The following is a 72089-nucleotide window of genomic DNA, read 5'->3' on the forward strand; positions in this document are numbered from 1 at the left end:
TCACCATCTTCACTGGACTGCTTTCTAGAATTTCCTCTACATATGTGTTATGACTCATAGTCTAGTGTTTTTGTGGGACTTTTGACAATAAAAGAGGTGTCCTGACTCCTTTGCCTGACCTTGGGACTCTTGGTCTTATACTGGATTGCCTTCTACAGCCTAGATATGAAGGCTTTTTCTTTGTCTTATTATATCTTGCTTTGTCTTGTTTGACTGTTGGATATTGAAGGCCTGCTATTTTTTTGAAGATTAAACAGAATGTAAGTGGATCTAGGAAATGGGGAGATGGGGGTGACCTGTGTGGACAAAGAGTGTGATCAGGGAGTATTCTATGAGAGAAGAATATATTTTCAATAACAATAAAAATGTACAAAATTTACCATTTCATGATACTTCAATATGAAAACTATTTTATTTTTATATTTTGTTGTAATTTTTTAGCTCTGGAGATAAAATCCAGAACCCTGTGAATGTCAGTCAAGTATCCTAAAAATCTATATATACACAAACATGCACATATATGTGTATGTATAGGTTTACTGACATTTATACTCCAGAGCTTTTTCATTTTATTTATATTAAGCTTAATTGAATGGGTAGTAGTAACATGATAAAAACATATCCATTAGATATAATAAATGTTGATTATAGGGACACCTAAATGAATCATCATTACTCTGAAAATACAACTGAAAACAGGATGTGGGGTCAAATCATATAAGCCAAATGTATGAAGGAAAAGTTTCTTATCAGGTAGATGCTTAGCAGATTTTCTCAGTCTTCAAATAAAATTTGCTTCTGAATAAGGTGTCCACATTTTTGCTTCTTTTCCCCAACAGAAGTTGAGAAAATCACTGACAGAAATTATTTTAAGAAGAGATTTACTTATTTTTTCATAAACAATGAAAGAGAGAGAGAGAGAGAGAGAGAGAGAGAGAGAGAGAGAGAGAGAGAATAAGGGAGGTAGAGAGGGAGAGTGAGAAAGAGAGAGAAAGAGAGAAAGAGAGAAAGGAAGAGAGACAAGGGGGAGGGAGGGGGAGAGAAAAAGAGGGAATGAGGGAGAGGGAGAGAAAGGAGGAAAGGAGAGAGAAAAGAAGGAGGAGGAGAAGGACAAGGATGAGGAGGAGGAAGAGGAGGAGGAGGAAGATTAGGAGTTGATACCCTCCACCTAGTCTCATCTCCCAAAAGTTTATGTATCCTTTCTTGAGCTAGACACATTCAGTACCTATAGTGTTCTTCAGAAGATATCCTGAATTGCTAATATCTCCAATCATGAGGTTTCCAGAGAACGTTTTTTGTTTCCAATTACAAGTATGCAGAGAGATTTCTCATATCATTTATTCAGGGAATCCAATATGCTATACATTATCTGAACTAAGCAGATTTTTTCTATAGCTGTGTTTTAACCCTTGCAAAGTCAGCTCCTGGGCATGGTGTCAAGTTTTGCTGACAGGAAACTTTTGACAGATAATAAAAGAATGACTTAAATGCCAATCCATGGTGCCATCCTTTTAAATGCAATGTTTAGTGTCAACATTTCTGTCACAGGTCTTCTATTCCACATTCACCAGAGCATATCTCTTTATGTTCTGGTTGGTGTGTGTCAGGGATTTTAAAGAATAAATGGAAAATCTTCCACATTCCCTGTATAAAGTAATTGCAACATAAGTAAACCATTTGGTGAGGTTTGTCAATATAATGATACAAACTCTTTTTTTTTTTTTTAGAGGAGGGCTACATTTTTTATTAGATATTTTATTTACACTTCAGATGCCATCCCCTTTCCTCATTCCCCTCCCCTTAGGAAGCCCCTATCCCATGTCCCCTTTCCCTTTTTGCATTTATACATTTTTTTAAAATGATGTTAATCATAAGTGTTATAAGTTTGGAATTGTTCAATCAGAGGTGTAACCCACTAACCAACCTTCATATAACAACTATCTTTGACTGGTGGAGATACATGAATATCTGCCTCCCTGTCTCCCCCCTTTTTCTCTCTTTCATCACCTAGCTTCTCCTCTCCTTCTTCTTCTCCTCTTCTTACTTCTTTTCTTCCTCTCAGTACTCCTCCTACCTTAGCTCCTCCTACACATCACCCTTCCTGTTAAAATGAAACTTTTCTCTCAAAATACAATTAGAGCATAATTATGCCAATTTGTACCAGTGTGGTACAAGATAGTCCTAATACCCCATCCATCCTTTTGTTGACTAACCAGCACCTCTGTCATCTATCCTAACTAAAACATTTAGTTCTGAACCTGGCTTAAGGATGAATGTCAGCTGACGACCATCCACTCAAATCTTTTCTCTTAAGGTCAATAGCTATAAGTTTTCAACCCCGTCATAAATCCAGAATGACTGAGTTAACTATAATTGTGGGAAGCACAAAGCTTAGCTTCTAAAACTTAGCCAATTTATAGAGACCTCTGAACACCTGAAAAGCCCCTATACTACCAAACGTTGGAGCATCAAATCTTCAGGCTTCTGGCCCAGAATCATCTGACAGACCTTGGTGATGCAGGATTATTAAGGAGTGATTACTCTGTCTAGGCAGATATAATCATGCATGTGTGTCCTTTTCTGGACAGTAATTTGTCTGTAGATGGAGAGAGGCAATTCTTGCCTAGTGGCTGATACAAACTCTTATTAATAATTCCCTGTGATGTTTCATATAAACCCAGTTGGTCTACATTTTAAAGGACATATTTGAAAGCCCTGGTTACAAGACTCTATATTCTGGAATTATCAAACATCAGTTCTATAACTGAATGTCTCAGTTTTTTTCCTCTGACTTCCCCTCATCAGTGCTTATTAAAAACTTCTGTGGGATTCACAAACGATTCGTTTTTCCCATTTTCACCTTTGCTAAATATTCAAAAAATTTAGTCTCTCTAAAAGTGCTATTTCATGAGTTTTCCCATTTTTGACAATTACTTTGCAATTATTTAAATTTCTCATGTCATTCCTCCCATCTACTTCTACTTTTAATAATGTATGAATTCACATTTTTGTTGTCTGACTATTCATGGGTATGTAGTCATTGCTTGGATCATTTTTGACTAACTAGAGGACATACATTTAATACAAACTGATCTAATTTTTTCTCACTCAATCATCAATGACTAATATTTCCTAACTCAGTTCTGGCAGTGCATGAGGAACTCTTTTCTCTCTACTGAAATATTGAATGCAGGTGGCCACTAGTGCTTTGAGTTAATGTGGTCCTCTCCCAGCCAGTAAACATTATTGTTCCACTCTTCTCCCAATATCTAGCTACAGTAAGTTTTCCACCTCTTCCAAGATGTTCTTTAACCCTGGAAATAAGAGGTGTCATATAGATGTCCCAATTATGGCTGACAGCCAGAGCTACACAGAGAAACCCTGTCTCAAAAAATCAAAAACAAAATAAAAAACAATTATGGCTGAACAAACCACAGACACTCTTACCACTTTGAGTAGTTGGGAGCTTTGCATTGACTACTTTCCTGTGTATACACACACACACACACACACACACACACACACACACACACACACACACCAAAAACCTTGTAGAATAAAAATAGTTGGCAATTCTATAATTGCCAGGCATTTGATGTTATTTCTTAGAATTAAATCTTCGATAGAGTTTTAAATTTAAAAATTTCTCAAAGGTGGAGCATGATATGAGATATCAATATCACTTTCACAAATTGGGAACATAAAATATAGCCCAATCACAAAAGAACACACATGGTATGCACTCACTGATAAGTGGATATTAGCCAAGTGCTCGGAATACCCAAGATATAATTCACAGATCACATGAAACTCAAGAAGAAGAAAAACCAAAATGTGGGTGCTTTGGTCCTTCTTAGAAAGGGGAACAAAATACTCATAGGAACAAATTTAGAGATAAATGTGGGGCAGAGACTGAACAAAAGACCATCCAGAGACTGCCCCACCTAGGGATCCATCCCATATACAGTCACCAAACCCAGACACTACATCCTGTAGTATAGGAATGGTATAGCTGGGTCCTCAGGTAGTACTACATTCAACTTTCTGATTCTAGACTGATTCCAGAGAGATTGTACAAGCTTTCAATCCCTCCAGCAATGTAGGACTGAAAAAAGCCCTTAGGGCCCCTCTAAATAATTCTTCAAGGAACTCAGTTTAAACCCAAGAGCTCCAAGTTTCTTGTTTGGTTTATGTAGTGTTGACAATATTACTAAGTAATACTAAAAACACTACTAAAAAGGAAATCATAATAAAAAAAATAAATGTTTCTTAGCTGCATGCATAAGGAAATCTCATTTGGATGTTTGTAGTTTCTTTAATGATGGCTAAGAATAAGTATAGTGCATGTTTGTTTACAGGTAAAGTTTTTTTTGTATGCTATTCGATGCTATTAAAGAAAACAAATGTTGTTAAAATGTAAGTATGAGACCCCATCTCCTGGGCTCCAAATTCCAACACCCAACTCTTTCTGATTTTCCAGAGGCCATACCAGCATCAGAATCTACATGTAAGACATGTATCTATGCCTTATGCCCACCAAACTCTCTTAAACCACAGCCATTATCTCTCAAATGAACCCCATCCCTTGATCTCCATATTCTGGCCCATTACCCTGCCTGAATTCCCAGATGCCAGAAAGACACCAGAGAGCCCAGATAAGACATTGGTCTATGCCTATTGGCTCACACTGATGCCTGACAAGTCCATGCTCCTCTACAAATACAGCTAGAGACATGGGTCCCTCCATGTGTGTTCCCAGGCTAGCTGTTTAGATAGACTCAGGGAGCTCTGGTTGGTTGGTATTGTCAGTCTCTCCATGGGGCCACATTCCCCTTCAATTCCTTCAGTCTTCTCTCTAACTCCTCCACTGGGAGCCCTGTGGTCAGTTAGCTGTGAGCATTCACCTATGTATATGTCAAGCTCTGGCAATGCCTCTCAGGAGACAGGTATATCAGGCTCCTGTCAGCATGCACTTCCAGACATCAACAACAGTGTTTGCATATGGTGATTGCATCTGGGAGGGATCTGCAGGTGGGGCAGTCTCTGGATGGTCTCTCCTCCAGTTTCTGTCCCACACATTGTCTTACACTTGCTCCTGTGAGTATTTTGTTACTCTTTTTAAGAAGGACAAAACACCCACACTTTGGTCTTTCTTTCTTTTGGGCTTCATGTGGTCTGTGAGTTCTCTTGGGTATTGTGTGATTTTGGGCTAATATCCATTTATCAATGAGTGTATACCATATGTGTTCTTTTCAATTGGGTTACCTCACTCAGGATGATATTTTCTAGTTCCATCCATTTGTCAGCTCTCTATAAAGTAAATCCAACTGTAAACTGTACCCCATTTCCTAGCTTCAACATTCTAGCCCTCATCTTGGCCTGCTTTCCTGAAGGCCATGCTGCTGAAAGGGTTAAAATATTCAAAAACTCCTAGCAGGCTGAGCACAACCAAGAGTACATGTCAGCTTGGTCGTGAGCTCTGTGTTTCAGGAACTTGGCTGACCACAAGATAGATGGTTGATTACGAATAGGCTCTTTGAGAATAGCCTATACAAAATGTTCCTCATGATTGTTCCTTGGACCCTGTCACTAACTGAATAATGGGCTGGTACTTTCCACAGGTTTTTTTCAATAAACCCCCTTCACTCCCCCTGGGTTGTGTTTTCCCCCTTTGGGTTGTGGTTTTTGCCTTTAAACTTGCTCTGTCTCCAAAGCCCCGGGGTCATACCCCACTGCCTCTGTGTGGGTCATGGGTCTTGACCTCAACATTTGACCTAAATATACCTCTTGCTGATTAAATCAAGTTCGGTGTCTTGTGAGTTATTGGGTGTCCATGTATTCCTGAGGCTTGGGTGAGGTCCTCCCTTCATGGGGGTCTTACACTGTCACCAGGTGTCTCAGGCTGTCCCAGTTCTAGGAACCTCAGAGGCAATGTTTCCACCCAAAACCTGATATGTTATCGGGTCCACAAAAACCACAGAGGAGACACCCTACTGGACCTGAAGACTTGATGATTATCAGAAACTCTGGCTACTCAGGCCAGAAGTCAAGAGAGAAAATACAAAATCTGGGGAAAATCATGCAGACTTTTTTTAAATAAAGTTACTCAGAAATCTGAACTGAAAAATACAGTAATCCCCAAACCCAGATAACTATGATCAAAGATGCTTTGAAACTGGCATAAAAATGGTCAAGTTGATCAATGGAATAGAATCAAAGACCAAGAAGTAAATCCACCACAAATTTGAGTCCTGATTTTTGACAAAAAAGTCAAAACTATATAATGGGAGCATGGGGAAGCATCCTCAAATAAATGGTGTTGGTCTAACAGGATGTCTGCAAGTAGAAGAATGCAAATAGACCCATATCTATTGCACTGCACAATACTTATGTCCAAGTGGTCCAAGACTTCATCTCATCTTAAAACCAGACACATAAAACCTGGTATAAGAAAGTATGGAAGAAATATCCTTGGTATAAGAGACAATATTCTGAATAGTACATTAATTTCTCATGTACTGAGATCAATAATTAATAAATAAATAAGACTTCTTGAAATTGAAAAGCTTTTGTAAGGCAAACAGCACCATCAAAAAGACAAAACAGCAGCATGCAGAAAGGGAAAAAAAATCTTCAATAATCCCATATCTGATAGAGGGCTGATATTGAGAAATGGCATGAGGAGACTGTTCCCAGCTTGCTGGATGCTAGGTAATGTAGGATTTCTATTAATTTTAGCATACTATGATGAAGCATATGACAATGAGGCATACTTCCTCAAGCAGAGAATCTTGGTATTCTGCCAAGCAAGATGCAAATCTGAGGAAGTGGCTTTTTGGATCCTTTTCTCAAGAGAAAGTAACTTTGTTATTTTGTATAATTTTGTATAATTAAGCAATGTTTCTAATAGTTGGACTGCAGACAGATTTCTAAGTCTGTAAGGAGGTTTGGGTCACCTTGAACCAAGATAAGCTATTGGTAGGGAAACAGCACTTGGTAGAAACTGGAAACTGTGGCAAATCTTTATTCTGCTTTGCCTTTAAAAGAAGCTGAATTTTGTGCATTTTCTGAATTGACTATGTACCCCCTGTGTCCCAGTTAGTGGACCCTTATTTGGGATTCCATTAATGCACAGGCTGATATCTAAAATGTATAAAGAATGCAAGAAACTAGATATTATAAAACCCCAAATAACCCAATTTATAAATGTGCTGAAGATCTAAATAAAGAATTCTCAACAGAGGAATATCTAATGGCTGAGAAAAACTTCAAGAAATGTTCAATATCTTTAGTAATCAGAGTAATGCAAATCAAAATGACTCTGATATTGCATCTTTCTTTTCATCCTGAATTAATTTCTTGATGCACTGTACACTTTACATCCTGTTTCCTTTACCACCTTCTCCCATTCCTACCCTTGCAAGTCCCTCCCCTATTACCCTTCTCCTTCTACTCAAATAATGAGAAGGCCCCTTTGGATACCAGCCTACCCTCGGACATCAAGTTGCAGCAGAACTAAGTACTTTCTTTCTTTCCTTTTTCTTCCTTCCTTTCTTCCTTTCTTCCTTTCTTTCTTTCTTTCTTTCTTTCTTTCTTTCTTTCTTTCTTTCTTTCTTCTTTTCCTTCCATCCTTTCTTTCTTTCTTTCTTTCTTTCTTTCTTTCTTTCTTTCTTTCTTTCTTTCTTTCTTTCTCTATTTATTTGTAATTCACATCATTCTAGAAAGTATTTGAAAGTTTTAACTCCAAACAGAAGCAAGCATCCTCTCTTTCTGAGGTCCAACTGGGCTGTCCAGATAGGGGAATGGGATCCTATGTCTGACAAAAGAGACAGAAACAGCCTTCACAACAATTGTTAGGAAATCCATAGGGAAACCAAGATGCATATTTATGACAAATATTTAAGAGTCCTAGATACAGCTACTATATGATATTTGGTTGGTTTTTCAGTCTCTGTAGGCCCACATTGGTCCAAATTATTTGACTAGGTGTTCTTGTGTTTTCTTTGGCCTCTGTCTTTGACTTGCTGTCTCTTGCTAGCTCAATCCTTTTCCCTACTCTTCCTCAAGATTCCACAAGATCCACCTAATGTTTGGTTGTAGGTCTCTACATCCGTTTCCATTGTTGCTGGATAAAGTCTCTTAGGAGACAATAATGTTAGGCTCTTGTCTGCAAGCATAGCAGAGTATCACTATTAGTATCAGGGATTGGTTCATTCCCATAGGATGGGTGTCAACTAGGGACAGTCATTTGTTGTCCATTCCCTCAGTCTCTACTCCATCTTTATCCCTACATCTTGTATGCTGTGCAAGTTTTGTATCAAAGGTTTTGTGTGTAGGTTGATGCTTCTTCCTTCCACTGGAAGTCCTGCCTGGCTACAGGAGAGGACATTTCAGTATTCATATCCCAAAATTCTAGGAGTCTCAGCTATGGAAATCTCCATAGTCTACCAGGAGCCTCCCAACCCTTGTCCATTTTCCAGCTAGTCTCAGAAATATACTGTCAGAATGGCTAAGATCAAAAACTTAAGGGACAGTTTATGCTGGTGAGAATGTGGTGCAAAGTGAACGTTCCTCCATTGCTGATGGGAGTGCAAACTTATACAACCATTTTAGAAATGTATTTAGTTGTTTTTAAAAAAATTCACATTAGATCCACCTCAAGATCCAGCTATACTACTCTGAGGCATATATCCAAAGATAGTCACATATACAAGTCAGTTTCATATCTATGTTCATAGCAGCTTTTTTGTAACAGCCAGAAAGTGTCCCTCCACCAAAAAACAAAAAACAAAAACAAAAACAAAAAACAAAACAAAACAAAAAAACAAAAAAACCAAATGGATAAAAACATGTGCTACTTTTACACGATGGAGTGTTACTCATCTATTAAAGTGAATGACATCATGAAAAATCCAGGCAAATGGATGGAAGGAGAAATAAAAATCCTGAATATGGTAACCCAGATCCAGAAAGAAAGTGATGATATTTACTCCCTTAAAAGTTGATAGTAACCATATTAGCCATAAAGTAAAGGATAAGTATGCTATAATCCCCAGACCAAAAGAAGCTAAGTAACAAGGAGAGCTCAAAAGGATTTCATAAATATCACTTTGATAGAGAAACAGAAAAAAACCATTATAGGTGGTGAAGTATAAATGTAAATGTCACATTTATTTTCTTCTCATAATAAGTGATGAGTTGAGATTCCTATCCAAGCTGTATAAATATATAGCTTGAGCTGAGCCAGGGCATTTCTTCTTTGTTATAACTATCCTTAGTCCTAGGTGAGGAAGTTTCTATTTATCCTTTATACAATCTAATATTCTACCAGCCTGGATCTTGAAGATTTCCACTTTAAGCCTGCATCTACTCACCTAGGCCTAGAATGTTTTAGCCTCTGCAACATTCTGTTGAATAAACTCACTATTTCTAGCTTTTATTGAATTCTTGTCTGGTTTAACTCATCTGTTCAGGCTCAAATGCCTCTCAAAGCTAACTGATACAAACTGGCTTTTCTTGGAAAGACTGAATTGCTCTGCTTAAAAAAAAAAAAAAACTGCCTTTAAACTCAGGAACAAACCTGCTCTGAACTCATCTTCTATGCTCCACACTGAATGGAGCTCAACTGCACTCAATTGCACTCAACTGAACTGAATTGAACTGAACTGCTGCCAATTCCTGTCTGTGGAATTGAATTGAACTCCCTCTCACTGCTCTTTATGTGTCTTCACTGTCTGGTCTGTTTACAAGTAAGTTGGAAATATCCTATATCGTTCACATTCTGTCAAATAATTCACTGATTTTTTTCTGCCACTCCATTAGATGTCATTGTTTGTGATTAAAGTTGTATACTAAAGGCTTGTCTGCCAGAGAGATCAAGAATGTGTATCTGCATTCCAGCCACATAGATTAAAGGCATTTTTCCAGCTAGAGAGATTAAAGGTATGTGGATGTTATCACTTCATAGAACAACTTTGTTACCTGACTTAAATTCTTCTACAAGTAGTGTAGGTAGGGATGGGTAGGGCAGTGTGTGGATAGGAAGAAGAGGGATCAAGTGTGTGGATAAAGAAGGGAGAGTATACTGGGAGAGGCAATGAGAATGGGTACGGATGGCATCTCTGGGACAACTTAGAAAGAAAAGAGCAATGGAAACTCCCAGAAAACTATAAGAGTGACTTTAGCTAACACTACTAGTAATGGGGCATATGAGATATGATCCAGCCATCTCCTGTAAACAGGCAAGACTTCTAATGAAGGGATTGGGATACCAACCAAGCCAGAAATTCTTTGAGCTACAATTTGTCCTGCCTACAAGATGTTCAAGGGTAAAAATAGAAAAAAAATGTGGGAGTAGCCAACCAATGTCTTGTCCAGCTTGAAACTCTTTCCATGAGTGGGAGCCCATCCCAGACACTGTTTATAATATTCTGATTTATTTGCAGACAGGAGTCTAACATAACCACCATCAGAAAAACTCTAATCATCAACTGATGACAACAGATGCAGAGATCCACAGGCAAACATTAGCTACAGCTTGGCAAATCCTGCAGAAAAGGGAAAGAAAGGATTATAGGAGCCAGACAGGGGTCACGGACCCAACAAGAAAACATACAGGGTCAAGTAAGTTCATCCCATATAGGCTCACAGAGACTGAACTGCCAAACAGTAAGCATGCATAGGACTATCGTATTGCTTCTATATATGTGTAACAGTTGTATAGCTTGGTCTTCATGTGAGAATCCTAACAGCAGTAACTGACTCTGACCATGTTGCCTGACATAGGAGCTTTTACCCCTACTGGACTCCCTCATGTAGCCTCAATAGGAAAAGACTTGTCTAACCTTTTGTTTTGAATATTTATTTATTTATGTATTCATTCAATGTATGTGAGTACACTGTTACTGTCTTCAGACACACCAGAAGAGGGCATCAAATCCCATTACAGATGGTTGTGAGCCACTATGTGGTTGGTGGGAATTGAACTCAGGACCTCTGTAAGAACAGTCAGTGCTCTTAACCACTGAGCCACCTCTTTAGTCCAATTTGTCTAGTCTTATTGCAACTTGGTATGTGTATTATTCAGGGTTCTGTAGAGTCACAGAACTTATAGATAGTCTCTATATAGTAAGGCAATTTGTTATGATGACTTACAGTCTGTAGTCTAACTCCCCAACAATGTTCAGCTGTAAATGGGAAGTCAAATGACTTACTAGTTGCTCAGTCTTTCAAGGCTAGTAGATTCCAACAAATGTGCTGGCAGGTAAATGAATGCAGGCAAAGAAGAGTAAATCTTTCCTCTTCCAAAGTCCTTATATAGGTCTCCAGCAGAAGATGTGACTGGCCTAGATTAAAGATGTGTACCACCATACCTGGATCTGGGACTTGTTTTGTCCCAGGCTGACCTTGAACTCAGTGATCTACTTGTCTTAGTCTTCTTTGATTTATAGCCCACTATGCCTCAAGATTGGATCTGGATCATAGGTGAACCTTTCAATTCTGGACTATAGTTCATTGCAGATATAGTCAAGTTGACAACTAGGAATAGCCATTATAGAATACCAAGGCTGGGTGATATCCATGGAATGTCACTCCTTTTCTAGGAAGAGTAGATAAGAATGATGGGGGAGGGACTAGGAGAAAAGAAGGAGGAAGACACTGTGAACAGGATGTAAATTAATTGATTGATGATTAATTAATTAAAATTTTAAAAAAGATACGTATGTGGAAACAACTATGAAAGTAAGTACTAAAGAAATTGGCAAGTAGTTTTATAATGTATATTGACAACTTTCCTGTTTAGATATAAAATACATTAAATTATTCATTGACACAGAATTTTAAATAAAGCCACGTGTTTTTTAATAAAAGTAACCAACATCACATGCACATTTACATGCATTAACAATAGAAGTTTGAAAGAGGGTAAGATCATCAATGTATATTATGTCTATGTTAGCATCCGTTATCATCTTAATCTTGGTTTATTTTGCAAATAGAGTGGACCAGATATTTGGCTAAACAGGGAAAAGTGTCAAACAATCATATATGAACATATACCCACCCACCCCCACACAAACCCATATCCCCCCCCACACACACAGAGGCATATTGTTGCAAATTTCTGAGACTTCTTTCAATGTACAGCTTTCTTTATTATAACAAATTGGAAATAAAAATCAGAGTGGGCTAATGGAGTAGTTTACTTCAGTTTCCTTTTATTTTTTTTCATTTAATTTATATATTCTTTTGCTCAATTTCTTGAGTGGAGGGACAAAAATTTTCCTGAATTAGAGTGTAGCATTGGAAAGGAATGTATCCCCAGGGAAGAGCTCACTGCCTATTTAAATAGCGCTTTAGTTTGACAATACATTAAATGCTTTTAAGTGTTAAAGATAAAAGAATTATTTAAGCCTTAAAAACCCAAAGTTACTTAACACTGTCTTCTACAAATTAATAGAGGTAAGATTAAGATTTAACTTAACATAAGCTCAAACTAATTTTTACTTATATATACCTAGAACTTGTCTTTTCTTTTTAAATATCCATTGAAAGGGAATTGAACAATTGAAAAGAATCTTGTATCTAGTGTTTTTCACTTCAAATATTGTTTTATTTTTTCAATGTTACTTTTTATAATATAGATCAAAAAAGAACAAGATGAAAACTATATTTTGTATAAAAAGCAAATATATTAAAGAAAATATCCATATGGACACTATCTTATATGTTAACTTGTATCAACAAGTTTAGATATTTTATTCATTTAAAGGTATTGTTTTTCTTTTATTAACCCTTTATTTCAGCTCTTCACATATTTATCTGCTTTATTGGAATAAGTTGGAGATCATAGCCATTAAAATATACATTTTAAGATGGTCAAGAATGCACATCATTAAAACACATCTGCAATCTACTGTAGTCAAAGGTATAACTAGTGGTTAAGAATTAAATCTGGTAAAAAAAAACCCAAAAAACAAACAAACAAACAAAAAACCAAACAAACAAAAAAAAGAATTAAATCTGGTAAATTAATATGGAAATATTATACAATTATTAGCAAGTTTATATGTGTTTGAGTTATTTTGCCAAAATAAAAACTTTTCTGAATTCATGTGATCATATAAGACTTTCAGCCTTTGTCTCTTCTTTTTATAAATTGGATCAGAGAAGTATAAGCCCCGTGTACACTTCACTGTTAAATGCATTATGTAAAATCACAGTAACTGTAGGAAAGGCAATTATTCATTTAAAAAAGATGACAGATGAATAAACATAAAGTACTAGAATCAAAATAAATGCTTGTATTTTTAAAAATTCTAGTGGTTTTCTTAGTTTGAGACTTAATTGTGTTTTCTAAAGATTTTCAACAAATAGAAACAACAGCGTTAGAGGCGAACATCTTAGAGTTACATAAGGAGAAACATGCAATCTGAAAAACAGATTAATTATTAAAATATTGATAAGCAGACAGGCAGACAGTACTTATGTGGCTTAAAAGAAGAAAACTAATTTACCAAGGTCTCCTCACAAACCCCACAAAATACACAACATTTAGTATATTAGAAAATATATAGGACAATTTTTTATGCTTTTTAGGAACAAATCTTTACTTTTAAAAACAATTTGGTGCATATACAAGGCATATTGTTTTTCCTCAAGGACAATGGAAATGCTGAAAAAGTGTTATCATTAATTTATACATAATAAAATAAATTCAAGGAAAAGAAAATTCTTGTCACTTTTCTTTGAATCGTCCCTACAGATGAAATTCACAGAAGTCAGGGCAGAGGACAATGCTTCCACTGTGACAGAGTTTCTCCTCCTGGGATTTTCAGACCTTCCCAACTTACAAGGGATTCTGTTTGGTATGTTCTCCATAATTTACTTAATCATCTTGATTGGAAATAGTTTTATAATTATGATAACTAGAATTGACCCTGCATTACAAAAGCCCATGTATTTTTTCCTGGCAAATTTTTCTTCTTTGGAAATCTGTTACGTATCAGTCACTCTACCTAGGATTCTGTTCAACATTGCTGCTCAAGAAAAAAATATTTCTGTCCTCAGCTGTGCCACACAAATGTGTTTCTTCCTTATGCTGGGAGCCACTGAGTGTTTCCTGCTGGCTGTGATGTCCTATGACCGCTATGTGGCTATCTGTAACCCTCTGCACTATCCTCTGGTCATGAACCCAACTAAGTGTACTGGGCTGGCAGTGGGTTCTTGGCTTGGTGGCATCCCAGTCCAGATAGGACAAACCTGTCAGATATTCTCTCTACAGTTTTGCAATTCTAACCAAATCAACCACTTCTTCTGTGACATACCACCCATTCTCAAGCTGGCCTGTGGAGACACTTCTATTAATGAGCTGTCTGTCTATTTAGTGGCTATCTTGTTTGCTGCAGTCCCTTTTATGTTGATACTTGCCTCTTACAGCAAAATCATTGCCACCATTCTGAGGTTGCCAACAGCCACAGGACGAGCAAAAGCGTTCTCAACATGTTCTTCCCATTTGCTCGTGGTGTTTTTGTTTTTTGGATCAGCTACTATTACCTACTTGAGGCCAAAGTCCACCCATTCTCCAGGAACTGACAGACTGTTCTCTTTGTTTTACACCATTGTGAGTCCCATGTTTAACCCACTAATATACAGCCTTAGAAACAAGGAGGTGATTGCTGCACTGAGAAAACTGTTACTTATAAAGTAGTGCTTGGAGCTGCAGAACAAATGAGGAATGGCTTTTTACATAGTTACTGAAGAAATGCATCAGTTTTATTCATTTCACTTGAGTATAATCAGTTTATGCTTCTGAAATGTCTCTGGTATTTTGAATAATAGTCTGAAATATATTCTCTTTTGAAACAATCTATACATACTAATCTGTCAGCAGTCAATGAAATATAATGAGAAAAACAGTTTTTTTTTCTTTTGGTTTTTCAAGACAGGGGTTCTCTTTGTAGCCCTGGCTGTCCTGGTACTCACTCTATAGATGAGGCTGGCCTTGAACTCAGAAATCTGCCTGCCTCTGCTTCCCAAATGCTGGGATTAAAGACATGTGCCACCACTGCCCGGCAAAACAGTATATTTTGATATGAATAAAATACAATTTGATCACAGTTTTTATAAGAAAATATATCTAATTTTTGAAACCTGTGATATAAAAACACAGATATTTTAACAATTTAACTAATAAATATTCCAATATTTGCTTTTATTCTTTCATTCAGCATTATTCAAATTTAACAGCAGTACTTTAATATGAATGTGTATTGAGTGAATTGCTAAATGAGTTAATGACATAGTTAATACTAATATATTGTGTCTCAGAATTATGGAAACTCCTGTATATGTCACAACATAAATATGAAAGAAATATTTCTACCTATTGTTAATCTGTATATCATTCAGCCATAATAACTATGATAAATCTGCGTTGATGTTCCCAACTACCTTTTTGCAGTGCACAAGTTTCTTGATCATACAGTTATTGCATTTAACTTCTATCAGTTGCATCCAACCTTCTGACATTTCAAGAGACATGTTTTTCAACAAAGGTTACACTACAGAATCTTATAAACAAGTATATAAAATAATAAAACAAAAGTTGTAATGGGTAATTGATAAGATGGTTCAATGGGTAAGAAAGTTTTTGATCCAATCATGTAACTTCAGTTTTAAAACCCATTATCTATGTTAAAATATAGGCATGACCATACAAGTTACTATAGCCCCAGTACTGTAAGAATCAACATAGGAGCATTGATGGATCTTCTCTGTGGCCGGTTTAGTTTCAGTTAAGTGAATAATATTATCACACACACACAGTGTGAAGATGCACACAGAAGGAAAACTGATATGCTTCTTCGGCCTCTGTTAAAGTACCTGTATGCACTTCCATATGTACACATTGTACACTTCTCATATGCACACTCACACATATGTGTACACACACACACAAACATTCAGATATACACACACACACACACACATACACACACTCCCCCAAAATAATGTTTTAAGTTATGATTATTAGGAGACTACATTTCTACATTATTCTGAGGCACCTCTGGCTTTAGTTTGGAGCTTCTTGAATCCACATATTAATATAAACACAATAGAATTTGAGTACTGAATCTTTAATTTTTATCTGAAATATACTGTCATATGAAACATCAGTAAACAGTTTAAAGTAGAGCAAGTGAAACAGATTTAATTTATTCAGCCTGTTTCTATGGAACATTTTATAAACCCAGTCAAGATCCCTAGAGGTCATCAAGTCCTTTTTATGGAATATGTGAGTAAAACAGTTACTTATCAAATGGGTTAGTTTTAATTGTGCATAAATGATAGTCCAAGAATCATAATTAATTTTCTTACTAATTAAGCTAGGAAGTGAATGCAACTAACAATAGGCAATTACGAATAAGAAAGGAAATTGAGGCATCAGGATTTAAGTTACAGTTTTTGATTGGGCAAACTGAGTAAGCAATATGGTAAGAGGGTGAAAGGTCATGGTACTGAACTGACTTTTTCTTTTCTTTTCTTTCTTCTGCTCTTTTCTTTCTTTTTATTATTATTATATTTTTTTGGGGGGGGGGTTGAGACAGGGTTTCTCTGTGTAGATCAGGCTGGCCTCGAACTCAGAAATCTGCCTGCCTCTGCCTCCTAAGTGCTGGGATTAAAGGCCTGGACCACCACTGCCCAGCTCACTCTTTGCTCTTAAAAAATGAAGAATTCTTATACTATCACTGAATATATAAATTGATCGTGCATGATAGCTTCCAGAGGGCAGTGTTGTTCTGCTCTCTTCTGTAGTTTGATTCAAGGATACTTGTATTGTCAATATGATTCTCACTTAGACTAGAGAAACCTTGTGTAATGTTGTCCAACAACTTTACTGCAAACCATGTGGTGGCTCACAACCATGAGATCTGGAGCCCTCTCTGGCCTGCAGGATACATGCAGGCAGAATGCTGTATACATAATAAGTAAATCTTTTTTAAAAAAGCAAAAACAAAACTAAAAAACTAAGAAAGTCCACCCTAAAAGAATGAAATACTCAATGGCTCAATATTAAGAAAACAATAATCTTTTAGGATTGAAACTCATGAATATAAATATATATATATATATATATATATATATATATATATATATATATGAGAATAATATGGCTTATATATAGATGCATGAAAATGTTCAACAGTTTAGTCATTAAAGAAAAACATATGACAATACATTGCAGTGTCAAGTTTTTCCTCTTTTAATGACTACCATCAAAAAGATGAAAGGCAGAGCAAGGGAAGGTTTTGTTGTGGAGGGACAGTCTATCAGTTAAAAACAGATACTGCTCTTCTAGACACCTAAATCCAAATCCCACCACCCATGCAAGGTTGACCACCATTGCCTATGATTAGATGCAGGCTGATGTTACAGCTTCTAGCCTCTTTTTGCAGTAACACTCAAGTGTACATAACCGTACGCAAACATCCAGGCATACACATATAATAATTTAAGAAGGGACCAGAGTTATTGGCAAGAAGACTCAGCAGATAAACATATTTGTTGTGCAAACTTTGTGACCTGAGTTCCTAGAACATATGGAAATGTGGAAGGAGAGATTCAAGTCCGTAAAATTATTCTGACTGCCATATGAATGACACAAATATCATTGAAACAATAATAATGTAAATCTAAAAATAAGCGAAGATGAAAGGTGATGAATGGGATTAGGGGATAAAGGATTTTTTGAAAATTTGTGCAATACAAATTAGAGTAGCTATTATATAAAAATGTGTGACTTCCTCAAATTATGAAAATAAGAGTATCATGTTTTATCAGTTGTACCATTAATTATGTGACCTAAAGTTATCACACCAGTATTCTTATAAGATGCTTGAACAGTGGTGTTTGTGTTGGCATAATTCATAACAGACAGAGTATTTCATGAATCTAAGTGTCCTTTAAGTGGAATGAGAAAAATTTAGTCCAGGTATAGTAATTGTCATATGCGGCAAAGTGGAAAATGTATTAGGAGACACGGTCTAGTTACAGATTATGAAGACAACATTATCACACTGAGTAGCATGATCCCCAAATAAGAAAATGATAGTGGAATGATTGGTATAGAGTTTGAAAGGGGCAATCCAGTTAAAAGCCTGCAACAAACACCGAAGCAGAAGGGTTTTAATGCCCAACAGGGCATTTTCCCAACACAAAATATGATATAGATTTTCTTAAGTGTAGAATTCAAATTTGATGTTTTCATATAAATAAAAATCTCATACGCATTTAGAAGATTTGTTTTTCATTTTGATGTAAATAGTAACATTTACCTCTGGCCAAGCTTTAAGCCATAAGCCCAGATAAGGAAAATACATAATCTCACAACCTCATATGAGATGACGTACAGGAGAAACCAATCAAGACTATCTGTGTGTATCTCTGACTTTTACTGCCTTTTGATATTGCCTTCGTGCTTTGCTCTCAAGAGTCTTTTGAACCTGTATTATTTCAAGCTGATTTCTGGTTTATTAAGTATTATATATAAAATAAAACTTCAGAAAATATATTTGCTTGATGGTACACAATTTTATAGTGCAATCAGCAAATGTCATGCTATAAAATCAATTTAAAACGAAGTATATTTACTTCTCATTATAATAATTCTCTGCAAAAATAAAAATAAAACAACTTCGCAACAAGCAACAATTCATTTATAACCCTTGACAAATGCCAGTGAAACAAATGTGAATAGTTTTTTTGTTGTTTTCAGATACCATCTGAGCAGTAGAAGTTAGGGTTTCCAAAAACGGTCAAAGAAGAAAGCACCCGACCCTGTGGCTGGAAAGGAACAACACTTGAAAATGTCTTCCACGTCAAATTTGTCACTTTCCCATGCTTCATTTTTCTTGGGTGTTCTGTATCTATCATCAGTTAGCAGTCAATGCCTAGACATCTTTTGTATTATTTGTATGTGTACATGTTTACTTGTGTTCCTTTGATAGTGCTTCCTAGTGGACTCATGTGGCCATCCACTTTGTTTTGGAGGTGGCACATCTTACTGACAAAGAACTCACCAAGTATGTTCATGTGGCAGGTTACCCAGACCCAGATAACCACCTGTCTCTGTCTCACTAACCACTGGGTTTATATCTGTATGTCACAGCACCTGGTTTTCTTACATAGATTTTACTCATGTATCATGATGTACTTATCTTTCTGTACCAAACCCTTAATATACTGAGCTATCTCTCAAGTCAAATTCTGTATGAATTGTAGGTCTTTATAAATAATTTTCTTTTCTCACTTTTATTCTGGTCATGCACTCCATGTTCTGTCTGTGAGACTTTTTACTGATTTGGTGTCCTTTACCAACTGATATTGTGAACAAGAATCCTTTTCTTTAATATAGATACTTTTTGATCGGATGACAAAATGACAAGTGTCTTATATGCCAGATGATGTAAATCCATTTGTGTCAAAGTGGTTTCTTACACTGTTAGTCTGAAATAAATGAGTACATTTTCCATTTCTAAATTACTAATTTTTTTTGTCAGTGCTGGGAGTTGAATCCAGGGCTTGCATAGAGTAGGCAAGGGTCCTACCTGAGAGCCTTAGCCCAGTCCCTTAATTCTTCTCTTTTAAATTTATTTATTTATTTATTTATTTATTTATTTATTTATTTATTCACGTTATATTCCAATCACTTCCTCCTCTCAGTCTGACACTCACACTTTCCCTCCTTCCCCCCACTTGCCTTCTCCTCTGAGAGGGTGGAGGCATGCCCTGTGTATCTCATAACCCTGGCATATAAAACCTGCCAGGCTAGGCACATACTCTCCCACTAAAGGCAGATAAGGCATCCCGGTTAGGGAACTGGGATCCATTGACAGGAATAGCTTTAGGGAAAGCCTCTGTTCCAGTTTTTAGGGGACGCACAAGAAGACACCACTGAACATCTGCTACATACATGCGTGATAGTAGGTAAAGCTCATGTATGCACTTTGCTTGGTGGTTGAATCTCTGACAGCCTTTAAGGACCCAGCTTAGTTGACTCTGTTGGTCTTCCTGTAGAGTCTTATATGTTCTAGGGAACTCAATCCTTCTCTCAAATCTTCCTGATCTCCCTGAATTCTGTCCAATATTTAGATGTCAGCCTCTGCATTTGTTTCAGCTGCTGGGTAGAGGCTCTCAGAGGACAGTTATGCTAGGCTCCTGTCTGCAAGTAAAACAGAGTATCATTACAAGTGTCAGGGATTGGTGCTTGCCTTCTGAAAGAGTCTCAAGTTGAGGCCATTACCAGTTGGTCATTCCCTCAGGCTCTGACACATTTTTGTAACTGCATTTCTTATAAACAGGACAAATTTTGTGTTGAAGGTTTTGTGGGTGGGTTAGTGTTCTTATCCCTCCACTGGGGCACTTGCATAGCTACAGAAGGTGGCCATTTCAGATTCCATATCCCCACTGCTAGGAGTCTTAGCTAGAATCACACTTACAGATGCCTGCAAGCTCTTTGCCAGATCTCTGCCACTTTTAAGATATACATCCTAAACCTCTTCCCCTGCAAGAACTGTAAATTCCTATTCATTTTCCTGGCCATTTGGCCATCTCTCCTGTCCCTCATCCTCTTGAGTCTAACACCCCTCCACATTCCCCTCACCCACCCAGTTCACTCACTCCATCTGCCTCCTATGGCTATTTTATTCCCTCTTCTCAATGAGATTCAAGCATCTTCCCTTGGGCCTTCCTTTTCATTTAGCTTCTTTGGGTCTATGGAGTATACCATGGTTATCCAGTACTCTTTGACTGATATTCACTTACAAGTGAGCACACACCAGGCATAGTGTTTTGAGTCTGGGTTTCCTCACTCAGGATGATATTTTCTAGTTTCATCCATATGCCTGCACAATTCATAATGTCCTTGTTTTTAATATCTGAATAATATTCCATTGTGTAAATAAACTACATTTTCTCTATCCATTCTTCAGTTGAGGGGCATCTGGGCTGTTTCCAGTTTCTGGTTATTATGAGTAAAGCTGCTATGAGTATAGTTAAGCAAAAGTCTTTGTGGGATTTTGGAGCATCTTTTGACTATACGCCAAGGAGTGGAGTGTTATAGCTAGGTCTTTAGGTAGAACTTCCCAATTTTCTCAGAAACTACCAAATTGATTTTTATACTTATTGTACAGTTTGCACGCTACCAGCAATATTGAAGTGTTCCCCTTGCCCCACACCCTTTACAGCACGGACTGTTCCTTGATGTTTTTGATCTTAGCCATTCTAATAGATGCAAGGTGGAATCTCAAGTCATTTTATTACCATTTCCCTGATGACTAAGGACTTTGAACATTTCCTTAACTGTTTTTTTTTTTTTCAGACATTGGAGATTCCTTTGCTGACAATTCTCTGTTTAGCTCTACCCCAATTTTTAATTGCTTTATTTGAGTTGCTGGTGTCTAACATTTTGGGTTGTGTATATATTTCGGATATTAGCCCTCTCTCCAATCTAGCATTGATAAATATCTTTTCCCAATCTATAGGCTGCTATTTTGGCCTATTGACATTTTCCATGAAACTTTTCAGTTTCAAGAGGTCCTATTTCTTAATTATTGATCTTTGTGCATGGGACATTGCTGTTTTGTTCAGAAGGTTTTCTCCTATACTAATTAGTTCAAGACCATTTACCACTTCCTGTTCTATTAGATTTAGTTTATCTGGTTTTACACTGAAGTCTTTGATCCACTTGGACTTAAGTTTTGTGCAAAATAATAAATATGGATCTATTTGAATTCTTATAGATACAGACTGGATACAGACTTCCAGTTAGATAAGCACTGTTTTTTTAAAATAATTTTTGTATGGTTTTGGATCCTTTTTCAAAAATCAAATGTCCATTGATGTGTGGGCTTATTTCTTTAATTTGATTCCATTGATCAACTTATTTGTTGTAAGCATGTCTCAATCAGGCATGAAATCAATACCATGCAGTTTTTGATTACTATTGTTGTATAGTATATGTTAAGTTCAGGGATGGTGATCACTCCAGGAATTCATTTATTATACAGGATTGTTTTAGCTATTCTGTGAGGCTCCATATCTGCCACACTGCTTGGTGCTGGAGTGCTGCCAGCATACTGCTCAGAGAAGGCAGAAAGAGGTCAGTAATGGGGGTCCTCTGTCCATATTTTCCCATGATGTGAAACAGTTGCTGAGGTTCTTGTGTCCTGTGTAAGTAGGCACTGCTGAGGTACCACTGGGAGTTAGGAACGGGGTCCTTAGCTCATGTTTCTCCTTAGTGTGCCCTTGCACTAGGCAGACAGGGGAAGGAAGAGCCTGTGAAGCTTGGCACAGGGAGAGAACCTGCTTTGATTCCAAATGAGTACCAAGAGTCCTGAGGAGAGAGATTTAGGCATGGCTTTTTATGAAGTAGACATCTCCAAAGTGTAGATCCTTGATGAAAAAATGTCCTTACTCATTCAAGCTGTTTTATTTTATGGCAGATGTGAATGCACATACCTTACTCAGTGTGAAACAGAACCAAAATACAGTTAGTAGGAATGGATGCCTAGGATGGGTAGGGAAGCTCATTGGGTGAACACTAATGGGGCAATTCTAGATATTGCATTAGCATTGAGAACTCCAGGTTTTTGTGCTACATGACTGATTGCCATAGTCCTGAGAGGGTTCTTGTGGTTACGTGTTCCACAGCAGGTAGATCTAGGCAGAGAGTGAGTGGCTCTATGCTTACCATGCTCAATTCTCAGATTCATGGAGTCTGAACTCACTCAACCTTCTCAATTCTTCTATTTCATGACATGGCACACTTGCCCCAAGTTATTCTGAGAGTTTTGTTGTCCCATAAGACACTCTTTTGAGCTCTGTAAAGAATTGTGTTGTAATCTTTGTAGGAATTGCATTAAATCTGTAGATGGTTTTTCCTATGATGGCCATCTTTACTATATCAATCCTACCAAGCCAACTGCATGGGAGATATTTCCAAATTCTGATATCCTCTTCAGTTTTTTTCTTGAGGGTTGTGAAGTTCTTGTCATACAAATTTCTCACTTGCTTTATTAGTGTTATTCCAAGATATTTTATTTGTGGCTATTATGAAAGATGTTGCTCCCAATTTTTAAAGCCCATTTATTATTTGTATAAAGGGTGGCTACTGATTTTTAGAATTATTTTTTCTTTTTTATTAAACATTGGACAGTTTATTTTATTGTCAAAAGCATACATTCTCCACCTTGCTATTAACCTTGCATAGGTCAAAGCTGGGTCCCCCTGGAGGTGTGAGCTTCCCTTAGCTCTACACTAATGTATGTCTACATCTATGGCAGGTTGAGTCTGAGTCTATAGCAAAGTATTATATAGGCAATAATAGATAAAATGTGTCTGTTAGGTATTTAGTAGACAGGGGTCTTGTTAAGTTGCCCAATCTGACTTTGAACTCCTGAGTTCAAAAAATTCCACAGCTTCAGAAGTACTGGAATAATTAGTACAGGCAACAGTACTTGAAACTTCACCTACAGCTCCAAGTCCTAAGTGAACAGTGCCAATGTGGAGCACACACACACACATTCTGGGGATGGGTGGCATGAATACACAGCAATGTACCATCTCTGCTGTTGTTCTTACCCTGTAACTTTTCCTGAGCATTTGCTACTTCTATTAGAAAGGAGAAATTAATGGAGTATCTACACCAGCATTCTAAATACTGGCTGTCGAACGTTTACAGCGTTCCCTGTCACACTGTAGTCTTACACTCACAAAGACCCACTTCCAGGCAAGGCTGGTGTTGTCTTTTCACAATGTGCTTCCTTTATCTTTCATACCTATGGTTTTCTTCACGTTCCCTCACAGTGGTGTCATACTCTCGAGATCACACAGCATACCCCCCATGTATGTAACAGTTTATGTGACTACTAATGGACAGTTGAGACACACAACTTCTATTCCTTAAAAACACAAACTCACTTTTGGGAAAAATATTCCAAGATTACTTTCTCCAAAGATCACCAAGCCAAACATTTGGCCATACTTTTACTTACTTCATATACTATAAACGTATATAATACACGCTACAAAAAAATTATTAAAATTTAACTACCAAGAAAGTGTATAGTGTTATAATACAATGGCATATGTTCATATTTTATTTCAAATTGGTTTGCTTATCACCCATCCCAAACCATTAATAGTGAAATATTACTTGTGGAAAATTAAAGTTATCTATTTGCATTATTAATAATTCCAACAAATTAATAAGAATTAACCATTCAAATATTAGTATCCAAAAATGGCCTCTTGCAGAAGTGATTATATAAAACATCTCAGTCAATTTCAGTTAACTTTGCTCTGTGACAATGTACATATGCATTTCACTAGGATTATAGCACTTGCTATTTTTGGAAGATACTTGTAAGAAGTCTGATCTCTTGAGGTCCAATAACTGCTACACTCAGCCAAATCCAACCAAACAGTTCACGTAATGGCTCTGAAGAACTTATCACTAAGGAGTTCTTAAGATTCACGTAGAGCTGCATATCCCATTACCACCACATATAATGAAGAGATAGTACAAGCCAGCATCAAAGGCAAAGGCAAAAGAAAATACCAACATTCAAACCAGTAGTGACTATGATTTTCTACAAATGTTTTAGATGCCATAATTTCAGAAACAGATTTTTATAAAATTTTTGGTTTTTGAAACAAGGCCTTACTTTGTAGCTCTGACTGTCCTAGAAATAGCTTTGTAGACCAGGCTGGTCTTGAATTCAAAGATCCATTTGCCTTTGTCTCTCAAGGGTTGGGACTAAAGGCGTCCTCCGCTATCACACCTGGCTTAGGAAAACAGGATTTAATGTGCATTTCGATTTACAGAATCTATGCTAACTGAAAACTGAAACAAGTAGTCAGGTGCTGTAGGTAATTGTGGCTGGAGAAGCAGGGTTCCTCACACCAGGCTGTGGGTAGTTGGCTGGGAATGCTCTGGGTTCCTCCAGGGGAAGTTAGTCCAGGCTGCTGTGGCTCACTAAAGACCTCTCCACGGCTCTTCACAGCGCGGCCCCAATGACAGGAGAAAGTCCATGGGTTTTTACAGGCTTTAATGTCATAGTGGATGGTGGATGGATCTGGATGCACACCCCAAAACCCAGGGTAGACCTGAGTTAAATAGCAGGAAGAGAGGGGGGAGGGGCTGGGAAAGAATGTTTAATTGGCTCCACCCTCTGGCCTTCAGGTACTTCATTAGTATGTAAATCTCTGTAGGGCTTGAGGCACTGTTCTGTGATTGTTGGTCATAGACCTCTCTGTGGGAGTGGTTGTTGGAGGGCTGAAGCTAAATGAAAAGAACCAGGGCCTGGGCGCACAGCTGAACTCCTGCCATCAGATAAAGGTTCCTGGGTTCCAAGCCCATGCTCGACCAAGCACCCAGCTGCTTCTCACAGCCCACTGCCCCACAAGGTGGAATATGTCCTGTGCTACAGATTTGTCCATTCAGTGTCACTGAGCACCTATTAGGAGCTCAGCACTGGGCCAGCATCTCTAAAGTTGAGTATTACTGTTCTTATCAAGCTAGAGTGAGGTACAGAATGTATTAAATTAGCATCAACTCATTAAGTCTACTTGTGGTAATGTATGCAATCCTGTGCCAACTGCTGTCCCTAGGCCATATAACAAGCTTCTGCACTATGCTCATTCTTTCATACAAAATTTCCACACACATGTGCTAAGCAAAGTGCTAGTCACTGCAATTACATGATTTGGTGTATGTTCAATGAATGCAAATTCATCATATTAATCTACACAGGACAACTAAGAAGGTACATTACTTTTCTAAAATAAGGTTCAAAGCGAAGTATAAGGTGTTTCTATCGGTCACCTACACCAGAGACCAGCAAGTGCCTTTATCACCTCATCTGACCTCATATAAATCATTCTAACCTTTAAAGAGCTTGTAAACTAAATCTGGACAAAGGAGAACCCAAATGAAGGCAATTTATAATGTAATGTTTTTCAAGAACTATTTTGTCCATGTAAAATGATAGATAAGTAATTCACAACTGGAACAGTTTTCAAAGTACCAATCCTACCCCAAATGCGTAGAATCCTAACCTGCCGTTTATACAACTTGCACATGCTGCAGAGGGCAAAGTTTGGCCCTTGATACCTTCTATAGGATACAGTAAGGATTGGTTCTTCCACTCCAAGTAGAATCTGAGAACTCTAAGCATCCCATTAGGAAACTAGCAATCAGAAAAAAATGGCCCTGCTAGATCCGTCCCACCAGTAAGGAGAGTCTTTTTTTAGCTGTGGTAGCAGTGTGAACCGATGATGCCCCCTCGGGAGAAGGCAGAGGGCTGGGAGTTTATCCACTGAATGAATCCAATACTGGCTTAAAGCTCTGCACTGAATAAAGTGCTCTGCACATCCTGCTTCTCATCTGGAATGAAGACATACGCCATCCTAAGAGTCAAGCCACTTACAGCTACAGGGGAGGAGAGTAACCAGGAAAGAATCCAGGAAAAAAATCCAAGGAAGACAAATGCCTCTAGTAGTGTTCTCCGAATCCTCAGGATTTGCAGTGTCAGAGTGAGTCATACAATGGTCATGGTCCATAAACAAAAATGCAGTCCCACTGGGTAATAGTCACACAGTGCATGATTACTTGATGGGAGTGGAGGAAACAGTCTGCTGCCATTTGACAGTATGGATTCAGAATGAAAACAGAACCTCTGAAGAAATCAGGGTCAGCAGTGTGTAACATTCTTTTCCTGCCCATCAGCTTTCCACAGGTTGATCTGTTCTGCCCAAGAGAAAGGAGGCAATGTATTTAAGTATTCCCACACAGGCACGGCCACTACCACCTAAGACTGCCAACTCAGAAGCTAACCACACAAGCCCTCTGGTTTCGTACCCTGAATATGGTAAATACAAGTGAGAATGGACAATTCAGTCTTAAAAAAGATCACAGGTAACAGAATGCTTATAGAAACTAGACTGCTTTTGACACCTGTAAGTAAATTGTATAGATGACAATGGGGCGGGGGGGAGGTTGAGGGGGGAACAGAGTGTTCCCATCTGTCAGCAAACTGTTGAACTATACTCAGCTGAAGTCCTCATCGGGATTCTGTTGCTCCAGCAGACGGACATGTGTGAATGGGAAGTGACCTCGTTTGCCATTACACTCCCCTTCCCACTGACCACTCACATTAAATCTGCGTAACCTTTACCAGCTCACCGACCTCCAATCAGAGCCGATACTGAGGCGGAGACAGGTCTATACTTCTCCATGTAAGGGACAGAAATCATCCCCCTCTTTCCTTCCCTGTCCTCTGCATTCCACCACTGCTCTTCTGGCTTATCCCGGATTCTCAGGATGTCTCCTTTCTTAAACGGAAGATCTTCGTCATTCCCATTAAAGTCAAAGAGGGCCCTAATATACTCTGCCTCCTCCTGCCTGAGAATCACTCCACTACCCTGCCTTGATCTAGAAACGGGTTCTATCAGTGTTGTAGTGTCCAAATAGTGTATTTTGTAGAATACCAGTAAAACAGGCAATGAATCAGATTCTTGATCTCCTATTCGGAGCCTGGAGAGGCTCACTCCCGGCAGAGGCTGAGTGGGCTATGGAGGCCCTGGAGGGCGCAGGCGCTGCTGGTGATGATGTAGTGGGAGACACGCGACTTTTCGGAGATGCTCAGCACGGGGACAATAATTCAGAGAAACAAAATGTAGCACCTGAGATGACGCATCAGATGATTTAGATGAAGTTATTTTTTGTACAGCATGTTTGAAATTCTCTCTCTCTCTCTCTCTCTAATGCTGTTAATTTAGATATTTTTTCACAGTCCTTTAGTTAATTTGAGTAGGTGTTTACCAACCTAATTGATTTCTGAAAGAACCAACACCTTCTTTTATTAAATCTTTGTATTGTTTTATTTGTTTCTTGTGTCTATTTTATTTCTTCCTTGAGTTTGTCTATATCTACTTTTTTTGGGTGTGATATCTTGGTTTTTGTAATAAGAATTTAAGGGGCTGGAAAGATGGCTCAGTGGTTAAGAGCACTGCCTGGTCTTCCAGAGGTCCTGAGTTCAATTCCCAGTAATTACATGGTGGCTCACAACCCTCTGTAATGGGATTTGATGCCCACTGAAGACAACTACAGTGTATTTATATACATAAAATAAATATTAAATAAAAAAGAATTTAAGGTGAGCTATTAAGTTGCTGGCATGTGGTTTCTCCAGTTTTTTTTTTTTTAATGTAGACACTTATTGTTGTGTACTTTCCTATTAGAATTACCCTCTAGAAAATCTTTAATTTTTTAAAATTTCTGTTTGACCCATATTTTCACTCAGTAGTGAGTGGTTCAGTTTTCAAGAGGTTGAAAGTTTGCTGTAGAATCTGTAGTTGCTGATATCCAACTTTTGTCCATATGAAAATTTTATTCAGTACTTTAGTATAGATGTTCATAAGGAAAAATTGGTGTGAAGTTTTTTCATTGTTAGGTCATTGTATGGTTTACACATCATCTAACTGTGGCTTCATAGAACATATAAGGTACTGTTTCTTTTGTTTCTATCTTGTGAAATAGATGAGAAGTATTGGTATTAGGTCTTTTTGCTTTTTGTATTTTCTTTGACTGTTGTATCAATGTCTCCTCTTGTATCTTCTCTTCTCTCTTCTATCTCTTGCATTCTGTTGGCTTGGATCAGTGACTCCAGCTCTCTAGATTTTCCATCTCCAGAGTTGTCTCCCTTTGTGCTTTTTTTTTTTGTTTAATGTTTTTATTTCCCATTTTGGACCCTGAATTGTTTTGTTAAACTCCTTCTCCTCTCTGATTGTACTTTCCTGTATTTTTTAAAAACAGTTTTATGTGTTTTCTCTTTAAAAGCTTGTTTACCTGTGTTAGGAAAATTTCTAAAAAGAGAGAATATAATATGATGTTGATAAAAAACTAAGCATATATAGAAACATAATATTCTTAAAATTGGATGCTAGAATTAATAATATGTTTTTCATAATTAATATGTGATGAAATGTCTTCCCTTTGTTATGCAAGAAGAATTAAAGCAATCATGTACACTTACATCTTAAACTGTTATAAAGCCATCTTTTATTCTTCAATGTTGCCAGAGCCTGTTTTACATCCCTGTTCCTCAGGCTGTAAACAGAAGCGAAAACTCCAGGGTGTAGAAAAGTGAGATCATTTTGCCTTGATCTCGAGAGTTGGAAGAATTTGGCAAGAAATATATAAATAATAGAGTTTCCTGGAAATTTGTAACTGCAGTCAGTTGGTAGGCATATGTAAAGAAGGCTTTGAATATCCCCTTTGCAGAGCAGATCTCAAGACTGATGAGATGATATAACAGTAAGAGACAAAAGTCCTGAAATGGTTTTTAATTTAATAAATTGAAAAACTGTGAATATTGCTAAGATATTAACAGAAGAGGAGGAACATCACAAAAATGTGGTTGATCTCATTGGTCCCACAGAAACAGAAGCAGAGCTAGGGTTGTATGTATCACTGCATCTACTACTCTTCCCACCTGGTAAACCCGAGTCATGAAGAGGGGACACAGGATTCTGGACATGTTCACTGAGTAGAGAAACGGGTTGCTGATGGCCTGGTACCTATCATAGGCCATCACTGCCAGTGGTAGACATTCAGAATCTACAAAGGCACAGAGGGTAAAGGACTGCAGTTCACAGCCAACTGTAGGAATGTATTTCTCTTCAGCTAAAAAATCTACCAGCATCTTGGGTCCAATTATTGTGGAATACTAGAGGTTACCAAACAAGATAGCTAAGGAAAAAGTACATTGGCATGTACAGCTGAAAGTCCACTGCTCCACTCCACAGACCCAAAGAGACTGGACAGGAAGTATGGATCAAGCAAAGGTCCTTGAGTCTCAGTTGGAAGGAGGAATAAAATAGTAATGGAATGAAGATGGAGGCTACTGGGTGAGAGAGAGGGTATCATGAGAGGAGTTGGGGGTGTCAGGGTCAGGTATGGGGAGGGAAAGGAAGTTGGTGAGATGACTATGAGTTTGTGTGGAAATATGCAACCCATAGGGGCATTTCCATGAAGGACAAAGACCTGGGATAGATGAGTCACCCAAGAATCAATGGGAGTGTCCTTAGCTGTGACTCAGCATTGGGACTATGGAGTCTGGGGAGGCTGCCTCCTGTGGTCAGGCAGGAACTCCAGTAAAGCAACAGGGACACCAAGTTACCCACAGAGCTTGTGACCCAAAATGTATCCTTTCTACAAGAAATGCAGAGCTTTGGGATGGAACAGAGACTGACAGAATGGCTAACCAATAACCTTCCCAACTTGATACCTCTTTATGGGCAAGAACCAATCCCTAACACTATTAATGATACTCTGTTATACTTGCAGATAGGAGTCTAGAGTGGCTGTTCTCTGAGAGGCCCAACCCACCAAATTACTCAAATGCATGTAACCATGGGCAAACAGTGGATGGAGCTTGAAGACACTTACCAAAGAATAGGGGAATAATTACAACCCCTAAGGGGATAGGAAGTCTATAAGAAGACCAACACAGTCAATAAACCTGAACTACTGGGGCTTTCAGAGAATGAACCACCAACCAAAAAAGATACACGGGGTGGACCTTGGCCTCCCTGAACATACGTAAGAGATTTGAAGCTTTGTTTTTATGTGGGCCCCAAATAATTGGAGTGGGGTCAATCCCAATAACTGTGATCTGCATGCAGGATATGTTTTAGCTGAGCTGACTTGTCTGGGCAGCCTCAGTGGGAGCTGAAACCCCTAGCCTCGCAGAATGGGATCCTGACACACTCAGAGGAGAAGGGCAGATGAGGGAAGGATTACAGAATGAGGTGACCTAGAATGAGCTGGATGTACAGTGAATAAGAATATGTATGTGTGTGTGGTTCTCTTAGATCTTTTCTAAAAAGTAATTTTTTAATCTTATTTATTAGATTTGGAATCACTTTTTAACTTTTTTTTAACCTAAACAGTTTTTATTTGAATCAACATCTAATTTTCTCTTAAATTTAGTGATTTGTGTGATTTTTGTCTTTTACTGGATATTTTGTTTATTTACATTTCAAATGTTATCCCCTCTTGGTTTCTCCTCTGGAAACCCCCTATTCCATCCCCCTTCCCCTACTTCTATAAGGGTGCTTCCCCACCCAACCACTCACTCAGATTTGGAATCTCAGGAGATTATCTGAGGTGAATTTATTTTTGATAGCAGATAGTAAAATGAAATAATTTATTATATCTTGTACCACTTGGGACTCACATCCCCGTAGCCTCTTCCCCTAAGGATTTATTGCTATGGAAACATGTAATTAATTTTACTCATGTTCTTTTACTCTTCTGTGAGACTATGACATTCTTTACTGAAGATAAACCTATACTTTCTTTTTATAGTCATCAAATTGGTATGTCAGAATAAAAATCAAGTTCATTTTATTATGGAGAATATATAAAGTATATGGTTCAAAGATGAAATCCCCATCAAAATTCCAACTAAATTCTTCAGAGAAATAGAAAGAGCAATTTGCAAATTCATCTGGAATAACAAAAATTCCAGGATAATAAAAAACATTCTCAACAATAAAAGAACTTCTGGGGGAATCACAATCACTGACCTCAAGCTGTACTACAGATCAATAGTGATTTAAAAAAAAAAAACCTGCATGGTATTGGTACAGAGACAGGCAGGCAGATTAATAGAATAAAATTGAAGACCCTAAAATAAACCCACATATCTATGATCACTTGGTTTTTGACAAAGAAGCCAAAACCATCTAGTGGGAAAAAAAAAAAACATTTTCAACAAATGGTGCTGGTTTAACTGGTGGTCTGCATGTAGAAGAATACAAATTGACCCATTCTTATCTCCTTGTACAGAGCTCAATTCCAAATGGATGAAAGACCTCCACAGAAAACCAGATACATTGAATCTAATAGAAGAGAATGTAGGAAAGAACCTTAAACACATTGAAGCAGGAGAAAATTTTCTGAACTGAACACCAATGACTCATGCTCTAAGATCAACAATTGACAAATGGAACCTCATAAAACTGAAAGGCTTCTTTAATGTAATGGACACTATCAATAGGACAAAAATGACAACCCACAGATTGGGAAAAGATCTTTTCTAACCCTATATCTGATAGAGGGATAATATGAAAATATACAAAGAACTCAAGAAGATCTCCAGAGAAACAAATAACTCTATTAAAAAATGAGGTATAGAGCTAAATAAAGACTTTTCAACTGATGAATCCCAAATGACTGAGGAGAACTTAAATGTTCAACATTCTTAAGCACCAGAGAAATGCAAATAAAACACCTCTGAGATTCCACCTCACACCTATTAGAATGGCTTAGACGAAAAACTCCAGCTATAGCAGATTCTGGCAAAAATGTGGAAAAAGAAGAATAGTCCTTCATTGCTGTTGGGACTGCAAGCTGGTAAAACCACTTTGGAAATCAATTTGGCAGATCTTCAGAAAAAATGGAAATAGTTCTACCTGAGGACTCAGATATACCACTCCTGGGCATATACCCAAAATATGCTCCAACATATAACAGGGATACATGCTCCACTATGTATATAGCACCCTTATTTATAATAGCCAGAAGCTGGAAACAACCAAGATGTTCCTCAACAGAAGTATAGATACAGAAAATGTGGTACATTTACACAATGGAGTACTATACAGACATTCAAAACGATGACTTCATGAAGTTTGAAGGCAAATGAATGGAACTGGAAAATATCCTGAGTGAGGTAACACAGACACAAAATGACACACATGGTATGTTCCTACTGATAAGTGGATTTTAGCCCCAAAGCTCAGAATATCCATGATACAACCCATAAATCATATGCAGCTTAAGAAGAAGAAAGACCAAAGTGTAGATTCTTCAATCTTTCATAGAAGGGAGAACAAAATAATCATAGGAGGTAGAAGGAGGGGGTGGATGGAGAGAGGAGGCAGAGGGAAAAAGAGGATCAGGAACAGGTATTAAAAGGAACAGTAGAGAAGTACAGAGGATCAAGAATCAAATAGAAATATGTAGCAGTGGGGGATCTGGAGCTGGAGGTAGCCACTTGAAAGTCCCTGATACCAGGGATGCAAGAGGCTCTCAGGACCTAACAGGGATGACTTTAGCTGAAATACAGAACAAACCAGAGATACAAACTGTAGAAACCACTTCCAGCAGGTAGACACAGTCCCCAGTTGAGGGATGGGGCAACCCATCCTTATCAAATTTTTTTAACCCAGAAATGTTTCTGTCCAAAGGAACGACAGGGACATAAAGTGGAACAGAGTCTGAATAAAAGACTATCCAAAGACTGCCCCACCTAGAGATCCATCCCATCTGCAGACACCAACCCCCCACACTGTTGCTAATGCCAAGAAGCACTTGCTGACAGGATGCTGATTTGGCTGTTTTCTGAGAGGTTCTACCAGCACCTGACAAATACAGATGCAGATACAGCCAACCATTGGGCTGAGCCCAGGGACTTATCACCCATAGCAGCTAACAACCTCTTGTAACTCTAGTTGTAAGAGATCCAGTGCCCTCTTCTGGCCTCTTTTGGCAACAAACACTTATAAACTCAAGCAGGGAAAAACACTCAGAAACAGAAAATGAAACTAAAGAAATAGTTTTTTTGGAGTCATGGGTCCCTCCCTATGTGCTCCCAGGCTGGTGGTTTAGACCCTGGGGGGCTCTGGTTATTTGGTTGCTTTCTTCCTGGGGTCAAAAACACTTTCTGCTCTTTCAGTCTTCCTCTAAGTTCTCCATTGGGAAACCCTTGATCATGAGTGGTTAGCTGTGAGCATCATCCTCTGAATGTGTTAGTCTTTGGCAGACCTCTAAGTAGACAGCTGTATCATATTCTTGACAGCATGCACTTCCAGCCATCCACATCAGTGTCTAGCTTAGGTGACTGTACATGGGATGAATATCCAGGTGGAATGGTCTCCTGTTGGCCCCTCCTTCAGTTTTTGTCCCATGTTTTGTTTCTATATTTGCTCCCCTGAGTATTTTTGTATTCTTCAGCTCTTCATTTTCTGTACCTTTGCTGATTCTGAGTGTGTGCTGCTGGCAGTCATGGCCTTTGATAGGTACCAGGCCATTAGCAACCCCTTGCTCTACACAGCAAACATGTCCAGCAGGGTATGTTCTATGCTCATGGCTGGAGTTTACCTGGTGGGAACATCAGACGCTTTGATACATACAACTTTGGCATTCCGCTTATGTTTCTGTGGGTCTAATGAGATCAACCACTTCTTCTGTGATCTACCTCCACTTTATCTTCTCTCCTGCTCAGATACTGAAGTAAATGAGTTAGCATTATTTACTATTTATGGTTTTCTTGAACTGAGCACCATCTCAGGAGTCCTTGTTTCTTACTGTTACATCATCTCATCAGTCTTAAAAATCCGTTCAACTGAGGGGAGGTTCAAGGCTTTCTCCACCTGCACCTCTCACTTGACTGCAGTTGCTATTTTTCAAGAAATTCTACTCTTCACATATTTTCGACCAAGTTCTTCTTATTCCCTTGATCAAGACAAAATGACATCTCTATTTTATACCCTTGTGATTCCTTTGCTGAACCCACTAATTTACAGTTTAAGAAACAAGGATGTGAAAGAGGCCTTGGAGAAAATTAAAAGAAAAAGATGGTTTTAAATATTTATTGAGATTCACATGAATGTTTTACTATTCACTGCTTTCCTACCTTGCTTTGAAATTATGAATCTCTGCCTCATTCTTTTTTGTTTAAGATTTATTGTGGGGCAGTGGTGGTGCGCACCTTTAATCCCAGCACTTGAGAGGCAGAGGCAGACGGATTTCTGAGTTCGAGGCCAGCCTGGTCTACAGAGTGAGTTCCAGGACAGCCAGGACTACACAGAGAAACCCTGCCTCAAGAAAAAAACAAAAAAACAAACAAACAAACAAAAAAAACCAAGATTTATTTATTTATTTTGTATACAGCAGTCTCATGAATATATGCCTGAAGACCAGAAGAGTGCACCAGATCTCATTAAAGATGGTTATGAGCCACCATGTGGTTTCTGGGAATTGAACTCAGAACCTTTGGAAGAACAGCCTGTGCTCTTAATCGCTGAGCCATCTCTCCAGCTTCCTCTGCCTCATTCTTATACATCCATTTATCTATTTAATCGATTAAACTAGATGTGATATGTATATAAACTTTTTTTTACTCTTTTCATTTTTACACTTTGTGTTTTAAAGTCTCATAACTTATCAACACATACCAGTAAGCCTAGTATGTTGCAAGAGGATTTTAACTCAAAGTGAGTCTAGGATATATAGTTACTCTCTAGATTAGAAACCATGATCATTATGTTATACTAGTTGCTTTTTGGTATTTTGTGTTTTTTATTTATGGTGAATCATCTTTTGTCTATGATCATAAGGGTAATCATCTAATGTAAGTCATGGATAAACACTACAGGAGCTAACTAATAGCTCTCAATATGCTTCAAAATGTCATAGAATAAAGTCTGTTCAGAATATTTCTAGAGTTAATAAATATGTGATGTTTGCAAGAGACCAGCAAACTTGACTAATATACCCTGTTGCTTATCTAAAGACATACTCACCTCCAAGGAACCATGGATTTGTCTTGGTCTAGCTACCTTGGGAGGAATAGATTTTTCAGGTTAGAGGCCATGGCTTATAAGGAACAATGTGCCTTCCACTACCTGAGCGTCTTACACACTTCCCCAGGCAGTGGAACATTCAGGCTGCTTTGTTTTTCTCTGTATAATACCTTGGAAGTCAAGGAAGCATAGAAGCTTGACAGGACAATTGGTATTACATATTAATCTGAGTATCCTGTATAGCTTGCAAACATCACTGTATCCTGGCAACTACACCTGCATTCATCTTTTCAATTTACATTATATTGTTTGTGATAAAAATATAAAACATGCTTGATTGCTCCCAATAAAATTGCCATATCTTATGTTTTTCTGTGAATCCTCCAATGGTTCTGCTTTCATTCTTCTCCTTCACATCAGACGACCTTGGCCAGGCAAGTGAGGGCAGATGCTTAAGTAGAAGAAAGGAACAATTCCAGGCAAAGTATCTGGAAATTACAAAACACTTACACAGTATTTATCCATTTTATTTTCCTAGTTACAGATGTTAAAAATGGCTTAAGAGCAAAGAAAATAGCCTTCACAAAATACATGGTCACATGGACTGCAATTGATATCAGGTTTCTCTGTAGCTTCTTATCCTTTCCCTGCACACTTCATCATCTGGGTTAAATGTTCTGTTTGGTAACCCATAAACAATTATCTTGCAACTTATCTTTGTTATTTATGACTTAATTGTGTAAGTTATCTTTTTCAACATGATATTGTGTCTATCCCTTGCTGAAGGACCAATTGTTCCTTTCATATTATAAAAAACTGTGTTGTGTATTTGACATGAAATGTGGAAAGAAAAATATCAAATATCATCTACACACTAAAGTAATAATTATGTCCATGCAAAAATACAAACATTTGTCTATATATGTGCAAATATATAAGCAAACTTTATAATTCACACTTGTGTTAATTGCAGCAGTAAAACGTCAAGTGTAGATGCATTATTAATTCCTGTACTTCTTAAAGATTCTTTTAAAATTCAACTATGTCAGACTAAAAGAGGAAAAGTAATAATGATTTATAAATTATTTCTTTAGTGATGTTCTTTAATATGTTTTTATACTCTATTGATGTTATTTGGGTGGCAATGAGGACATAAATATGCAAAATTGAATGGAATCATTGATAAGGTTCTACCTAGCTTAGGGATACTAATAAAGCAAAGTAGAAATAATGAAGATGTACTTATTTAAGGGTTGTATTAGCAAGATCATCTTGCCTAATATATTTCAGAAAGATCAATGTGTGTGTGTGTATATATGTATGTATTAAGATTTATTTATTTTATATATGTGATTACATTGCTGCTCATTTCAGACACACCAGAAGAGGGCATCAAATCTCATTATGGATAGTTGTGAACCACCATGTGGTTGTTGGGAACTGAACTCAGGACCTCTAGAAGAGTAGTCATCACTCTTATCAGCTGAGCCACGACTCTAGCACCAGATTTTATTCTTATTATTAGCCTTACACCTCCAATTTAAAGAATCTAAAGAATGTCTCCTCCAAAGCAAATATACTTATTATATGACAGCCTACAGTTTAGACTAGCAGTGTTTGCTCTTTGAAAGGACTTCAGACACACAAAATATTTTAACCACATTTTTATGAATAGTAAATACTAATACCTAACTTCTTCTAATATATGTTTTATCATCTATGCTATCAAGTAGTATAGATTTATTTTAGTCTGTCTATTTTACTTACTGAGTTCCATTCTTCCAGGTTGTACCCCTATTTTTAAACTATATATTCAGAGAGTTATAACCCTATAATAAAAAGAGGCACTGATTCTGTAACACATTCTCTTGGCCAGTTAGAGTTTATAAATTTTCTCTGTTTACCATATACTATTTACGCTGTTTGAGTTTGCTCAGGGGAAGATACTTTATTAAGTTTCTCTGGGATAATGAGGCCTTCATGTAATGGCTTCATCCAGCTATGCGTTTATCTGTGCTTAATGATCTCCAGGACATAAGGAAGACTTCCAAAGAGTAGCCAGATAAAGTTAATTTTAGGATATTCCTAAAAATCTCAGACATGACTTTTCTCAGGAAAAGACATAAAATGAATCATAATGCAGCCAGTCTCCATGAGTGGAACATGAGGAGACAAAAAAAAAGTTAGAGATAGAAGGACAGCAGTTATAGCTATCTGCTCAACTGTGACCAAATTGTGTCAAGCAGCTGTGCTGGCTCCATGACTCTCCCCAGGCCTTTGGATATGGCGTTGGCAGATGAAGAAAAATCTTTCCCCCAACTCATTTTTAGGTAGTTTTCCATATCTTAGTTTTATGTGCACTTTGTTTAATGACTAATCTAATTGTATTATGCCAAACATGAGGACTATCATGTTGACTATCAGATTGATAAGTCTAATTCAATAGTATCTACCTACGATAATTGAGTGACATTTAAAAAGAAGGGTGTGATTCAGAAAGACTGAAAATGGAAAGAATCTATGAACATTTAACTAGATGCCTCATTCACTACAACAAAGCCTCTGAGGTTGTGGTCCACAGTTTTGTACAAACTTTAGACTAAAAAGTAATCTGTTTAAGCTTCAGTTTGAGTAATAAATTACTTTAAATACATCAAAGGAGCAAATTTTCAACTTCAATGATCACCCATCATAAAAAAAAATAATGAATCAGTTCACAGTATTTTAAGACATCGATGAGTTTTAATTTTCCTTTCTTTTGATCAGATTTTGTACATAATAAAATAGGATTCATGTGTCGTTTAAATCACAGTTTAAATGTAATAAAATGTCTCAAATATCCCTTGAGAAAGATAAAAGTTAATCATTGACCAATTTTATAACTTATTAGTCACTACATTTTACTATATTTTACATGGTTTTTAACACAACTGAAGCATATTTGCAGGCATGCCATTTTTCTTATCTTTTTTAGTTGTTATAAAATGCCACATACTGGTAAATCTCACAACTCTGCGGTAAAGCAGTCCCAAATCCAGGTTAGGTGTGGTGAGTGCTTACAGCACTCATTCTTGTTCATAGAGAGCCTGGACCTTCACTTCACTTTAGTGGCAGAAGGAAAAAGGGAGTTATTAGGTTTTATGTGATAAGGTCTGTAATACAATCTCTGAAGGCTCTGTCTTTATGGCGTTTTTCATTTCCCAAAGGCTATGCAATATATTAACAGTAGTTTTATCATATTTTATTGAAAAATGTTTCATACATATTCTACTCAGAATTTTCTCCTCTCCCCATCTTCCCAAAGTCTCCCCGCTACCACAGTCACCGAAATCTTTATCCTTAGAAAATAAAGAAGCAAGCATAAAAAGATAAAGCAAACAAAGTACTCAAAGTAAACAACTAGAAATTCACACTCATTATTTTGTTAGTATTTAAACATTTGAGTAAAAACACCACAGCTCTTGCCATAGTTCACAATTCCAAAAGATAAGTTATGGTACCAACCTGATTCATCTAAATGTAAAATCCTTGTAAGAAATTTCTGTGATGTCATAGTATGCTGTATTTAAAAAAAAAAAAAAGCAGATGATCACTAGGTCTTCAGTTAATTCAGGATCATTTCATACTGGAATGGTAAAACTGAATGTTCACAAGAAAATTTAGTACATGTAATTGTGCTTGGCAATGAAAAGAGTCTTTTCTCGGCTTTCAAACTTAGGTCTCTATTCTATCATTCTACAAAGAGTTTTCAAATTTCAACTATGAGAAATATTTATCAATAATATAGGAAAAAACATACAAAGGACATAATCACATATAAGATATTTATTTCTCAGTAATTTAATTATTTAGAATTAATAATAATTAGAAATAATAATTAGAAATAATAATTAGAAATAATAATAATTATTTTAGATTTGTGTGCACAATCATACTTTATAGTCTTTTCAAATGCTAAGGTAGCTAATTATGTATGCAGAATATGCCACATTAAGGTAGGATTATCTTAACAATGCTTAATGCCATTGCTAAATTTCATATCACATAGAATTTTGTTTTGTTATTTTTTGATGTCTTATGTTGTTTTCCACATATTATTCTGAAGTTTTCATAATTAGGAAGATTCAGTGTTTGAGAATATATATATATATATATATATATATTCTCTCATTGCATATAGCAACTTAAGAAATAGATGCAAATTAATTAAAGTTTAAAGAAGCAATTGAGAATTATTTAACTAGGGTTGAGTGTAGAAGACAAAAATAATTATAAGCAAATATGGGAAATTATAGAATTGACTGTTCTAGCACCCAGTTACATAGTGACAAAATATGGTACTCGTGTTAGCCAACATGGTTCATCATACAAATGTGTCACTATATATTGAGAAGTCTGATTGTAAGAATCACTACATAGACATCTTTTTCTCTCTTATGAAAATCCCTCTCTTATGAAAATCTCTGTGTATAGAAGCTGAGAATCTAGCTTCCTTGAAGATGTTATCTGAAAATCACACTAGATGAACTGCTCTGGAATTGAGTTAACAAGTTTGAAGATCAAGAATGCCATGAAATCTTGTGGAACATTCTCCAGAAAGAGAGTGCATGAGGACAATTCTGAGTACTTGTGAGAAGACTACATGAAAACAAGACAAGACTCTTATGAGCTCAGTCTCATCATAACACAGGATTATTACTGGAATGTGATTTTTTTTATTCTTCTTAGTTGTGACAGATAGAAATCTTTTTACTCCAGATTAGTTATTACTGTTTGCTGCAATCATTCGATTGTTTAAACTAACCTTTATGTCTTTACAAAACAGCACAGTTTTGTCTCGCATAACTTGTGATTGTTTACAGCTTAAATTCTTGGAAACGTTACTCGTGCTATTTTTATTAACCCTCAGAGAATAAATTATCTGATTCTCTGAACAAAGTTGTCTATTGCATGAGATGTTATTCTTCTTCATTTATTGACACCATTCTCACAGGTCCCACAGTCTTTAGAGTGGTAACAAACTGTAGGTAAATTATAATAGTATACAGTATGTCCATATTTCCCCTATAAATAATACTCAACACTGAGTAAACTATTTAGTTTACTAAATAGTTTACTTGAAAAATATCTTCTTTTGTAAATTACAATGAATACCTATCAACCATATCATATTTAAATTGACATTTAGAGGAAGGATTGAAACGTGCAATGTGAGCACAATTGAAATTGTTAGGAAATTTTCTTAAAAGACAGAAGATAGTATCTTTGATGAAATGATATAAACCCATAAATATCAACAGTGCTTGCTTCAAAAATGATGCTATAACTAGTAATCTATTTTTTGTAAACTATTATGCAATGTTTCTCATATGTATAATGCAGACTGAATTAAAAACAATGATGTACATTAGAAAATGTTGTCAATCACCAATTATTCTTCAATTTTTCCAGAGCCCTTTTCACATCTTTGTTCCTCAGGCTGTAAATCAGAGGGTTCAACATTGGAATCACCAGGGTGTAGAAGAGTGAAGTCATTTTGTCTTGATCTAGAGAGTAGGAAGAACTTGGACGGAAATACATAAAGAGCATAGTCCCCTGGAACACTGCCACTGCAGTCAGGTGGGAAGCACAGGTGGAGAAAGCTTTAAACCTCCCCTCAGCAGAGCACATCTTCAAGACTGATGATATGATGTAGCAATAAGAGACAAGGACTCCAGAAATGGTGCTCAGCTCAATAAACCCAAAAATTGTGAATATAGCTAACTCATTGGCCTCTGTATTTGAGCAAGATATTAATAGAAGAGGAGGAACATCACAAAAAAAGTGATTGATCTCATTGGACCCACAGAAACACAAAGTGAAGGTCAGGGTTGTATGTATCAAAGCATCTGCTGTTCCCAGCAGGTAAACCCCAGCCATGAGGAGGGAGCACAGCCTGCTGGACATGTTCACTGTGTAGAGCAAGGGGTTACTGATGGCCTGGTACCTATCATAGGCCATCACTGCCAGCAGTAGACACTCAGAATCTGCAAAGACACAGAATGTAAAAAACTGCAGAGCACAACCAAAAATAGGAATTGATTTCTTCTCAACTAAAACATCCACCAACATTTTGGGTCCAATTGCTGTGGAATAGCAGAGGTCACAGAAAGAGAGGTGGCTGAGGAAAAAGTACATGGGTGTGTGCAGCTGAGTGTCTACTCTAATTAAGATGATCATCCCAAGATTGGCCAGAAGATTAATGAGATAAATAAATAGAAGTGTGGTGAATAAGGCCACTTTCATGTCAGGGTTATTGGTAATTCCCACAAAGATGAATTCACTCACAGAGGAGCAATTTTTCTTGTCCATTTTCTTGAATAAACCTTAGAATTAAAAGGTATATGTTCACAATACTTTCATCATGCAAAATATTATTTTATCCCTGAGTTTATCTTTATCTTCAGAAATACATCTGAGGCTTTAATCTTCAAGTTATATAATTTGGTATTTAATTTTATGTATTTAAATAATATGTATTATGAAATTTAATAATATTTAAATGATAATATTAAATAAAATAATTAAAGACAACACATTTATTATGATGTTGGTTAAGTTTAATAATTTATCTCACAAATTAATTAATATGCTCTGAAATGTAGAAGGTGTTCTTGACAAATTCTACCCACTACATTTCAGTTTTCCTGAATTAACCTTCCTTAACATAAATTATATTCTTATTATATTATCATGAGATAAACCTATAAAATAATATAAATTGACTGAGGAGCAAGGTATTGAAGTTTCAAATCAATTGTATTTAATATTCATAATAATTTATACATAAATATAAATTATTCATAATTTATTTTATAAGTGATTTCCAAAACATCAATGATTAATGAGTAATGTTCATTTTAAATATTATGACCATATTCCTAATCCAAACAAGTATGACTACTTTCTATCAATTGTGACCAAAATGTCTTTTAGTTTATAGTGGGTAACAAATTCTGATTACTTTTTCTTCTGAATATATGTGAAGATTTGACCACCATACTGGTTGAATATTTGTTGGGAAGCTTTAGAACCAAAATGTAAATCTCTTAATAAATCAAAGGAAAAGACTGAAAAGTAGTATAAAAAAACATGAAATCACATGTGCATATGCACAGCTTCTGATCTTGTGTATTTAATATCCAAAACATAAAAACAACATGAGGGGCTGGAGAGATGGCTCAGTGGTTAAGAGCACTGACTGCTCTTCCAGAGGTCCTGAGTTCAATTCCCAGCAACCACATGGTGGCTTACTACCATCTGTAGTAGGATCTGATGCCCTCTTCTCCTGTGTCAGAAGACAATGACAGTGTATTTACATATATAAAATAAATAAATCTCTTAAAAATGAGAACAAATAAAGACTATCAAAATATACTGGCCTCATGCATATGTGCAGTTCTTTAAATTTTTATGATTTCCCAAGTATTTGCATACCTGATAACTATGGACTTAGGTAATATAAATAATAAAATATAGAGTTAAATCTTTATGGGAGAATTTGCCTAACTATTTATATATGGATCGGTCACATTTTAAATTTACAAGTTATTATTTAAATATATTTTCATAATTTTATTTTAATAAAGTTTTATTAAAAGGTAATCAGAATAAAGATAAAAATAGTCTTTGAAGCTCCACATGTATCTATACACAGATTGAAGTTAATAATGAGTATTTTCTAATAAAGAGATGCAATTAAAATATTCATAAATATAAATAAGTGCAGTCAGAAAATTATTGTTATTTATTTAGAATAGTATTTTAATACATTTTAAATATACTTACCCAAAAAGGCTATATAGATGATTAATTTAACAACTGCTTATTTCTTTTCTGAAAGGGCAATTTGTAATGTTATTGGATTTGGATTTCAGGAGCTTATCTGAAGTGAGCTGGTCTTTGGTAAAAGATTATAAGACAACATTACATTATTTCATGTTACACTTGGGACTCATGTCTCTGCAGCCTCTTCCCATTAGGCTGTTCTGCTATGAAAACGTTGGTTAATTTTACTCATGGTCTTTGATTCCCCTGTGAGTACATGAAGCTTCTCATTAAAGCGATAACTATCACTTCTTACTACTGTTATCAACTTTATATGTCAGAGTGAAAATTTCAAGTTAATTTTATATTGTAAGTTAAATATGTACATATTTTATGTAGTATAATATAATTTGTGTTATTATAATTTAACTGAACCAGAAACTTAAGAAATTAAATCATGAAATGGATGCAGTCATTTCCAAGACACTTGTGTTCAGTTCCTTTTTCCACTTTTGGAATGCTTCACTGCCTCATTGCATGTAACTTTTGAATATTTCATTGGTATATAGTCCATAGACTACATAATTGACACTGGACAGTGAGAAAATTGCTTGGTTTTTAGAATATTCATATACTGTATATTCTTTACATTTTTTGAACGCACTCAATTGTGGTCCCTGCAACATATTTTCTTCTTCCAATCCCTGGAAGCTTTTATTAGTTATTTCTTAGTTGCTTTTATGTTTTTGAGAGTTGGGTTTTTTTTGTTTGTTTGTTTGTTTTTTTTTGTTTGTTTGTTTTTTTTCTTTTTCGAGACAGGGTCTCTCTGTGTAGCTGTGGCTGTCCTGGAACTCACTCTGTAGACCAGGCTGGCCTCGAGAGTTCTTAGTTAAAACTCAGTCCATTTTTAATTGCTTCTTGACATTTTTTGTTTTGGTTTCTTATATATTCCTGATAATAATCAATTGTCATGTATACAGTTGATGAAATTTTGTATGTTTTTGTAAGTTTCCTTTATACTTGGACGAATGTTTTCTTAGCCAAAGATTTTGTATTTCGTGGCTTTCAATTTGAATTTCAATTTTGCCCCAATTTCTATATAAACACTGTTTTCTTCAAAATATGCTTTCTGTTTCTATATCTTGCAAGACATGGACTATGTTTTTCATTGATCTATTTGCAATTATTTTCTAAATATCAACATTTCAACTACAAAAAATAAAACTTATAAAAATGGAATTTAAGAGAAGATATCAATGCCTATTTGGAGACAGAAATTCTGTTAATTTCTATATAACTAACCAATTAGAAAAGAAATATGCTATCTGTTATTTATTTATTTTTAATTAATTAATTAACTAATTTATTTATTTATTTATCTATTTACATCCCAAATGCTGCCCCTTCCCTAGTCCTCACCTCACTGAGTTCCTCTCTCATACCCTTCCATTTTCTTATGAGAGGGTGACTCTCCATTTATCTTCCTACCCTGGGTCATAAACTCTCGACAGGATTAGGCACATCCTCTCTCATGGAATCCAGACAAGGTAACTCTGTTGTGGAACTTATACCATAGTAAGGCTATAGCTTTATGGAGATCCTCTACTTCAGTTGTTAGAAGAGCCTCATAAAGACTGAGCTTCATGTCTGCTACATATGTGCCAGGAGCCTTGGTCCAGCCCCTGTATGTTCTGTGGTTGGTGACTCAGTCTCAGATCTCCCTGGGATCCAGAGAAGTTGAGTCTGTTGGTCTTTTTGTGGGGTTCCTATCCTCTTTAGGGCCTTCAATCTTTTCCCCTACTCTTCTTGAAGAGACCCCGACCTCCGTCCAATATTTGGGTGTGGGTATCTACATCTTTTTCAGTCAGCTGCTTGGTAAATCCTCTTAGAAGACAGTTATCCTAGGGTCTTGTCTGCATGGATAACAGAACATCACTAATAGTGACAGGGATTGGTGCTTGCCCATGGGATTGTTCTCAAGTTGGGCCAGGTTTGGTGTCCATTACTTTTGTCTCTGTTCTATCTGTGTCCCCGCATTTTTTTAGTCAGGACAAATTTTGGATCAAAAGTTTTGTGGGTAGATTGGTGTCTTTGTCTCTCCACTGAGTTTCTGCCTGGCTAAAGGCAGTGCCCTCTTGAGGTTCCATGTCGCCACCGTTAGGCATCTTAGCTAAGATAACCTGCACTGACTTTTGGGAGCCTATCCCATCCCAGGTTTCTGGGACTTCCTAAAATTTTCCCCACACTGACTCCCACCAGATGTCGGGAGAGACAGGATAGAAGGCCAGAGGGCCAGGGGAGTGAATGGAAATCTGTAGCTGGAATTAATTTGGATACATAGTCACAGATACAGGTCTAAATCATACTTCTGCAGTTGGGCACCCAGTTTTCCAGTACCATTTGATAAAGATACTGTCTTTTCTCCAGTGTAGCTTTTGGCATCCATGTCCTATTATTAGATGCTAATAATTATGAGTACTCATGCTTAAGTATTTTATATTATTGCATTGGTCTACATTTGTATTTTTTGCAAGTACGATATTGTTTTTATTTCAGCTCTGTTAAATATAATGAAATGTGGACTGGTGATATCTCAGCATGGCCTTTTATAATTCTGTATCAATTTTAAGATGTTTTCCTTTTCTGTGAAGAATGAGGAAGAGCTTTGATTGAGAATTTGTTGGATCTGTAATTTAGTGTTAATAGAATTCTCATTTCACAGTATTAATTCTACAGTATGACACTGAGAAAATGTAAGTTGTGTACTATAAAACCCCATTAATAATAAAGTCAAATAGTGAAACCTTAGATAAACTTAAAAGAGGATTATAACACCTAAAAATATATTCTAGTTTGCAAGCAAGATGGCTCAGTGCATAAGAATGCACAATGTTCTTACAAGTTCAGTTTGTAGCACACACATCAGGTCTTTCACTCTCCAATTTAGCTATCGCTCTAGGAGAGCCAACACTATCTTTTGGAATCAAGGGCACTATTGTTGTCTCCCTCCAACATAATTAAAAGTAAAATAATTCCTTTGAATTATTTGACGACTTGGAAATTTGGGTCACAGTGACTTTTATTGCATTTAAATTACTTATTTATAGATAATTAATCCACATGCATTAACTTTATTACTATACTATAAAATAAATATTTAAATAGATCGTGAGATTGAAGAGAAACAACTATTATATAATGTATATTCAGTAGAAAATATTTTCTAAAGTGCATAGATTCCTCTTAAATAAATTATGTAGTTATCATTGCTTATTATTACTAAATGTGCCAGGGAAGCCTCCATTGTTAGGATAAAGCTACAGAAGATAACAATAAATGGGATGCAGTGGTAGTAATTGTCTACATTTTCTCATTGGGAGTACAAGAGCTGAGAATGAATCAAAAAAGGTAGTTTCTAGATACAGTTCAGTGTAATGAGTAACATTGTTGCAGGGAGAGCCAAAATGCAGGCTATTCTCAGCTCTAACACAGAGTAAAGATAGAGTCAAGGTATATTAGTAATATCTCAGCTGCTCAGGCAGAGATCCACAAGCTTTCCTTAAGCTAGTCTATGCAGCCAGATATCAACTGGTTAGCTGAACAAGCTCTGTGGAAGACAGAAGGTGCAGCCAGAAAAGGATGCTAAGTTAGTGGGCTATAATCAATACTGTCCTGTCTTATAGCACTAACAGGTTCTTCTTTGACACTTAGCTCACTATGATTACACAGAGTTAGTTCTGCTGATCTTATTGTAGTATTTTTTTTAAACCTCTTTGTCTCCTTTTATAACTTTAGCTAGATATACACAAATTTATATGCATAAATTCTGTTAATAAAATTTAGCTATACAAATTTTAAGATATTTCTCTTATTTCAGGCTCTCCCTTTTTTTTCTTTTCTTTAAATGAATATTAAAAACCAGCCATAAATATGACTTTTGTACCATCTGCACAAGGCTTAGGAAATATTGTGCAAGGGAGAGTGAAAAGATTGTATGAACTGAGATAAAGAGAGAAGTTTGTGTGTAGATGAATTGCCACCACCTGGAGAATGCATAGTCACCACAATGACCATTCAAAATAGCTAGAAATGTTTGCACTCAGCCTGAAGAGGCAAGGACACTGATCAGATAGGCAAGGATCATAAGGATTCATGGAGACTGACCTCCCAAGGCAGAACTGTTCCTTCTGAGTAGACTAATGGATAGTGGAATCACTTCCTTCAGTTATGTACCTACTGCTGACCCATCAGCTCCAGAGATAGACTCAACCCTGTTGTTACACAGAGGAACCTGATGAAACCAAATGGAGCAAAGATAGCAAATATAAGTCTGGAAAAGACAGGTGAGTAGATGGGAAAAGAGTTGACAGAGATAAAACAATTTAAATAGTATAGGACAAAGAGAACTGAATATATTGTAGACCTGTATAAGTTATCAAAGAATTAATTTAATTTAAAAATACTAGAAAACCACTGTTTTCAACAATCTGTAAGGATAATAAATCAGCAACTTTAAAGGAAATAATAAAATTGTATCTGAAAGACAAATGTAATTTTTATTTCTTTTAAAGATAAATCCATTTTATTTCTGTAAGTTTTTTGTTGCATATTTCTCTGTGAAATGCTTACATGTCTCGTGCTCATGGAGCTCAGAAAAGGACATCAGACCCAAGGAACTGGACTTACAGATTATTTTAAACCAACATGTCAGTGATCAAAATATTTGCTAATAGTAAATTTTTAGTATGAGTGAAAAAAGCTAAGTCCAGAGATGACAGTTAAAAGTTTAGATGCAATTAAACCTGGAGCTGCTGATCATGAGGAATTTACCAATAGAAGTGATACAACTGATATCAAGTTACCCTGCCCTGTATGCCATTGCTAGTATGAATACAAGAGAAATATTTAATTCAAGGTAAAATATACTATAAGGAAATGAAAAGAAAGTTTTGTTAACATTTCTCTCTATCCAAGATATATTACTTTTGTATGGTATATAGATTTATTTATTCAATTGTTTTCTTTTAATAGGAACTCTTTTACCAGAGATATAAGACAAGTAAAAATAAACTAAATGACAGAACAATAATAGTAAGACAGGGTTAGAGTCTAATGCAGGTGTCTTTTGTTTGCTTGCATATACTCTTTAGTTACTAATTATTGACTGCAATGCTATGGATATAAATTTGGTGATACTAATACACAAGAAGATTGCTAAAACAAGAACAACAGCAAAGCCTATTTTTATTCTCAAACATTGACTGAATACTTCAACTTTATTTATTGGACTCATTTATTAAAACTAGAGGAAAATTTGGGGAATGTTAGGTGTGAAGAGTTTGCTAAGCCCCATTTTATCTCATTATCAATGAAGAAAGTTGTTAAAGGACTCTCTCTGCAAAACTCACATAATGGCTTGTTTATTGGTTATTAGTTTAACGTGAAGATTAAGGACAGTAATTGCTCTCATTACATGCAATTCTCAGAAGGAAATATTTCAAAAGTTGTGCCCCAGAGAATCTATATTAATACACATAAGCACAGTCTCACAGAATTCTATTCATTTTATCATGTGACACAGAATTTCACACAGGCCACAAGTTAATTTTGATTGCCTTCTTCAGAGCCCCCTTCACATCCTTATTTCTCAAACTGTAGATCAGTGGGTTTAACATAGGAATCACAACTGTGTAGAAAACAGAGGCCATTTTGTCTGTGTCCATGGAATAACTTGAGCTTGGTCGGAAATACATGAAAAGCAGAGTTCCATGAAAAATGGCCACAGCCATGAGGTGGGAGGCACATGTGGAAAATGCTTTGCGTCTGCCCTCAGCAGAGTTCATCCTGCAGATGGTAGCAATGATATAGCAGTAGGAGAGAAGAACAGTGATAATGCTGCATCCTACCACGCAGCCAATGAATGTGAACATCACTATTTCATTGATAGATGTATCTGAGCAGGAGAGGGCCAGCAAGGGTGGAATGTCACAGAAAAAGTGGTTGATGACATTTGAACTGCAGAAGGACAGTCGGAAAGTACAAGATGTGTGGATTGCTGAATCCACCAAGCCTACTGCATAGGCAACAGCCACAAGCTGGATGCAGACCTTCTTGGACATTGCAATTGTATAGAGCAGTGGATTGCAGATGGCAACATAACGATCATAGGCCATGACAGCTAGCATGAGACATTCTACATCTGCAAAGGCCCCGAAAAAATACATTTGAACAGCACATAAATTGTAAACAATCCTTTTCTCCTTAGACAAGAAATCAACCAGCATCTTGGGAGAGACTGTGGAGGAGTAGCAGATGTCACAGAAGGACAGATTGCTCAAGAAATAATACATAGGTGTGTGAAGCCTGCTGTCCAGTTTTATCAATATGACCATCCCTAGATTAGCAATTACAGTTAGACTATAAACGAGGAAGAAGAAAACAAATAGTCCCTGTTGCACATCCTGTCTATCAGAAAGTCCTAAGAAGACAAAGTTCGTAAGTATGGTGAAATTCTCAAATGTCATTTTTGTGATCTGGAAACCCTGGGATTACAATAAAGAAAAAAGTTGACAGTTACAGTTTTTCTGAGTTCATAGTCAGACTCTTGATATTTCTGTTTAACAGAATCAAAAATCGATAAAATCACAAGTGCTTGAAGTAAGCTGAGTCAATGTCAATTAGTAGGAAAATTAGAGCATTTATAGTATCTATATAGCTCTCTTTAGAATATGTAGCATGTATTCATCTGAATTTATCCTCACGATTTCTAAGCAAACAGTATGGCACTGTGAGAAGTTTAGCACTTCTTTTCATAGGTTAGGATGTGGATACTCTCAGATACACTGGCTATGTTTCCCTATCAGTTTATGGAGAAAACTGATCTATTTAGATAAAAGTGTTATTTTTTATTTATTAAAAATATTGCTATGTCACCTATAATGAATAAGTATAATTAATTATGGATACTGAAAGTAACAATTCTTATCCGTTCATTCTCTAAACCTATGGAGCATTGCTCAGTGTGACACATATATTTGTAGGTAAAACATACACATAATTTACTGAAACCCTTTCAAGTTGATTCCAGTAATAGTTCTGCATCTACTTTAACTTGATGTCTAGGAATTGAGATCCATTCAAATCAAAGGATAGATTGCTGGGAGACAAGTAGACAGAAAGATCTGTATGAGCATAATTCCTGAGCACAGAAACAGGATTCTGTCAGAAACACTCTACTGTAATCATGCTGCTAGCACAGGTGGCAAGAAGAAAAACGAAACAGATGATCCACTTGGTGAGTCCTCATCAAGCTAAATTTTATACTCGTCACACCTATTTATCATGTAAACAGCTGATGAGAAAACCAGTCCCTGTTTATTGTCTCAGTATTCAGATTTGTATCTGAGCATTGCGCCTTCCTACAGCTCCAAAAGTTGTTTCACTACTTTACTTTGTCATTATTTCCTTTTGACTTTCATGCATCCTTTAATCAACTGACCTGTGTTTTAAAAAGTTAATAGTTCCTGGGAAGTTCTTTCAATTAAAGTCCATGTCTCACTGTTTCATTGTTGAAATCTAATAAACTAAAACTCTACATATATAAATGAAAGTCGAGAGATACCATTTATGTTCATAGTTACATTAACATAGAATATATATATATATAATAGAAGAACTATTAATAAAATATATTCATACAAAATTTAAAATTTATCATGTAGATTACAGATTTCTAAATTGTGGTAAATTGTTTTAAGTATCTCAGTATACTGATCAAAAATAATAATTTCATATAATGTATTTATAACATTTAAGATACATAAAATTCCATGTCTATTTTTAAAATAATAAATGAAATTTGCCATTTTTCCCAAGTATATCTTAATACATTTGGTCCTCATGTTACTTTGTTAAACATTAAAATACTTAGTATTTAAAGCAGACATTTACCTTGTTTCATATCTCCTTTCATAAATGTTTGTTGTCAAAATTTGTTGTAAATGAATAATAAGCAAACTTGTGATGTATGTACCAAAACCAGCAAACATGTCTATACCTGAGGTAGGACTAGAGATGCTAGCAGATATATTTTTGTCAGCACTTTCTGAAATCACCTGCATTATAAGCCTCTCTTCATGGTCCCTGAGTGCCTAAGACTTGGTCTCTTAGGAATAAGAGAATGTTATAATAATTATAATAATAATTAACTTTGTGATTTCACACAATTAGGTGATGAGTGCATTCTTATTATCAATTTTTAAATATTCCGGCATAGCTAATTCCCCACATTAGCATTAACAAAATGACTTCAATTAATTTTTCATTTATTAATTCCTGATTGTAACTCTTATATATCTTTGTAATGGTATAAAACACAGAACTATTACCTGTCTGTACACTTGTACATATTTACACTCACTCACCCCAAAACTACAATAAATTCACATGCTTTCATAAATGTATTCACATTTTCTTTTGAAGACAGCAAATATTATTTGTTCATTTTCTAAAAATAACTAATTGTTATTTTGTTTGAATTGATGAGTATTTTTGTATTAAAAATATTTTTTTTTCTCAAATAATGTAACCTGATGACAGTTTCCACTCCCCCTCATTCTCCCAACCTTTCCTGACCAAGCTTTTCATATGGATCCAATCTACTTCTGTCTCTCATAATAAAATAAAGAGAGTTTTAAGGGATAATAATAAAATAATATAAAATGAAAGTTAACACATCTAATTGATAAAACAAACAGAAGTAAAGAGTATAAGAGAAGGAAGAAAAATAAAGAGACACACTCCTTCATATACTACAGAATCTAATGAAAACACTGAATTTTACATAATAAATGATGTCACAAAGTAAACATTTTGCATATAATTAAATAGTTTGATTAGAGGCAAAATGTTTTTTCTCTCTGTTTTTAAATTAATATATTATGCTTTCCATAGTGTTTGGCTTATATCAAGTTATTATTATCTGAGTATATTCAAGTGTCTAAAATTACACATTTAAATGTTAAATCACATATATCTTAATGTGTGTCTATGTGGCATAATGTATCTTAATTACTCCTTTTGCTTGTGTGTGTGTGTGTGTGTGTGTATTTCTTAATGATATGAAATACCTTGGCTTCTATAAAGCTACAATAATTATAATGTGAGACTCTGTGATACTTTAAATTTGAAAAGAGTAAACCATGTAACATTTTAAAAACTTTTTTGTTTCAATTTAAATTTTTATTTCTTTGATTTTTGGATTCAAGGTCTTCCTTACCACATAAGCCAGTTTTGATGAAACTTACTGTGTAAATCAGGCTGAACATAAGTTCCTGGCAGTCCTTCTAACTCTGCCTGCCCAGTAATAAATTGTCATTTTCCAGGTGATGAACTGAACATTAAATTGCCAAGACTTTGATTGGAATATTCAGAAAAGCTTTTTATTTCTTTCTTCCTCCCTCCCTCCTTCCTTCCCTCTCTCCCTCCTTCCCTCCCTCTCTCTCACTCTTTCACTCCCTCTCTTTCTTCTAGGTTTCTTTCTTTCTTTCTTTCTTTCTTTCTTTCTTTCTTTCTTTCTTTCTTTCTTTCTTTCTTTCTACTGGCCCCAACCCAGTCACACCTTTCCACAATCCTTCCAACACCCCATCCTCTTCTATTCTGAGAGGGTGAGACCCCTCCTGAGTATCCCCTCACCTTGGCATATCAAGTCTCTGAGGGGTTAGTTGCATCATCTCCAACTGAAGTCAGACAAGGCAGCCTAGCTACAATAACATACCCCAAGCATAGGCAACAGATTTGGGAAGACCCCAATGTAGTTGCTCAGGATCTACTTTAAGACCAAGCTTCACATCTGCTACATATGTTTGGGGAGGACTATGTCCAGCCTGTGTGTGCTCTTTAGATGGTAATTCAGTCTCTGAGAACCTCAAGGGTCCATGTTAGCTGTCTCTGTTGGTCTTCATAAAGAGTTCCTAGCTCCTTCAGTATCCGTAATCTTTCCTCTTACTTTTCCTTCTCTAAGTCTACAAGCAAAGCCCCTATTTTTCACCAATGGCCTTTCTACCAATCTTACCTGCATTTTCCAACTTTTCCAATTTTCCCCATTTCCTCATTTATAACCTTCATCTCTGTACACCATCTCTTTCTGACAATTGCTTCAGCACTATCACATTCTTTGGTGTCCTAAGTTCCCTGGAATATAGTGTTTTTCTCTTCAAAGTCCAACATACCTTCCTTGAGGAAAACTTTCTATGCTTTGCCTTATGTTCCAGTCAGAAATCTTTCTCCTTGGACTGCCTTTCTCAATCTATGATCCATTCCCCATCCCTCCATCAAACCTGAACTCTTTTCCTTCCTAGGCATGATTAACTTTCTTCTCTTCTAGATCCCAGGATTCTGGCACCCTCTTTATGAGGAAGCTTTTGCCTCCCCCCTCCATGAACCACCTCCCCCTGTACTGAAATTGTTTTCCAGACTCATATATAATCTCCCCTCAGCTTCTGCCCTATGCCTTCCCAAAATTTTTAAATCCTTCTCCTTATATGTGCCAGAACAAAGGAGATTTGTCCTCAGGGTTTTGGGACACTTCTTTGTGTCCTCCTTCTTGTGTGTTACCACCCTCTCTATGATTATGGACACCACCACCCAAAGATGGCCATGTCTGCCACTGTGAGCTCTTGCTGCATCTTCTCTGCTCATCATTAAATCTAATAAAATAATCTCAGAAAGTCTACCCATTGTGTATCCCCTGCAACTTCTTTCTGAGAACTTTCCCTGCAACTTCTTTCACAACTGCTCACTTATAAAAAACTCCATTTCTTGCCTACCTCCTGCTCTCTGACTCTGTAAACTGTCTCATTGAAAACACCTCCATCTCCTTTCAAGTCTGTCTACCACTCAGTCTACCTTACTCCCTTTTCCATGGCTTTACCCAACCCCCTTTACTTATGCACAGAAACCACATATGTCTTTATGCCTCACCCTGAACATATACAGGAAGGTGTCTTACATACTTCAAACCTCATGTTCTATGGAGATGACAGTTCTTTCCTTTGAAAGGCCTCAAAGTCATAGGTATAATATGTTTCCAATATCAAAGCAGTCTCCTGCTCCCACACACCACCAGTCAACAGGCAGAAATGACTATCTTCATCAGATTTAACCACACCAAGGGTTTCCCACTAAAAGTTTACAGAGATTCCAAATATGCCTTCTATATTCTCTTATCACACTCAGCCATATGGAGGAAACAGGGATTTCTCCAGACAAAAGGAAACACAATAACCAATTTCTCTCACATTTTAACTTTCAAGAGAGGACAGTCCATTGCAGCTCCACACAGTCCATGTCAACAAAGAAAATAATGTGGACAACATGGCCATTTTGCTTGGCTGCCCTTTCCCATTTCCAACCTCTTCCATTTTCCAACTTAAAGAATCCCTGCTAAAAATCCCAACAATAACTGTCTTCAATGTGGTGAATACCTCTCCAAGAAAGATATTCTCCATTACCTACGCCAGCTATTTTATCCTATCTTCCACTGTTTTCTCCAAACCCACATCTCTCATCTCTCTCTGTGTCTTTGTCTCTCTTTCTTTCTGTCTCTGTCTCTGTCTCTGTCTCTTTGCAGACAAAACCTTTTTTTAAAGGAACTAAATTGCTCTTCTGAAATTTGAACAAACCCATCTAATCTCGAGCCCTGTAATTACCAACCCACAAAGCCTGATTTTTTTTTTTTTAATCAGATGCAACTGGAAGTCAATTTTATAGTATGCCCACTTAAACCACCAGCCTAGGAGCACATATGGAGAGACACATGACTCCAGCTGTATATGTAGAGGAGGATGGCTTTGTTGGGCATAGATAGGAGACGAGGTCTTTGGTACCTTGAAGGCTGAGCACTGGGGGGAGGGGGGAATCTGAGGGTGGGGAGGGGGGTTGGGGGGTAGGTGGGTAAACACCCTCATAGAAGCAGGAGGAGGGAGGATGGGATAAGGGGTTCCTGGGTGGTGATGGGAATGCGGTAAGGGGATAAAATTTGAAATGTAAATATTATATCCAATAAAATAGGGGGAAGAAAGAAAAGCAGTTAGAACCAACATCCTTAATAAAATGTCAGCCCTCTTAAAAAAAAATCTTGATACTAAAATTTGTTTTGAGAATTGTATATTGCAGAATGATCAGCTTTGGTGTATCTACTCAACAAGCAAGCTAGACAGACCTGCTCAAACCTCTGAGGTCAGGGAATTCCATCTGGAGGCAGTGAAAACACAACATCAGAGGCTTATCAATTTGCCCTTCCCCCACTCCTCTTCTAATACCTCAACGCCCATAATCAACTTGAAGAAGCTAATGAAGAGTCAGCGCCCCTTTTCCCTGGGCTTGGGGACTAAGGTGGTAAATGTTGGGCTGTCTTTCTAGGGAAAAGTAGTGGTTTTGTGGGAATAGAGAGGATTAGATAGGGTTTATTGCATACCCATAACCTATTAGTATAATTATTATCAAGATGAAGATATAAATTCTTAAATGGCACCAATTTACTTTGATTACAAATTTTAAGGTTTTCATTGGTACGAGCTTCTTATTGATATAAAAGTGAGATGAATATTGTTACTCTCATAGGCATTGTACCAGTATAACACATTTAGGAATACAAGGCTTAGACCCAGTCCTTCTTTAACTTTTTTAACTGATTTGAGATGGTCAGCCTGTGAGTTAAGGGACTATAGCAAATTCATGGGTTGGAGTTTATTGTTAGGGTGTTTTCTATGTTTTATTTAGCAATAGCTGAGTGGAGTTAACAGACAACAGTCCAGATTAACTTACATGGATAGTTGGTTTTCAAAACATCAGAAATCCACAGAATTGACATGACAAACATTTCTGTATTAATGTTCATTTTGATTACAGACCTGTCTGCTCCTGACAGCTTCCTATATTGAATTCTCAGAAGAAATTGAGCATCTTTGGATACTCCAGTTGTGGTGAGACAGCCACTAGACAAGAATTGCTTCTTTCCTTCTACAGACAAATTACTGTCCAGAAAAGGACACACTTGCAGAACAGTCGACTGATTATATCTGCCTAGACAGAGTAATCAGCCCTTAATAATTCTGCAGCACTAAGGTCTGTCAGATGATCCTGGGCCAGAAGGCGGAAGAACAGATGCTCCAACGTTTTGTAGTAGAGGGAGTGTCCAGGTGTTCAGAGATCTCTAAAACTGGCTAAGTTTTAGAAGCTATGCTTTGTGCTTCCCACAATTATAGTTAACTCAGTCATTCTGGATTTCTGACAGGGTTGAAAACGTATAGCCTCATAGCCAATCCTGGCTATTTACCTTGAGAGAAAAGATTTGAGTTGATGGTCGTCAGCTGACATTCATCCTAAAGCCAGGTTCAGAACTAAATGTTTTAGTTAGGATAGATGACAGAGGTTCAAATGCTTCAAAAAATTTCTAGTCTGCATTAGTCCCTTTTCTGGATGTGTTGAAGCATTCCTAGCTTGATTGTGGGGCTGTGGCTCGCCCACGGGCATAGGTCCTATTGGGCTGAGTTGTGGATCCTGCGTGTCTGCCATGGTTTAAGCGGGAGTTTGACTGAGTTCACTCCAAGTGGTGCTGGGCTGACACTGGGCTGAAAAGCCACCGGGGCTCTGCCTGGGCTTGAAGAGATCTCAGCCTGAAATTCCGTGGGGCAGGGCTCCTAAGTGGGGTCTCTGGGCTGACCGGCTGACCGGCTGACCGGGAGACCAGTGGTCTTTGGGCTCCCAGACGCTGCTGGGAGCTGCAGAAGAACTGAGATATGAGGGCATACTGGCTGGACTGGCCGCAGCTGAGAGAGACAGGGAGAGAAGCCCAGGCAGTGCCCTGTGGGTAGAGACTCTGGGTTAAGGCACTTGCTTGGTTGACTCAGCTAGTTTGCTTGACGTGGCAGCCTCCATGGCAGAATGTAGAGAAGTCCTCAGCAGGAGATTAAGCAGAGGCTCAGTGCATACCATGTGTGTTCTTTTGTGATTGGGTTATTTCACTCAGGATAATATTTTCTATTTTCATCCAACTGTCTAAGAATTCCATGAATTCATTGTTTTAAATAGCTAAGTAGTACTGCTTTGTGTAAATGTACCACATTTTCTGTATCCATTCCTCTGTTGAAAGACATCTGGGTTCTTTCCAGGTTTTGGCTATTATACCCAAGATGCAACTCACAGACCATATGAAGCTCATGAAGAAGAAAAACCAAAGTGTGGGTGCTTTGGTCTTTCTTAGAAGGAGTAACAAAATAATTTACTCATAGTTGAGTTTGGATGTAGGATTATTTTTAACTTGTTTCCTGCTGATATTGCTTATTGTTTTAAAAAAAGCGTAATGGAAACATCATATGCAAATTTGAAATCTGGAGATATTCCTTGGTGGTTAAGGGCACATACTGCCTTGTAGTGTACTGGAGGTTGGTTCCTAGCATTCAACTCACAACTGCCTGTAACTCCAGATGCAGTGTCTGAGACCTCTTCTGGACTCAAGAAGTGCCTACACACACACACACACACACACACATTTCCACTTAGAAAACCACATATGTACATATTTAAAAATAAGAGATTTTTAAAAATATTTCTTCCTTAATTTCCTCATATATGCATGAGTCTGAGGGTACTGGTTCAATAAAGATATTTCATTTAGTGCTGACTGTTCCAAGTCTCTCCTTTTGTGTCTAGTTGTGGGTTGAGGGTTAATTATTATCTTTTGCAAAAAGAAGCTTTTTGACCAGCGTTGACCAATACACTGATCTATGGGTATAGCAATATGTATTTAGAAATTTTGTTTGTTTGTTCATTTTTGCTATGTTCTATAGCAAAATAATGTAGTAGTTTTTTCCCAAGGGGTAATGACTCATCAAGTCTCAGGCTCTTGATCTCTTTAGCAGTGTCAAGAAGTGTTTGGGGGCACCACAAATGACAATATGACATTCTGGAATGTATTCCACATTCAACAGAGATGATACACGTATGAACTAACAGAAACACTAACAACATGAGACATCCACTGGTTAAAACCAGAAAAAAATCCAGCAATGAATAGGAGTTGTACACACAAACTCTTAACCATAACCAAGAAGTTATTTACAATTGATAGCTGCTGGGAAAGGGAAAAGTATCTCTCTCCAAAGGGTATATTAACTACACTTCAGGGGAGGCTGTATGCTCAGGAGTAGTTAGCTAACACAAAACAGACTCCATGGATTTTTCACTCTTTGTTTTAATAGAGGTTTTATTTGTTCATTTGTTACTGTGTTTTAAGTGCTTGTTTTGTCTTTAATTGTATTTTTTAAGATTTATTTATTTTATGTATATGAGTGCTCTATCTGCATGTGCAATTTCATGCCAGAATAGGGCATCAGATACCATTACAGATGTTTGTGAGCCACCATGTGGTTTCTGGGAATTGAACTCAGGTCTTCTGGAAGAGCATACAGTGCTCTTAACCACTGAGTCATTTCTTCAATCCCTTTAATTGTGTTTTTATGAGAAAGTCTTAGTTACATTTACTACAGATAACAAAAGTGGAAGTTTGAATTATTTTTCAGAAGCATTCTTATAGAATGTTTCTATCAAGATTCTGATAATCTTCAAAGAATCCTTCAAATGTTCTTTTGAAAATCAGAAGCCTCTCTGAGATTTACTACCATTCTAGAACATTTTCACACAATATATTGTGTAACTGCAGTCCAAAGAAGCCTAACATGAGAAATGTAGTTGCAGATAAAATTTTAATCAATAATAATGTATGTCATAGACTTATTTTTCTGATCTTTCATGTTTGGTCTTATTCCCATGGTCATAAATAAATTCCCTCATTGTTTTAACATGATAAAATTGAGCAGAGAAAAGCATGAGCAGTTGAAAGTCTCTTAAGAAATGAGATGAGTGCTTTTTCCTTTCTATGTAAGTAATGTGAAGTTACATGTTTTATTAGATACCTCAGCATCCATATCAACAGTATTTCCTTTCACAGAACCATAAATCTCTGAACTATATAAATCACTTTGAGTGATTTATAGCTTGATACCAAGTAAGATATTATACTATTATTATGTGGTTTGAAGCTCTAAAAATATAGTTATATTTCATCAGCATTGTGTCAGAGACAAATGTTTAAGAAAGACAATGATGTCTTTAAGGGAGTATTATTTATGAATCACTGTGTGAACAATTAATGTTGGCTTAGAAGTGGTAAGAAAAAAGTTGAATGGATGTGACTGCGTTCAGAAATGGCTGAGACTTCACATTGGCACTTCTTTACCTCTTCTACTATTTCATGTTTAATTGATATACAAAACTGTATAAGTTTTGTGAGGTATAATATGATATTAATAGTCATAAAGACAGCATATAAACATTAAATCATTACAGTTACTTCACCCAACATCTCAAATATGTTTTATTTGTGATTATAAACTTGAAATTCTTTTTTTTCTAAACATTATTTACTGTATTATTTGTGCCACTTTTAAAGCCCCAAGAAATTATCACTATTATAGAATAAAAACAAATCAATAAAAAAACAAGAATAGGCAAGAAGTACTTTTATTAAAATTTCATCTAATATCTGGATCGACATTTCAAAGATGAAGTCATTAAAATTATCAAATGGGAATGAGGAGAAGGCAGAGAGACATGAGGGGTTCCTGGGACTAGATGTGCCCAATGTACAGTCAATGCATTTATGAAATCTTCACAAACATGATCAACATTTACAACAACTTGAGGAATAGAAATCAGTACCATTTTGTTCCTAGTACATTGCATCTGAAGATTACTTTTCATGAAGACTCATTTTCCTGCCTAATTCAGGATGGATAAATGTCACTCCAGCATCTAGAGTACTTTCTTCTTCTCACAGCTGTGGCTGTACTTCTTTAGCCCCAAAACTAAATGTCTGCATTCCAAAAGAGCTCCCCTTCATTATGGTCTAGACTTGAAGATTTTGATAGTACATACAATAACATGATTTTTGATTATAAATAATTTAGTTTATTATAAAATATATTAAAAAAGATACAATTTCTACTAAGCTGAAGAATCAATTTGCCCCAAATTATGTAAATGAAAAATACAAGTGAACTAAATCTGTAGAAGATTTAAATTAAATATATTCAATAATTTAAAAAAGTTTTAGAACTATTTATAATTTGGAATTTTTTTCAAAAATAGTGTCATGTACTGTGAAACCAATATGTGGATATGTATACACACACACACACACACACATATATATATATATATATATATATATATATATATATATATATATATATTCTCTTACATTAGGACATTAGGAATCACAAACCTCAGGGACTTAGGTGTATATTAGAATTGTGCTATCTTCATGTCAGTTATGTTGAAATAAATCAACAAGGGCTTGCATGTATGCATAAATTTATACTTTTTAGTATGTGCATCTTTATTTAAAAGAATATTTTATTTTTCAGTTTCTGCAGGGCCTCTTGTACATCTTTGTTCCTCAGGCTATAAATTAGAGGGTTGAGCATGGGGATCACCAGGGTATAAAAAAGTGAGGTGATTTTATCCTGATCCAGAGAGAAAGCAGAAGCAGGACGAAAATACATGAAGAGCAGTGTTCCCTGGAAAATGGCAACTGTAGTTAAATGAGAGGCACAAGTAGAGAAAGCTTTGAACTTCCCATTAGTGGAGCAGATTTTTAAGACTGATGAGATGATGTAACAATAGGAGACCAGGACTCCTGAGATGGTGCTCAGTTCAATCAAACCAAAAATAATATAGGTGATTAACTCATTCATCTGTGTATCTGAGCAAGATAGTACCAGGATAGGAGGGATATCACAGAAAAAATGATTAATCTTATTAGACCCACAGAAACATAATCCAAAGGTCATTATAGTGTGTATCACAGTATCTATCATTCCTACTAGGTAAACTCCAAATAGAAGTTGGTAGCAAAATTTACTGGACATGTCTACTACATACATCAGAGGATTACTGATAGCCTTGTACCGATCAAAGGCCATCACTGCCAGCAGCATGCACTCAGCATCTACAAAGATACAGGTGAAAAAAAATTGCAATGCGCATCCACCAAAAGAAATGTGTTTGTGTTTTGCCATTAGGTCCACCAACATCTTTGGTCCAACAGCTGTGGAATAACAGAGGTCTGAGAAAGAGAGGTTACTGAGGAAGAAGTACATTGGTGTGTGAAGTTGGGGATCCAGTTTAATCAAAACAATCATTCCAATATTTGCCACAAGAATAATGAGATAGATGAGAAGAAATACAATGAATAGAACCACTTTCATGTTAGAGTCATTAGTGATTCCCAGCAAAACAAATTTAGTGTTTGAGGAGCAGTTTCCATCATCCATTCTTCTTTGTTCGTTGCCTGGATAGATGCAGAAAGCATTAAAACAATAGACTTGGTTTTAATCTGTCTAACCAAGAAAATTATAGTCAGAATTCCAAATCTAATTTCATTTTGCAACATATATTTTGTATATCCATACAACACAAATCACTCTTCAAATGACATGATCACTAAAAATTCTTGCAAATATTTAAATTGGAGAGTTGATCATGTTTTCATCTAAATTAATAAATAGTTTTTGACACAAAATTTTTATGCTCATCCTAAGACTGTAGAATTGAAAAGCTTAGCATTTGTTACCAGATAGCAATGAACATGAAAGAAACAACAAAAGTGTATATGAAGTCCAAAAGTATAAAAAGAACTTTCTTAAAACTGAACTGAAGGATCACACTTTATATTAATATTAATTAATAGTCATAGTTTAACCTCTCATCATAGCATCAAATACAAATAAATTCATAGAAATTGCTATGTTATAGTTTTAATACATTTTTTTAATGACACCTATTTCATTATTCATTTGTCACTTGTTATCACTCATTGCTTTTATGATCTGAATATAGGAATTACCAGATTCCAAACACTAAGTTTGTTTGAAAGAAGATTATCAAGCCAATGTAAAAAAAAAGTTGTTACACAATAATTCTGTATTATTGGTTTATCATTAACTAGATGGTACCTATAAATATTAGAAGCTTCTGAAGAACACATCTTCTGTTACTTGAGTTAATCTTTGCTTTTATGGGTATTATGTCAGAGTTAATAAATTATTTTATAAACAATTGATAAATTGTTTATAAATTTGATAAATTAATTTGAGATTTCTATACTAAGTTGTTATGGCATATGGTTCTTATGGAATTTATACAGATTTTCATTTGTAATGTTTTTATGTTATTAGTACTTGGCCAAAAATTGTAAAAAAAAAAAAAAACATATTTTCTTATCACAGAGTTATTTTGCAAAGAAATTGGGATTACCTAATGAATCATAAAATCCTTTATAAAATTACGTAAGTGGCAAATGAAGGCAGTTAAACTGATACAAGTGTAGCAAGAAGACCCAAAGTTCATTAGAGTTTAGTCTGTTTTTGAACTGACACAAGGTATACTATTGTTCTTTGCATATTCTTCTGAACTTAATTCTGCAGAACTTGATTACTTGAATAAAGAAAGCAAGATATCTTTTCCTGTATTGTTTAAATGTAAATGTTGAGAAACTTACCTCAGATATTTATTCTACCCTTTTCTCCAGTACCTGGACAATATCTCCAACACACTGTTTTTCTGTCATGCTGTTGGCTTTTAAATATGTTAGAGTTGGTGTTCACTGTTCTGTAGGTAAGCAGGATTAATTAGATTCCCATCTCAGCTTTTTCTCTGAGGAATACAGCCAGAGCTTTGACCAAGGCTGAACTTTTAATTCTGTATCCTTGTTAATAAATGGATATACATCAGATGCTACACAGAACTTATTCATAGGATGTATAGCATTTAGTAAGGCCAAACATTTAATAACCAAACTGTAATATATATTTTTAAATAATGGCCATATTTTCTATCTCATTTCTTTGCTTTCTGCAACGAACTCCTCAACTCTGGGATCTTAAGCAATGTTCTTCTCATTAAAAGTTTTTCTCTTCTCTCACAATTCCACACTGCACTTAATCATGTCTATAAAATGTTTCATCTGTATTCATTACTTTTTGTATGTCCATAAAGAGTGGGTCTTGTTTGATTTTCTCTTCATGGCATATAGGTGTGGCTATACAAACTTATCTATAAATAAAAGATCAGTAAAAATATCATGTTGAATATTTTCAAGTAGATACACTGGTGAATGATTATTTAGAATAAGAATAAAATAGTGTGAGGTAAAATGTAATAAGAATAAAATTGTGTGAGGTAAAACTTCAAATGCATGTGCATAGTACATTTGAGGAAACTGTAGAGTGTAATTCATTTACCAAACAATTTAGTTGTTCTTACTTAAATCAATGATTTGAAAATGAGAAAAAAAATCAGAATTGTGATATTTCTGAGGTATTAAAAATGCACTCTCCAATTACTATTATGATATTATACACTCTCGATATGGACTTAGTATTTTGTTATCTATGTCACTGCATTCTAATTTGTATAGAAAACTAAATACTGTATTTATATTTTGTTACATAAGATATTTTGGTCATTTTCTCCTATATTGAATACCCTTTATCACCTCCTCTTTCCTCATCAAAGGGTATTTGAGGATAAAATTGGCAGGTCGAAATACAGATTAGAGGTGGGTATGGTAACAGTAGTGATGTTTTGTTATATAATATTTAGTGTAGTGTGATAATATTGAATTCAAAATGTATAATTTTTCTATCCCAAATGAACATATGAGATCTATAAGTAATAAAACTGTTCTGGAATTCTATGCCCAAGGTGTTTGTTTTATTCCAAATATCAAGAGTCCTAAATAGTTATCATAGATGATGAAAATAAACAAACACACAAAACAAAAATAAAACACAAAATAGTCATGCCGACATAAGAAAATCTTGAATATTATCACGAAACATTTACTACACACTCCACCCCCTATTGTGGTCTAAAGGACTCTTTTGTTAAAAGAGAATGGAGACATAGCTCACATTGCATCTCTGTCACGCTGCAAAACTGAACCAGTCATTGGAATGAAGAGGGACATTTTGAAAGGCAACAAATGGAGCTCTAAAATTGTAATTTTATCTTACCTGTATACTTCAGTTTCTTTATCCTGTGTTTATAATGTTATGTCATGCTGCACAATTATTAGAAGCATACTGAAGTACATAATTGCCTTGATAATGAACAGCATATCATCTGGGGAGAAAGCTCCCTGAATGGTCACTTTGTAAGGCACAGTGCATTTCAGTATACCCATGCTTACTCTGTTATAATTTGTGATAGTGCATCCATTACATTTTGTCTTAAAATAACTAGTTTATGTTTAGTAAATTTCTGTAAATATAAATCTTCTGTACAGAATAACATGATACTGATCAGCATAAACTGGTGTGTCACACAAATCACCCAGAGAATCCCATTACAGAATTCTTATTAAGTAGTAAGTATCCATATAGCTTTTAAAACATTTTTAATGCTAGAAATTCTCCCCAAATACCATGGCTACTTTGCTACTTTCTTTTCTGATCCCTCTGTCCATCTATATCTTGCCTCTCCTCTTATCCTTCTCTCTATTAACACCATACTGTGTTTTTCCATATCCTCCCTTAAAATGTGTCTCTTCCCCACCCATTATACCTTTGGGGGGGGGTTCTCTGGCTTCTATAGATATCCTAAGTTAAACTAAACAAACAAAATCAGTAAATATTTGAAGCAATATCCACCTTTAAGGTTTCTTCCATTAATTAGTTTATTTATTCATTTTACATCCTGACTGGTGTCTCTCCTCCTTCCATCCCCCTCTGCTTCCCCTCTGAGAGGGTGGGCACTTTATTCTCCCTTGGGTATCCCTCACACTGGAGCATTAAGTCTCTACAGGATTAGGGACATCCTCTCCTAATGAGGCTAAACAAAGCAGCCAAGTTGGGGAACTGATTCCACAGGCAGGTAACAGCTTTAGGGACAGCCCCTACTGCTCCAGTTGTTGGGGGAGTCACACAGAGACTGAGGTGCACATCTGCTGGGCATCTCAGTCTAGTTCATGTATGCTCATTGACTGGTGCCTCAGTCTCCGAGAGCCCCCAAAGGTCCAGGTTAGTTAACTCTGTTGATCTTCATATGGAGTTCTTATTCCCTTGTGTCCCTCAACATTTTGCTGAACACTTTCATAAGAGTACCCAAGTTCCATTTAATATTTGACTGTAGGTCTCTGCATCTGTTTTTGTCGGGTTCTTTGTAGAACCTCTGAGAGGTTACTTATGCTACCCTCCTATCTGCAGGGATTGGTGCTTGCCCAAGGGATGAGACTAATGTTCTGCTGGATATAGTTTGGCCATTCCCTCAGTCTCTGCTCTATCTATGTCCCTGATTTTTTTGTACACCCCAAAGGACATGCATGGTATATACTCATTTATAAGTGAATATGAGGCATACACTACAGGATACCAATATCATGCTCTACAGACTCATAGAGCCTAAACAAAAAGAAAAGCCTAATTTAGGATGTTGGAATCTTATTTGGAAGGCAGAAAAAAAATAGTCATAGGAGGCATATAAGAGAGGGAACTGGGTGGGAGTGGGGTTGGGGATAAATGTGTGTGGGGGGGGTCAAGATCACATGTGGAGAGATAAAGGAGAGAGAGCCAGAGGGCCAGAAAAATGAATGGAAGTTTGAAGCTGGCAATGTAGGGATGGGGCATCTCTAGTACATTCCAGAGACCTGGGATAGGAGAGATTCTAAGAAGCCAATGAGGGTGACCTTAACAGTGTAGATACAGAATCTGAAGTGGCCACCTCTTGTAGTCATGTTGGAACCCCCCAATGTAGAGATAAGGACACCATGCCACCCAAAGAAACCTTTCCATGTCTAAGTTCTAATGTTATTTTCATTTCCTCAGATGAAGTGGGGATGGGAGCTGTACCCAAGCTGTGCAACTACATAGCTTGGGTTAGACCCAGAACATTTTCTTCTTTGCTTAAATGATCTCTAGGACTAGGCCTTGAAGGTACCATGAGCCTCTGGATTTTAAAACCTTAAAGGCTCTGGCGGAGTCTGTTAAAGCTTATGGTATCAATGCCTGTATGGAGGCTAGAGCTTCAAGGCCTAGTCCTAGAGATCATTTAAGCAAATTTGGGGATCCAGATACAGCCATGCCCTTGATAGAACAACTAATCTTTGAACAATGCACAAAGAAGTGCCATGCAGCTATCATGCCATGGAAAGGTAGGGGCCTTCAAGCATGGATGAAAGCTTGTAGAGAGATAGGTGGCCCCCTATCTAATGCAGGCCTAGAAGCTGCTGTTTTACAAGCAACCAGAGGAAGAGGAAGTACCCCTGGGGCGTGCTTCCGCTGTGCAAAAACAGGGCACCTTAAAAGGCAATGCCCTGAGAGAGGAAAGAAGGAAGGGCAGTGAGCAGTAGGATTGGGATTGTGCCCGAGATGTAAAAAAGGGAATCACTGGGCACATGAATACCGTTCAGTGAAGGATATTAATGGGCAGCCCTTGAGCAACAATTATGGAGGCGCTCGTCCAAAAAACGGGCAGAGGAGCCCCAGACCCCAGAGCCTTCAAATATATGGGGCAATGGAGAGTCAGGCATGGCTGCTCAGCCTGCGCCCATCAACCAATATAGAAGGGCGACACCAGGATCTGCCGGATTGGACCTCTGCTGCACCTCCCGACTCATATTAACTCCCCAGATGGGGGTGCAGACTATAGGCACAGACTTCAGAGGACCTTTACCCTCAAACACCATAGGGTTGCTGATCAGCAGGTCCTCTTCAGCTCTAAAAGGTTTGATCATTCATCCCGGTATAATTGATTCTGATTATGAAGGGAAAGTTAAGATCATGGCCTCATCCCCAAGAGGTATTGTATCCATTTCCCCAGGAGATAGAATTGCCCAACTATTATTACTGCCCAGCTTGCATGCGCAGTTTGCTGCAAGACCTAAGAAAGATGCTGAAGGACATAGAGGACTCTTCCAACCTTATGCATTAAACCTTCCAGTTAGCTTATGGGGAAGAGACATTTTAATAGGAATGCAATTAAAGCTTACCAATGAAGGGACTTATTCTTTTAATTCCAGAAAGACGATGAAAGACATGGGCTGGCATCCGTCCCATGGTCTTGGGAGATATCTACAGGGTCATAAGAGCCAGGTTTGGGCTGAGAACAAACAGAACAGACAGGGCCTGGGTTTTTCCTAGGGGCTGCTGAGGAAAGTATTCCCATTACTTGGAAAACTGAGGATCCAGTTTGGGTTCCTCAGTGGCCACTATCCTCAGAAAAATTGACCGCAGCCCAAGACTTGGTACAAGAACAATCAGACATGGGCCATATTCGACCCTCTGTATCTCCTTGGAATACACCCATCTTTGTAATCAAGAAAAAATTAGGAAAGTGGAGACTTTTGCATGATCTGCATGCCATTAATGCCCAGATGCAGATTATGGGGTCTGTGCAATGAGGACTTCCTTTATTGACCACCTTGCCTCAAGATTGGCCAATAATGGTCATAGATATTAAGGATTGCTTTTATCCCATACCATTGCACCCTAAGGATTGTGAAAGGTTTGCCTTTACTCTTCCCTCTATTAATCAAGAGGATCCAGACAAAAGATTTGAGTGGATGGTACTCCCATAGGGCATGGCAAACAGCCCAACCATGTGCCAGCTTTATGTTGGTGCAGCCATTAAGCCTGTTAGGAAGAAATTCCCATCCATCCGCTGCTTGCATTATATGGATGACATTTTGCTAGCTGGGAAAACTGAATTGCTACTTCATGAAGCATAGCAATTGCTTACTGAGGTCCTACATGAGTGGGAGCTTCATATTGCCCCTGAGAAGGTTCAGCAGGAACAGGTGGTGTCCTATTTAGGAGCAAGGATTGGACCTCATGAGGTACTGCCCCAAAAGGTTGAAATCAGAGTAGATTATTTAAAGACCTTGAATGATTTTCAGAAACTATTAGGGGATGTGAATTGGATTAGACCATATTTGAAAATCCCAAATTATTTGCTTCAACCGCTGTATGATATCCTGTGTGGAGATCCTGCATTAGATTCCCCCTGAGTTTTAACCCAGGAAGGCCGTGTGGCCCTACAATTAGTTGAGAAGGATCTGGGGAAGGTGGTTTTACAAAGATGTCATGAGAAAGAACCTATTTTGTTACTTATTTTTAAAACTAAATTCCAACCCACTGCATTATTGTGGCAACATGGACCTTTAAAATGGATCCACCCAAAAATATCGTTTACAAAAACTATTGAATATTTTCCAATGGCAGTTGCCGCTATTGCCTTAGAGGGTATTCAGCAATGTTTACAGGATTTTGGCAGAGATCCAGCTAAGATTATTATACCATTTAGTGTTGAACAAGTGCGCATTTTATGCGCTACCACTGATGATTGGGCAATTTTAAAGTGTTCTTATAGTAGGGATTTTGATAATCATTATCCGCAGCACCCTCTAATACCATTCTTTGAGAGCCATCCCATTGTGTTTCCTAAAATGACAAAGATGACTCCCATAGTAGGAGCTGCCATTATTTATACTGATGGTTCAAAAACTGGCTGCGGATCATATAAGATTAACGATCAAGAGCCTGTGTTAATACAATTTGCACCAGCTTCACCCCAGATAATTGAGTTAAGAATTGTGATTCAGGTTTTTAAAGATTTTAAAGATGCCTTTAATTTAGTGTCTGACTCTTTATATGTGGTAAATTTGTTGAAGGCTTTAGAAGCCGCCAGAAAATTTAAAGTTAATAGTCCCGTTTATTTTTTATTATTACAGTTACAAGGCTTAATTTGGCAATGGAAGTGTCCATTTTATGTTCAGCATATTCGTGCTCATACAGGTTTGCCAGGACCTGTTAGTAATGCTAATAATGAGGTTGATATGGCTACTCGCCGCACATTTATTTTTCCTACCATAATGGATACCCCAGCAGCACGAGCTGCCCAATTTCATAAGGAATTTCATGTAAATGCAAAAACCTTGCAGTTAAAATTCAATATTCCTAGAGAAATTACAAGGCAAATTATTGTGCAGTGCCCTGATTGTAGTGTGCACTTGCATCCTCCTGGGACTGGAGTTAATCCAAAAGGTCTTCTGCCATTGAGAATTTGGCAGATGGACATGACACATTTTACTGAATTTGGAAAGCTGAAATATAATCATATATCTGTTGATACCTGTTCAGATATCATACATGCTTCTCTTCTAACAGGGGAGAAGGCAAGGAATGTTATCCCTCATTTCTTGGAGGCATGGGCTGCTTGGGGCAAACCCCAAGAGTTGAAAACTGATAATGTCCCTGGATATATCGCAGCCTCATTTGTTTTCTTTTGCCAACAGATGCAAGTTTCACTTAAACATGGACTGCCCTATAATCCTCAAGGACAGGGCATTGTGGAGCGTGCCCATCGCACCCTTAAGGAATGTTTATTTAAACAAAAAGGGGGAATTGGAAATAATTGTAGCCCTAAGGAGCGCATATATCTTGCCTTATTTACTTTAAATTTTTTACAATTGGATGTGTCAGGCCGGTCTACTGCCGAACGCCATACAAATTGACATGCAAATACAAAGGGATATGTTAAATGGAAAGATGTGTTGACCGGAACCTGGCATGGGCCGGATTCGGTGTTGGCCTGGGCGAGAGGCTCTGTGTGTTCCCGCAGGACCGACATGACCCTATCTGGGTGCCGGAGAGGATGGCATGAAGATGCTCCATGGCTGATTCTCTTTCTCCTGATGGCGAGACCCACGATGATAGAGACAAGATGGGGAATCCTGTCAGTGTTTCCGAGACCAATCCCAATATGACATGATGCCCAAATGTTTCCAAGATTTATGATGAAATAGCTAGTGTTAATTTTAGCATAGATATATTAGGAAGCTTGTGTTTTGTTAAGGAAAGTAAGTTGTCAGAAAATAGAACATGTGTTAAGATTTATAATTAGACAGCTGCCTGGCAATTGTGAATGTGAATTCTACTTGTGTAGACCTGTCCATCGCAGAGGACTCGACCTGGATTGCCCAGGATGTGCATCGCCTGAAGGAGTGGGCGGGAATAGGGGCACTGGCTATAGTCTTGGTGGGTGTCTTAGTACTGTGCCTCTATTGTCTCTATTGTTTGGTCTAAGCCCGAAGAAGAGATCTTGCCTTGGTTGCACAAGCCTTTTATGCCATTGAGGCAGGCGCCTCCCCACAAGTTTGGCTCTATAGCCTGAAAGAATAATCGCATGTCAGACGAAGCACTGCAATGCACTTGACTTTCCCGCTTAGCCTGGTGCAGGGAAGTATACTCGAGAGCATGCAGGTTTTGTGCTCCCTAGATCCCGTCCTGGTGAAAAAGAGCGTGGGATGGGTCTGCCATCACCCTAGGAGATGATCCCGGGGAGAGGGTAGTACAATCTTCCCCTCGAACTACTATGCCTGCTAGGCTCAAGTCAATGCTTCCTGCGATATTCTTGTTAAACAAAAAGGGGGAACTGTAAGGTGCTTTAGGAACCTCGCCTAAAGATGGCGATGGCTGCCCAAGACCCTTGAGATAAACAAGACCTTATTTGGCATTTGGGCTGTGCGAGCCGGTGGTCTGATCTGACGAACACATGCAGGACCTATGAGGAGATGTTGTGTGGCATCACTTCGTTGGCTGCCCATCAGGGATATAAGCCTTGCCCGGGAAGGGTTCGGGGCCACTTGCTACTTCTGCTAAGCTGTACCTGATTACCTGAGTAAACGGCATAGAGAAGGAACCCTGTTGTATGGTGTCTTATTCCTGCGGGATGGGAAATGGCACAGATCAATCCATTATATATTACTTTCAAACATGGTGCTTCCTTCTACAAAGTACACTTACTATTATTGTTAAGAATTAAAGGCATTCCGTCTAGATTGTATCTTTGGGTGTGGTCCCTTGTAAGAACAGACATGTTGCTAGATTAAAATTAGTCTTAAATGAGCAAGGAACCATTGTATGTAGGTGGCATATTTTTATTATGCATTCATCAGTGTATAGAAAATTAGTACAGCTTTCATAGTTCAACATTTAAGGGATAGGAGTTAATAAGAAATCTACAAGTGACCAAGATACAGAAAAGACGTGACTGTGGGATGTTCCCCCACAAATGGAGCATTCATATATCTACTAATCCCGACTCAGGGAACATAGTGGAAGAGAGGCCGAATAACTGTAAGAATGGGAGGGAGAGGGGGAACTGCTGTGAGATGATGTCTGCTAGGCATTGAGGAACACTGGCCTTATGAATTCAACACCCATTGCTCCCTTTCTATACAAGATTCATTATGTCACTCAAGCAAAGTTGGTTGTGTGACTCATGACCTTCTACCCTTAGCTGTTTTACTCTATTCAGTTGATGAGTGAAGAGCAGCATGCTTGCTTTATTATTGTTACCTCTTATAATTGTATGTGCTTCAATTATTAACCCTATATGAACATGGGCAATGTTAATTGGACTAAGTGGATTACAAAAAAAAAATAGTTTTGAGGTTGGGACGGGTTGTAAGGGAGAGGAATTTTGAAGAAGTAGGAGAGTTAAGG

General features: G+C 36.9%; 5 protein-coding genes and 2 pseudogenes across 6 annotated transcripts; 2 read left to right on the top strand and 5 right to left on the bottom strand.

The window, feature by feature from the left end:
• The first annotated feature begins 12388 nt into the window (after positions 1-12388).
• On the top strand, positions 12389-19542 carry LOC117704094 (olfactory receptor 10AG1-like). Of its 2 annotated transcripts, XR_013108684.1 has the most exons (3): positions 12425-12462; positions 13766-13868; positions 18779-19542. XR_013108684.1 is itself a non-coding variant. In XM_076929037.1 (2 exons), the coding sequence occupies exon 2, from the start codon at positions 13766-13768 to the stop codon at positions 14708-14710; it is 945 nt and encodes a 314-aa protein (XP_076785152.1). In that variant the 5' UTR covers positions 12389-12462; the 3' UTR covers positions 14711-15382. The 2 variants fall into 2 exon arrangements, 1 of the variants encoding a protein (XP_076785152.1); XM_076929037.1 differs by lacking the exon at positions 18779-19542 and having other exon boundaries at positions 12389-12462; positions 13766-15382.
• Positions 19543-27077: 7535 nt separating this feature from the next.
• Positions 27078-27722, bottom strand: LOC117703166 (adapter molecule crk pseudogene; annotated as a pseudogene).
• Positions 27723-29168: 1446 nt separating this feature from the next.
• On the bottom strand, positions 29169-33279 carry LOC117703167 (olfactory receptor 5W2-like; annotated as a pseudogene).
• Positions 33280-34039: 760 nt separating this feature from the next.
• LOC117703168 (olfactory receptor 5W2-like) lies at positions 34040-34720 on the top strand. The gene has a single exon (XM_034494659.1). It carries the CDS (start codon positions 34040-34042, stop codon positions 34718-34720), a length of 681 nt encoding a protein of 226 aa, XP_034350550.1.
• A 3707-nt stretch (positions 34721-38427) lies between these two features.
• LOC117703865 (olfactory receptor 5W2-like) lies at positions 38428-43589 on the bottom strand. The gene is made up of 2 exons (XM_076928262.1): positions 43486-43589; positions 38428-42023 (listed from the first exon to the last, which is right to left on the bottom strand). Exon 2 carries the CDS (start codon positions 42007-42009, stop codon positions 41083-41085), a length of 927 nt encoding a protein of 308 aa, XP_076784377.1. The 5' UTR covers positions 42010-42023; positions 43486-43589; the 3' UTR covers positions 38428-41082.
• A 4487-nt stretch (positions 43590-48076) lies between these two features.
• Positions 48077-51550, bottom strand: LOC117703822 (olfactory receptor 5W2-like). Its single transcript, XM_034495662.2, has 2 exons — positions 51415-51550; positions 48077-50006 (listed from the first exon to the last, which is right to left on the bottom strand). The coding sequence occupies exon 2, from the start codon at positions 49986-49988 to the stop codon at positions 49050-49052; it is 939 nt and encodes a 312-aa protein (XP_034351553.1). The 5' UTR covers positions 49989-50006; positions 51415-51550; the 3' UTR covers positions 48077-49049.
• Positions 51551-60079: 8529 nt separating this feature from the next.
• On the bottom strand, positions 60080-63217 carry LOC117704021 (olfactory receptor 5W2-like). Its single transcript, XM_034495972.2, has 2 exons — positions 63086-63217; positions 60080-61876 (listed from the first exon to the last, which is right to left on the bottom strand). The coding sequence occupies exon 2, from the start codon at positions 61857-61859 to the stop codon at positions 60927-60929; it is 933 nt and encodes a 310-aa protein (XP_034351863.1). The 5' UTR covers positions 61860-61876; positions 63086-63217; the 3' UTR covers positions 60080-60926.
• Positions 63218-72089: the final 8872 nt, after the last annotated feature.

Source organism: Arvicanthis niloticus, chromosome 2 (assembly GCF_011762505.2).
Source record: "Arvicanthis niloticus isolate mArvNil1 chromosome 2, mArvNil1.pat.X, whole genome shotgun sequence".
Taxonomy (NCBI): Eukaryota; Metazoa; Chordata; class Mammalia; order Rodentia; family Muridae; genus Arvicanthis; species Arvicanthis niloticus.

Coding starts and splice junctions, on each gene's coding strand:
- LOC117704094 (XM_076929037.1), top strand. CDS start 13,766: ATGAAATTCACAGAAGTCAGGGCAGAGGACAATGCTTCCACTGTGACA.
- LOC117703168 (XM_034494659.1), top strand. CDS start 34,040: ATGTTTTGTTTCTATATTTGCTCCCCTGAGTATTTTTGTATTCTTCAG.
- LOC117703865 (XM_076928262.1), bottom strand. CDS start 42,009: ATGGACAAGAAAAATTGCTCCTCTGTGAGTGAATTCATCTTTGTGGGA.
- LOC117703822 (XM_034495662.2), bottom strand. CDS start 49,988: ATGACATTTGAGAATTTCACCATACTTACGAACTTTGTCTTCTTAGGA.
- LOC117704021 (XM_034495972.2), bottom strand. CDS start 61,859: ATGGATGATGGAAACTGCTCCTCAAACACTAAATTTGTTTTGCTGGGA.